This window comes from Capra hircus (genome assembly GCF_001704415.2).
Source record: "Capra hircus breed San Clemente chromosome X unlocalized genomic scaffold, ASM170441v1, whole genome shotgun sequence".
NCBI classification, from domain to species: domain Eukaryota; kingdom Metazoa; phylum Chordata; class Mammalia; order Artiodactyla; family Bovidae; genus Capra; species Capra hircus.
In genome coordinates, this window is record NW_017189517.1 from 11033148 (window position 1) to 11105236 (window position 72089).

Below are 72089 nucleotides of genomic sequence, written 5' to 3' on the forward strand. Positions count from 1 at the left end.
TCGTAACTGAGAAAGAGACTAAGGCTCGGAGTTCAATGACTTGCCCAGTTTCACAAATCTCCTCCCACCACGTACCTGTCAGTGGCCCTAATGAAGTGAAGTCACTCAGTCGTGTCCGACTCTTTGTGACCCCGTGGACTGTAGCCCATTCAGGCTCCTCCGTCCATGGGATTCTCCAGGCAAGAATACTGGAGTGGGTTGCTATTTCCTTCTCCAGGGGATCTTCCCAACCCAGGGATCGAACCTGGGTCTCCAGCATTCCAGGCACCAACTATGTGCTAGGCGCTGTGGTGGGTGCTGGAGCTACACAGATGAGCACAGTAGAAATGGAACAACTGTTATTGGTGTGCTTGACCTATTGGAGTGTAGGGGAAGATTTTCAACCCCAGATTCATATCGAGAATTGCGGCAAAAAAAAAAAAAAAAAAGAGAATTGTGGTGGCAAAGAATAAAGATCAGTGAAGGCAATAGTTCTCATTTACTGATCATGAACCGTCCTCAGTGTTGTGCCACACACACACACACACACACACACACACACACACTACATATATATATATACACACACACACACACATATATATAGTGTGTGCTCATAGAACACCATCTACGTACATATCATTATTTCTCAACGATCCAAATTAATATCCTCATTTTACTGAGACGCAAGAGTGGCTCAGTGAGTCTGATTCACACAAAGTCAAAGAACACTTAAGGTTTCCCTTTGGATTTATACCCTGTTCGGGTTGACTACGGTTCTAGGTCTCAACTCTTCAGTTCAGTTCAGTTCAGTTCAGTCGCTCAGTCGTGTCCAACTCTTTGCGACCCCATGAATCGAAGCACGCCAGGCCTCCCTGTCCATCACCAACTCTCAGAGTTCACTCAGACTCACGTCCATCGAGTCAGTGATGCCATCCAGCCATCTCATCCTCTGTTGTCCCCTTCTCCTCCTGCCCCCAATCCCTCCCAGCATCAGTCTTTTCCAATGAGTCAACTCTTCGCATGAGGTGGCCAAAGTACTGGAGTTTCAGCTTTAGCATCAGTCCTTCCAAAGAAATCCCAGGGCTAATCTCCTTCAGAATGGACTGGTTGGATCTCCTTGGTGTCCAAGGGATTCTCAAGAGTCTTCTCCAACACCACAGTTCAAAAGCATCAATTCTTTGGCTCTCCGCTTTCTTCACAGTCCAACTCTCACATCCATACATGACTACTGGAAAAACCATAGCCTTGACTAGATAGACCTTAGTCGGCAAAGTAATGTCACTGCTTTTGAATATGCTATCTAGGTTGGTCATAACTTTTCTTCCAAGGAGTAAGCATCTTTTAATTTCATGGCTGCAGTCACCATCTGAAGTGATTATGGAGCCCCTCCAAAAATAAAGTCTGACACTGTTTCCACTGTTTCCCCATCTATTTCCCATGAAGTGATGGGACCGGATGCCATGATCTTCGTTTTCTGAATGTTGAGCTTTAAGCCAACTTTTTCATTCTCTTCTTTCACTTTCATCAAGAGGCTTTTTAGTTCCTCTTCACTTTCTGCCATAAGGGTGGTGTCATCTGCATATCTGAGGTTATTGATATTTCTCCCAGCAATCTTGATTCCAGCTTGTGTTTCTTCCAGTCCAGCATTTCTCATGATGTACTCTGCATATAAGTTAAATAAGCAGGGTGACAATATACAGCCTTGACATACTCCTTTTCCTATTTGGAACCAGTCTGTTGTTCCATGTCCAGATGTACTCTGCATATAAGTTAAATAAGCAGGGTGACAATATACAGCCTTGACGTACTTCTTTTCCTATTTGGAACCAGTCTGTTGTTCCATGTCCAGTTCTAACTTGCTTCCTGACCTGCATACAGATTTCTCAAGGGGCAGGTCAGGTGGTCTGGTATTCCCATCTTTCTCAGAATTTTCCAGTTTATTGTGATCCACACAGTCAAAGGCTTTGGCATAGTCAGTATGGCAGAAATAGATGTTTTTCTGGAACTCTCTTGCTTTTTCCATGATCCAGCGGATGTTGGGAATTTGATCTCTGGTTCCTCTGCCTTTTCTAAAACCAGCTTGAACATCCGGAAGTTCAGGGTTCACGTATTGCTGAAGCCTGGCTTGAAGAATTTTGAGCATTACTAGCATGTGAGACGAGTGCAATTGTGTGGTAGTTTGAGCATTCTTTGGCATTGCCTTTTTTGGGGATTGGAATGAAAACTGACCTTTTCCAGTCCTGTGGCCACTGCTGAGTTTTCCAAATTTGTTGGCATATTGAGTGCAGCACTTTCACAGCATCATCTTTCAGGATTTGAAAGAGCTCAACTGGAATTCCATCACCTCCACTAGCTTTGCTCGTAGTGATGCTTTCTAAGGCCCACTTGACTTCACATTCCAGGATGTCTGGCTCTAGGTGAGTGATCACACTATCGTGATTATCCGGGTCATGAAGATCTTTTTTGTACAGTTCTTCTGTGTATTCTTGCCACCTCTTCTTAATATCTTCTGCTTTGAGTTAAGGTCTCAACTCTTACACCCAGATTTTTGTTAGAATTGGGCCACGAGTCAGGAAAATGGAAGCCGCAATGCAGTCCAAGGTCTTGGGAAGGGGGCGCTGGTGACAGAAACCTGAAAAATCGGCGCCTGATTTAGGGCCACTGGGAGGAAAGGAGGGCGGCGGCAGGTATGGGAATTTGGGGGCCGCCTGGACAGAGACTGAGGGAAAGCAAAAGAGAGGTTGCGGACGACTCTCCGCTTCCTCGGGAAGAAAATTCCCACGGCCACCACCGGAGCGTGGAGACCCGCAGGCGCCCCCGGCGGCCGCGCGCGGCGCGCGCGGGCGGCCCGGGGCGGGGCGGGGCGGGGCGGGGCGGGGCCTGTTGCTCCGGAGCTTTGAGCGACGGTGGAGAGCGCTCCTGCAGACCTCTTGGCTTTCCCGCGCGGCACCGCCCACCGCGTGCCTCCGCCTCCTGGGCAGCTTCCTCCTCCCCAGACTGCCTTCAGCCCGCGCACCAGCTGGCTCCGTTATGGCGGCCCGCAGCCCCAGCGTGGTGGTGAGCAGCTTGGCCCGCGAGGCCCGTGGCGGCGGCCGCCGGCCCCCCGAGTCGCGGGGCCGCAGTGCGGGCTTGGGTTCGGCTGGCCCGGGGTCGCGGGGAGGGGGGCGGCCGCATCTTCCTGGGTTCGGCCGCTTGTCACGCCGGGGCGTTGGGGTGACGGAACGGCGAGGTCGGGGTGGCCGCCTCCGGAGAGCCCCGGGAAAGAGGGTTGCGTGTGGGAGGAGAGGGTGGAAATGGCGTTTTGGTTGACATGTGCCGCTGGCGAGCGTGCTATGGGGAGGGGCCGTGGGCCAGTTCGGGAATGATCAGGCGCGGTGAGGGTGGGGGCTTTCTTAGGAGAGGCTCTTCTCTGTAGGTTTGGCGTGTGGGAGTGAGGTCCTCAGGGCAGCTCCGGAGAGGGCCCCGGGGCATGGAAACGACCACATGGGAGGCATGCGGGGACTGGTATTTTCACTTAGTTCTGCAAACACTATGATGAATATTTGTGGGAATGCGCATTGCTTCATTGCATCCTCGCGGCAGCCTTGGCAGCGGTAACCATGCCTACACGCGTAGAAAATAGTTAACTGATATTAGGTAATTTTCTCACAGCCCAGAGGTAAGCCAGGCCTCGTAATCAGATATGCTTGAATCCCAATCCGTTGCTCTTTGATGTCTCAGGGGACAAAAAAATGCGACTCTGGTCCTTAGCATCAAGGACATTGGTACCATAATCCGTCTCTGGTATCCTGTCTCCAACCTCATTGGTTCTTGTTTCTCCAAGAAGCCAAGCTGCTCCCTCCCCTTGCTCTCCCCTTCTGATCTTGCTAAAAGAGCCAACCCTCTCTCAATAGTTAAATGCCTTAGCCTGCATTATTACTATTATTATTATTTTAACAGTTACCTTATTACCTGTTGATTGTCTCTCCCACAAGGGCAGGAATCACAGTGCCTTGCACGTAAGAAATTCTCAATGATTTTCTGTTAGAGGAGTAAATTAAATAAACCATTGAGCCCTAAAAAAGAAAGGATTCTATTTCATATTAGGCCTTGTGACTTAAAGAGCAGTGCTCTTAATGGAGTCTGCCCTGGGATCCTATTTATCATTGTCATTACCTGCCTATCCCTATTTAGTCCTCAAAACAACCCTGTAACAGAAGTATGGTTATCATTTTACAGTATGGTTTACATTTTACATATGGAATCCTTGAATCCTTTTAGGCTCTAAATCTGAACTTATTGAAAGGAGCTCAGACTCAAACCTAGGTCTCTATCAAGTGCCCATGTGCTTAAACATGATGCTAATAGTAGGTACTCAGCTATTTTTATTCAGTTGCTGAAGAGGATGATTGGTTTTAAGTTTTGGGGTTCAATGCTTGCCCCAGCATACAGTGAATTATTTTTGCTATAACTGGCTGTTAGTTTTGTTTGAACATCAAGATATTCGTTGTGTTTTTGGTTTGCAAATTCCTGTTCCCTTTTTTATTTCCTTCCCAGAAATTGTCTCCATGTTAGCAATAACAAACACTTAAATAGTGCTTGCTATGTGCTGGTTACTAAGCCCTTTATACATATTAATTGGTTTGATGTTTATTTAAAAAATTTACCTGGCTCAGAGAGGTTAAGTAACTTTCCCAAGATGACCCATCGATACTAGAATTTGAATCTAAGCTATCTGGCCCCAGAGTCTGCTCTTAACCTCTCCACTTTTAAGTTCAAAGTGACAGTAGTAGGTGTTTATTTAGTACATACTATGTCTTAGGCATTGAGGTAAATATTTTACAGCATTATCTAATATAAATGCCCTAAGAATACATAATAGATATTCCGAGGGAGGTTGAGGGAGGTAGATAAATACTAGTATGACCTTGGAGGCATAGATGGATAAAATAACTTACCCAATATCAATCAGATAAAATTGACCCCCAGATCTGCCTGATAAGACCCATGCTACTTCTGACTATGTCTCTAAACTACCAGGGTAAACTTGGACACACTTGAACAAAGAACAAGCTTCTGAATTTTTGCAGGTTATTATGAAGCATCAGAAATATATTATGTGGATAAAATATCTTCTACATTTCAGGATGGCCCACTTGAGTAAAATCCCATGGACGGAGGAGCCTGGTAGGCTGCAGTCCATGGGGTCCCTGAGAGTCGGACACGACTGAGCGACTTCACTGTCACTTTTCACTTTCATGCATTGGAGAAGGAAATGGCAACCCACTCCCGTGTTCTTGCCTGGAGAATCCCAGGGACGGGGGAGCCTGGTGGGCTGCCGTCTGTGGGGTCACACAGAGTTGGACACGACTGAAGTGACTTAACAGCAGCAGTGCTAGAAATGTAATCCCTATTAACTGGGCTTAAATCTTACCCTGCTAGATTTTCACAGAATTGATAAAATAGTGCTTTTGGGGGGTCCACAACACTATCATTTTATCAACAGGGTTGAGGCTGACAGTGTCGACCAAAATTATCCTTGGTGACCGCTGAGAAATGGAGTAGTTGAATTTGGCAGTTTCATTCTACAAATTGATTAATCAATGCGACATGCATCCTATAGAGTCATCTTAACTTTTTCCGTCCATTTTTTATATCTAGGTGTCACAGAAAGTCCGTAGGCAAGAGGTGGGAAAAAGACAAAAGGACCAACCAGATCAACAGGGAAGAAGGGTCTTGGAGTTCTTTTCGCTTTCTGTAGTGCACTGGCCAGCAGTTAGACCGTGTCATTTTTACCCCCACTGTGAAGAGATGCTAAAGATGCAGATGTGCTGGTGTCCTCTTCCTCTGTAACTGTATCTTATATGCATCAGTAAGATTTATATGCTGTCAAATTGTCAGATACCATCGTTAATATCGAGACTGTCATTTTTCTACCAGTGGCTGCCAAATGTCTGATATTTAGAAAAATTTGCTGCAAATAAGAATTCAGACAAACATTTTAAATTGCTGTGAACTACTATCTTCAGCACTGTGCTTCTGATAATGATAGGCATATATTTTGACCAGAGTTAACATGCCTATTATTCTACTATGCACACTGGAAAGGAAAGATGATAATGTTGGCTAAATGCATGTCCTTGTCCATTTGGATAGTAGTTATGGGCCCGCTTACATAGAAGCAGGTAATAATTTATCCCTGAGTTGAATAGAATGCTGATTTTAATTCTTGTAAGCCTTAGATTCTTGTAACGCTTTTAATTCTTTACCTATTAGAAGGGAGGGCAAGCAAGTGATATATGTAATTTATTTGTAAGGCTGATATAAAATTGGAAAATGAGCTTAAACTATTTTCACATTTAGGAATAAATGCATCAATAGTTCATAAGTTTGGTCTTAAGATACCCTGAGTTATCACAAATTATCCCAAGGGTATGACATATCTGCTTTGGTGTTTTTTGAGAGTTTTAAAGTGTCTGAATATCAAAGGTAAATATATGCCACCTGGTCATTTCTGCTCATTCTGGAAGCTTGGAATTATTGTTGGTGTGTGCGTGCTAAGTTGCTTCAGTCGTGTCCAGCTCTTTGTGACCCTGTGGACTGTAGCCCGCCAGGCTCCTCTGTCCATGGGATTCTCCAGGCAAAAGTACTGCAATGGGTAGCCATTTCCTCTTTCAGGGGATCTTCCTGACTTAGAGACTGAACTCTTATCTCTTAGGTCTCCTGCCTTGGCAGGCAGATTCTTTTTCACTATCGCCACCTGGAAAGCCTGTATTGTTGGTTACTAAGAATAAAATAAAATGTATTTTATCTATTACTGTACACCTTTAAATTCACATTTTAAAACTCACTTCCTCACTTCCATTTAGTCTTGTTTAGACCCATAAACGTTGTCATTTTAGGATCACAAAAAGACCTAAGACATCCAGCTCACAGATGATGAATTGATGTTGCATGGGTTATCTTAGTTCTAGTTAATTTCCTTGCTTACTGTAATTTTAGATAATATATCTTTGTAATTAGACATCTTATGTACAAACAAGAATATTTTTCATGTATGAAAACCATTATTATAGATGTGACACATATAATTATTAAGAATTTGTGGCTCCAGTTTTACTGGAAAATAAAATAATTTTGATAATTTATGATAGTAAAAGATTGACTTTGGTCCTAAACAAAAGATATATAGTAATGTTACATTTTTCAGTAATCTTTCATATTAATAAAAGTGCCTTGTAGATTTTACCATTAACAAGTTTATTATAGATAAGTTAGAATTTGAAAGCTACCTTCTAAAGCTCTAAGGAGATGCAGTCAGATTTCCAAGCTGAGTAAATGGTAAGTGTCTCAGAGCTATTAATAACCTGTCTTTTGGCCATTTCTACCTGAACTGTGAATCATAGTAGGAAAGGTGTATCTGCAGAGAAACTACATTTTCATTTGTTTACCACTTCCAGCCCCTCCAGAGTTCTCCCCTAAATATTTTGGGGTTGGGCCCTTCCCAAAGCCATCCAGAAGCTTCTTTGTGAGCTTGAGCCATTTTAAGTTCACATGTTGAAGCTTTAGCCCCCCCGCCCCCAAGCAGTGGTATTTGGAGATGGGGCCTTGGGAAGGTAATTAGGATTAGATAAGGTCGTGAGGGTGGGGCCTTGGTCTTTGAAGAAAGACACCAGAGTTTCCAGCCCTGCACCACCCCCAACACGCACATAGTCAGGGGAAGATAGCTGCCTACAAGCCAGAAGAGGCCTCATAATGGAGCCTACTTTGCTGATACCTTGATCTTGGACTTCACAGCCTCCAGAACAGTGAGAAATAAGTTAATGTTACTGTTGTTTAAGCCACCCAGTCTATGATTTTTTGTTAGAGCAGACTAATACAGTTCTTTTAGGAAGTGTTGGTAGTAACCACTGTCAGACACACAACACCAAGCTACAAATAATAACACGTAATTTATACTGATATACAAAGTTGGGCATTTCTGTCACCTAGTTGATTTAGAAGGCTGTGCTAATTCAGTGCCAGAGACATGCCAGTCTAATTTACTCAATTTGCAATTTAGGCAACAGAATATAATACTTTATCATATACTTTAAGCTTAATATTTCTTTAGGAAGTAGTCATTGGTGCTAGGTGACCTTGAGTTCCATTTATCTTTAGTGTGTATAAGCACTTTTGACAATCACACATTTGTGGGCTTGTGGAATTAGATATGGTACAGATTATAAGCTTTAATGGGCTGTATAGTTAGTCGTGTATATATATATGTCTTTTCCATTAGATTATAAACTCTTCGAAGTCTCTCAATTTATAATCATCTTTGTATCCTTACAAAATCTGTGGCATAGTGCTTTAATCAAGGTGGATGCTGAATGCATTTTTATTTAATTAAATATATTATGATCCCTTCCTATGAAAGTACCCACTGGATTGTTACCTAATCCATATTAGATGGGGTTAATTCATATCAGATATGAATCAATTAACATTGAGATTCCCAGGTGGCTCAGTGGTAAAAAAAAAAAATCCACCTGCCAATGCAGGAAATGCAGGAAACGCTAGTTCTATCCCTGGGTTGGGAAGATCTCCTGGAGGAGGAAATGGCAACCCCATATATTTACAGTGAATTATAACAAAGTTGTGAATTTGTGTCTAAAGTACCTCAAGTGATGCAGATTTTATGAATTTTGTTTTTGCCTTTTGGAAAGAGTTATATTGATGTATTTTTTTTTAATGTTTCAAGTAGCAAACCAACCCTTTTACACTGAATGTGATATATAAATAGAATAGTACTGATTGAAAATAAAACCTTTGAATTGGAAAAAATTTGTTGAAAAATTTCATTTTTTGGCCATGCCATGCAGCTGGAGGGATCTTAGTTCCTTGACCAGGGATCGAATCCGGGCACTCAGCAGTGAAAGCATGGAGTCCTAACCACTGGACTGCCAGGGAATTCCCTGAGGTGGAAATGAATTCGGCATGTTGACAGAGAGAATTCCTATTTGGGGGTATATCCCTGCTGATCTGTCTGTGTTAGACTGCATGTCTGGGATGAACTCTGGGCAGAATTCTCATTAGCTTTGATGGAGACAAACAAAACTCTTGGAAGTTCTTAGGATGCATGCAAAACCCATAGCCAGATACTGAGCCATTTTCACAGAAGCAGTAGTCTTCTGTGAAAGTGTTGCGTGTTTCAGAGTACTGGGTAGGTCCTGGTTTATGCTTGTGACCCAGCAGTGAGTAACTGGGAGGAAGGGAAGCCATTTTGGTGCTCTGGATCTTGATTTTAAAGCACTCTGAAATGGTAATTTTCATTCTTGTCAGATCTAGTCTGACAAGCCTGACATGAATGTTTATCCTCTCATAGGATCTAGCAAGGTCTACCTCTCCTTTTCCCAAAACTTTCATTAGATTTCAGTTTATAAAATTTAGAAAAGCAATACCTTGCTTGTTATGAAGCATTATAAAAATAATACTTAAAATACTCCTGTAGGTGTCACAGATGTCCCATTCCCATTCTGTTAGTAGTAATGTCTTCTGAAATAAGCCTGATGTGAATGCTGAGTAGACACATTAGTACTTCCCCCTAGAGGATCTGACATAATCTTTCTCCCATACCCAAAATAGGATTTTCCCCCCTGTGTATGAAAGTAATACATGTTTGTTTTTAAAACAAACCAATATTGACTTCAGACTGCGTGCCCAGGGAGTGCTTGTGCTCTGCCTGCTGCTGGACCTTGCCCGTGGACATGTCCCAATCCACCTGCCCAAATGACCAGCAGCCTCCTGGCCACAGCGCCAGACGGAAGGGGCATGCAGCTATTACCAGTCTGACAGCACTTGGAACTCCACCAAAGTCTGGAAAACTCAGAGCTCTGGGGACTGAAGGAAAGACATGAACTTCAGATTTCTTAAAATATAATTAGCAATTCTGTGGATAATAGATGCATCTTAAATATATATTTTTTAAATTTATTGAAAACCAAGCTACTTGTCCTTAAGCACCTAACACAGTGCTGACTGGAGCAGGAGATGCTCAATAGATAATAACTGACTTAGCAAGATTGAATTATGGTTTGACCAATATTTCTTGCCAACTGCCAAAGTTCATGTCATCAGCTTCTGGAATGTGATTTGGAAGATATTCCATCTTGAATAAAATGTGAAACAAAATATTATAATTCTGGCTGGTGTCTTTGGAATAAACTGTATTAGCACCACTCTAACCAATTGAGCTAACTGGCCAGGTACTGAAGAAGTTTTAAATATAATGCCAAAGAGAAATTATAAAGAAACTATAATTTTTTTAAAAAGTGAAATTGACCAAAAAAAAACCCAATCAAGATTAATGTGCAGAAAGTGGCAGGTCCCTAGTTCTTACAGTTGACCATTGTTTGGTATATTCTTGCATACCAACCTTTCTTTTTTTTCTTGTCTTCCTTTTATTTCTATTATAATTTTTTATTTATAGATTTGGTTTTAATATATCTTAGAAAATTTCCCTATGCTTTTCATATTATATATGAAAAGACATACTACCACAACTCATTAATGAGGACTTGAATTTGTAAAAAGCAATATATACTCATCGAAGACAGTTTGAAATATATAGCTAAATAAAATCACTATAACTCCACTCCCCAAGATAAAGGTTTTTGTGATTTTATTATAGTTTTTCTGAGTGTATGCATGCTGAATCAATTCAGTTGTGTCTGACTCTGTGTGACCCTATGGACTATAGCCCGCCAGGCTTCTATGTCCTTGGGATTCTCCAGGCAAGAATACTGGAATGGATTGCCATTTCCTCCTCTAGAGGATCTTCCTGACCCAGGGATCGAACCGGTGTCTCTTACATCTCCTGCATTGACAGACAGGTTCTTTACCACTAGCACCACCTGGGAAGTCCTCTGTATGTATAGGTTCATATATAAAATTTAGAAAGCTGTAGTCATAGTATATTTTACCACCACAGGAACCACGTCCTCAGTGTTATTAATATTTTATTTTCCAGGACCTGGACATACCAAGATGACCAATATGTGGTCCTACTCAAACAATCTTAGAGTGTCTAGTATGAAGGCTCCTCATGAGTTGATTATAACAATCTCAGACTTATACAAGCATGGGTTTTTAAGGAATCACTTAGCTTCTTTGGTGGGTTTTTTTTTTCCCTACTGTGACATGAGACTATTTTGATTTGAGTTAGGAAACATCAGTTTTTTTTGTTCACTGTGATATTTTAACTTGTTGGACTATAGTGTATTAAACATTTTTTTACTAAATTTTCAAACATGCAAAAGTGGAGAGCATATTAAAAGTATAATTGATCTCCATATACTTATCACCTATGTTTATAATATTATCAAGATTTTGCCATATTTGTCTTAGCTATTTAGTTTTTCTTCTCTGCTGAACTAAAGAAATTTTCATGTCACTCGACTTCTGTAATCTTAACTGTTCATCTCTGAAACATGTGGTTGATTTCTTCTATAACTACAATTCATTATACCTATGAAGTTACAGAAAGTTCTTGGCCACAGTCCATAGGGTCACAGAGTTGGAAAAAACTGAAGCGACTTAACACACACAAGATATCTCATAATATCTAAATTTCTGTGATAGGCTAAGGTTTTTAAACATCTAAATCCAATCAAGTGTTTGTATCCTGAAATGCTCTCATTAACACAGCTGTATTTCTTTTTCAGATTAGCGATGATGAACCAGGTTATGACCTAGATTTATTTTGTATACCCAATCATTATGCTGAGGATTTGGAGAAGGTGTTCATTCCTCATGGACTAATTATGGACAGGTTAGTATGATCTCAAGTTGGAATTTTGTCTTTTCTCATATTAATTTCTAGTGTCAGCAGCTGTTTTAAGTAGTTGATATTTGAACATAAACTAGGCCAGCTTTTCACATAATTGATGCTTTCTATTTTAGAAGCCCTCTTGACAAAAAAGGGAGGGGAGGAGAACTTACGAATAACCCAGTATAAGTCATGGTATACCGGGAATCTGTATGGAGAAGAATAAAGTAAATATTGAAGGGAAACTGGAAGAATGAACTTTAGTCACAAAGTCTTTGATTTCTCAACCCTGAACAGGGTAGTGGAGTGGGGCTCAATCACGGGAAGGCAAGGTCATATTTTGATTATTATGCACACTAGCTTGAAACTTCTGTTAAATGAATTTCAGTGAAAAACTTCACTTTATTTAAATGCTTGTCTTGTGTCTCTGGCTGTTCTTTTTTATTCTAATATTATAATATTAGTATAACTATTTTCTAAAATATTCTGACTCTAGACGCTTAAACATGAAGAGTAAAGGTCTCTCAGTCTCCTGTACACATTTCTTCCCTACTCACTGCCTATGTATGTATACCACATATTTTAACACATGAGTATTGCTGTTGTATAGATCTACAAATTATTGGACATTTTTTCAGATTAGTACATCTGGTGCTGTCTCAACCTTTAAAATATATTTAAAGGTTGCATGGCATTCCACTTTCTGGCTGTACCATAATTGATATAACTGGTTCCTTATTGATGGATGCATGATGTCTCCATTATTTTGCTTTTACAGATCATACTGGAAGGGAACATCCTTTTACAGATATTTGGGCAATTAACTTTATCCATGGGGAAATTTTGGGCCAAGGGGAAGGTGTTTATTGAATGTTTTGATACTGTCAAAGTATCCTCCAGAAAGTTATATTAGTTTATACTCCCAATGGTATATGAGAGTGCTGTTTTCCTCACCATCTCTTCTAATATTGTATTGTCAGAATTTGCCAGTTTGATAGGTGAAAATTGTATCTTATTTTAATTTGCTTTAAAATTTTTTTCATGATAGATGTTATAGTGCACATGGATTTTGAAGGTTTTTAAAATTTTTACCTTTGCTTTATGAGCACAGATAGACTTCATGGGGGCAGAGAAAGTGTTTTGTGGAAGCTTAATCCTTTTTTCTACATTTGTAATGCGTTGATTTTATTTATTTATTCATATTTTTTGAACTTATTTTTTTTTCTTTTTCTTTTTTTTTAAATTGCTTTACAATATTGTGTTGATTTCTGCCATACGTCAACATGAATCAGCCATAGGTTTACTGACTTGAACCTCCTTTTTTTTTTTCTTTTAAATGTTTGTCCATTCCCTTCGGCTTGCAGGATCTAAGTTCCCTTACCAGGGATCAAATCCAGACCCTCATCAGTGAAAACATGGAGTCCTAACCACTGGACTGCCGGGGAATTCCCATAAAGTTTAAATTTTGTTTTAAATAATATAATTTAATTTCTATTAAATAATTGATTTTAATTTCTGTAGGACCGAACGACTGGCTCGAGATGTGATGAAGGAGATGGGTGGCCATCACATTGTGGCCCTCTGTGTGCTCAAGGGGGGCTATAAGTTCTTTGCCGACCTGTTGGATTACATCAAAGCACTGAACAGAAATAGTGACAGATCCATTCCTATGACTGTAGATTTTATCAGACTGAAGAGCTACTGTGTAAGTATATTTCATACATGTTTAACATAAACATGGCATTTTTATGATATGCATCCTATATGTATCAGCTTTAACTGATCGTGCATAAATTCCTTTTGTTTACAAATCTTATACAAGAATCAAAATTGATCTATATTAATAAATAAAAACAAAACTACATGGATTCTAAAATTCAGATTAACATGAATTTATTGTGAAGCATTATATTTTGCTGAAATAAAAAACAAAACCAAAAGAACCCATGGCTGCTGTAGGTTTTCCTATGTTTTGAAGTTCTTCAAACTATACTTAAATGTTCATTTTACATGGTACCAAGCTTTTCTAATATATTCCCTAGTACTTTATATCCAAGTGAATATTGTCTTTTTCAAACTAGTTGCCTTATACAGTCGCCAGTATTTATTTTAGTTTTTTTCAAACTTTTAACTTTATATTTTGTATTAGGATATAGCCCATTAACAATGTTGTGGTAGTTTCAGCTGAACAGTGAAGGGACTCAGCCATACATATACATGTATCCATTCTCTCCCAAAGCCTATATTTATTTTAAAGTTTTTTTGATTTAGTTTCGGTTTTCTGGATTTTTAAAACCCCCTTGAGGAATTGCTCTTGGGACTTAGGGGATCTTCTATTTACTGGTGGCAGATATCCTCTCTGGCACTAGATTGACTTGCAAGGGAGTCCTAGGCATTTGGAATTAGTTGTAAGTAATAAGGAGGGTTAGCAGTTGTCCCTTAAAAAGCGTGTTGGAGTGCGAGCATTAGCACATTGAAGAAACCACCTTTGAGTCACAGTCACTCTATCTGTGTCACACAGGTCTCAAATGCTTCAGAATATCGACAGAGTAAGCATTATTGATGCTTGTGGGGTGAACCAAAATCCATGTCATCTTTTCACGTGAATTTCATCATCCATATGTTTGATTTTTATTACTTCATACTGTTGTCTTTTTTCTGGTTGCATGTTGGCATTGCAAGTTCTGAGAGTTACTATTTTCCTTAAATAATAGATTTTTTTCCCTAGCTTCTTCAAGGATTAGAATGAATGTCTGATCTTTTTCTGTTTCATAAATCAGTATTGTAGGGCATCTTTGTAGAAACTTGCGTTATGTTTACACTTCCATTTGGAAATAAGGACCACTTATGTACATTTAACTTTCAGCCTCCTTTCTTTTCGTTAATCATCTATTTGACCCAAGTCTTTGACCTTTCCCCCATTTTTATCAGTCCTGCTGGTGATTGGACAACTATTTAAGTATCATCATAGACAGTTTCTCTATCCTGTTAAAAATCTTTGTGCTTATATATCATGACATTACTTTGTAATTATAAATTCCTTTTAACTTGTCAAAATCTTGCTTGAATTAAAGACTTGCTTAAATGCAAAATTTGGATTTTTACTTAACGGAAGTTGTTTTGCTGATTTACACTGCGACTTAATTCTAGTCAATATAACTGACTTTAATATGCTATTGCTTAGAGGCTCACAGTCCAGGGCATGATTTCTGTTTTTGATCTTCTTAAGAGTCCTCCTGCCCACACGCATACACATAAAAATCAGTTTTGTTGCTTTATGACTTCTACTTCATTACTCTGGAGACTTGTGCAGAATGTTCTTTCTTTGAAAAGAAAGCTCATTAAAAAATGAAGGGAGTTTAATATTTTCTTTTTAAGTATATTTATAGTCATAGAGCAATTTGAAGCAGAAGGAACATTGACATTTTAATTCTGTTTTTTTGGCTACGCCACACAGCATGCAAGATTTTAGTTCCTTGATCAGAGACTGAACTTGTGCCCCCGCAGTGGAAGTGTGGAGTCCCGACCACTGGACCACCAAGGAATTGCTAGTTTTTCCTGTTAGTTTTAGATCTTAGAGGATTGTTAAGCTGAACTCCTCAACTGATAAAAAGTGTTGAGATCTTGAACATAATTAAAGCAAATATTTAGGTAAATTTTCCCATAGAGAAAAAAATTATCTGTTCTATTTTATGTGATGTTTTGTGTAGATTTACTACTAAACAATAGAAATTAGGAAAAGCATATATACTTTGTTGATTTGAAGTAACATTTCTACCCTCTTTAATAATTCATCAACTTGTTGTGGAAGATATTTACATGTGCATATTATAAAACAATTTGATATAATCATAAAATAGGCATTTAAAATTGTTTGTAGCGTCAGTAACAATAACATTAGTGTGATCTTCACCATATAAGCCTCTGTACTTATCCTAAAGAAATGTTCCATGAACTATTAAATTTTCCTGGATATATGAACAGCCATAACAGTGTTAACACACCCTATCTAGTTTTTCTTCGGAATGAAAAGTAAATTTTTCTGATTAAAAAAAACCTGTAAAAAGAACATACAACCATAAAAAATTATAAAGGAATTAAATTCCAGTACCTCTTTTAATTTTAATATTTTGAAGAATTTTTTGTGTATACACACACACATTATAGTTTACATACTTTTAGACTAGCTATTCAGATTTTTATTTGCTTACTGCCTAGTTGAGAAATTGCCTAGGGATTCCAAATACCATGTTTAAATCTAAGATAGTCTCGATTTTAAGATTTACCACTACTTTTTGTACTGCTAAGAAAGAAGACACTGTCAGTTATAGCTGTAAGTTGCTGGCAACTGTCATATGTCAATTTCAGGAGGTATTAAGATGTGTATATATATATCCTTCAAAAATAAAATGTTATATATTCAGTGACCTTTTCCATCACTAAAGATCTATGATATTTTTTAAAAAGGCAGTAAGTGTGCAAATGTATTTTCTCTATTGTGAGTTCAATTTTGTAGTAATTTTTTTTACTAAAATAGTTTAATTTTAAGAAATGAGACAGCCACTATGGAGAACAGTATGGAGATTTCTGTAAAAACGAGTACTAAAACTACCATATGACCCAGCAATCCCACTACTGAGCGTATACCTTGTTGTTGTTTAGTTGCTAAGTCATGTCCGGCTCTTTTGCAACCTCATGATCTGTAGCCCACCAGGCTCCTATGTCCATGAGATTTTCCAGGCATGAATACTGGAGTGGGTTGCTGTTTCCTTTTCCAGGAGCATATACTCTGAGAAAACCACAATTTTAAAAGACACATGTACCCCAGTGTTCATTACAGCACCGTCTACAGTAGCTAGGACGTGGAAGCAACCTAGATATCCAGCGACAAGATGAATGGATAAAGAAGTTGTGGTACATGTATACAATGTGGTACATGTATACAATTAGTCAGCCATAAAGTCAGTTCTAGTGAAGTGGATAAATCTAGACCTTGTTATACAGCATGAAGTAGGTCAGAAAGAGAAAAACAAGTATCATGTATTAACATACATACAGAATATAGAAAAATGGTGTGTGATGCTGGGAGCTCAAATCAGGTGTCTGTGACAACGTAGAGGAGTGGATGGGGTGGGAGGTGGGAGGGAGGTTTAAGAGGGAGGGGACACATATATACCTGTGGCTGATTCATGTTGATGTACAGCAGAAACACACACAACATTGTAAAGCAATTACCTTCTGCTAAGCTGCTAAGTCGCTTCAGTCGTGTCCGACTCTGTGCGACCCCATGGACTGCAGCACACCAGGCTCCTCCATCCATGGGATTTCCCAGGCAAGAGTGCTGGAGTGGGGTGCCATTGCCTTCTCTGAATTACCTTCTAATTAAAAATAAATTTTTTTTTAAAAAAGAGGAAAGCCTCAGGAGGGAAAGTTGTCAGATGAGTAAATTTTTTGTGGGCCGTAATCAAAGGAAAAATTAGCCTGATTTATGATGTGTTCAGACTAAATGGCTTACCTTAAAATGAAATTGTTCTTAGGATTTTAAATCTTGTAGAAAACTTTTTTGAGTTAGGAATTATCTCAATGTACATTTGGGAGGGCTTCGCTGATGGCTCAGTGGTAAAGAATCCACCTGCCGACACAGGAGATACGGGTTTGATGCCTGGATCAGGAAGATCCCCTGGAGAAGGAATCGGCAACCTACCCCAGTGTTCTTGCCTGAGAAATCCCATGGACAGGGGAGCCTGGCAGGCTACAGTCCATGGGGTCGCAAAAGAGTTGGACACAACTAAACAACAGCAACAACACATTTGAGAACAATGAGGGGCAGAGGGATTAAGTGACTTACCCAAGATCATGCAGGCCTTTGATTTGAACCCAGACCTTTAATTCTATGCAGAAGAGTCTTACTTGGGACAACTTTTTAACTGACTTGGATCCTCTGATATCGGCTTCCTATTATATCTTCATCAGTTTTGCATGCAAAGACAATTCATTTTGCCAATTATGGGATTTTCCCTCAATTATAATCAAGATTCATAAAACTGTAAATTTCAGTCTTAATCTTGGAGGTCACTTGGTTAGTAGCTTGATTAGGACAACTGTTTAATACATGAAAGGTGCAAATTATTTATAGCGATTTGTTATTTGTAAGAAGCTGGCTTTTTGAGTGAGTTTGTTAAAGAAAAATGCAGAAAATATTGGAGTAGTTTCTTAAAGTATCTCTTCTAAGAAGAGGTCAGTAGCTTTCAATCTGTATATTTATTTAGTCAATTGCTTTAAGGTATGCTTTTTTCTTCAGAACAGTTAAAGTTTAAATGTAGAGTACCACTTTGATGTGGTCTAAAGCTTATCTTCTGTAAACCTATTTATATATATATATAAAGCAAGTGAAGTGATTTATGCACTTCTCCTGCTTATTGAACTTAGACCATTGGACACTGATGGGGGAAAGAATTTGTTCAGTTTAAATTGGCAGGATGGGGATGTGTACTGTCCACAGTGTAAAGAAACTCTAACAGAAAGGTCAAAAGTGTACTTTCTCATCCTCGCCTGTGGATTTTTACTTTGATGTAGTCCTTGTTGCGCAGCTTAGGTTTTATACAAGTACCCTGACTCATAGAACATGAAGGAAGTAGTCACGTTTGGCCCCATGAAACCACACATTTTATTTTTTAAAAAATGGAGGGATTTCCCTGGTGGTCCAGTGGCTAAGACTCTGCACTCCCAATGCAGGGGGCCTGGGTTCGATCCCTGGTCAGGGAACTAGAGCCTACATGCTGCAACTAAGAGTTCCCATGCCACAGCTAAGACCTGGTACAGCCACATAAATAAATATTTTTAAAAAAGAAAGTAAGTTTGATAAAATGGAAACACAGACACTAAGGGTATGTATTTGTAAACCCAAAGAGCTTCTCTGGGAATTTTATGTGAAACAGTGACATTCTGAGTTAAGGACAGATTGGGCTCTCCCATGCCAGTGCCATCATCTCATGAAGGTTGAAGTACTTGAGAGTCACTCAGTAGTGAAATGCAGCAGGTAGACAGTGGGACCCTTGACCTAGACGGGAATGGAGGGAGTGAGGGAAAGTCCTCTGGCGGGGTAATGGATTCATGGTTGCCATTTGTATGTGATTTGGGAACATGTACCTGTATTCTAGCATAGTGGACTGTAACATTTTTCTTAAATGAATGTTCTGTTTTAGCCTGCATTTTAAAAGTTGTTTGTGTTTTCATCAAAGAAGCCTTAGAAGCTAAAACCCTTGGGGCAAACACGAAAATGGAGATTTAGATCTACCAGATCAGCAGTGTCTTGCATACTTGGAGTTCTCTTGTCTGTTTCCCTATTACCGTCGCCTTTGAATCACAGGGTTTTTTCCATGATTTCATACTTTCCATACTTTTCAGTTCTCAGATCTTTCCTCTGTACAAAAGGGTCAATTGAAGTTGGAGTGTAATACCAAATTTTAACAGAAGATGCCGCTGTTTACCTTGATTTGTTGTGCTCATTGCAAGCTTCAGGTTTTATACACTTTTTGTTTTCTATTCTGTTTGAAACTCTAGGTTTTAAGTTAGAATAAGAGATGGCAATGAGAAGTGATATGCAAGGGTGTTTTGATGTTGGAAGTCATACTTTTGTATCTTATATTCGTTTGCATCACTGTGTTCTGTTGGCCCATTTGTGTTTTTCAAAAATAACACTGCCATCAAATATGGATATGTATATAGAAGCATTCAGGCACACCTTGTTTTATTGTGCTTCATTTTATAGTGCATTTTTTTAAATAAGTTGAAGGTTTTGGGCAGTTCTGTGTCAAGCAAGTCTATTGATGCCATTTTTCCAGCAACGCTTTTGCACTCTTTGCATCTGTGAATTACATTTTGGTAATTCACACAATAGTTCAAGCTTTCATTATTATTATATTTGTTATGGTGATTTGTGATTAGTGATCTTTGATGTTACCATTACAAAAAGATTAAGACTCACTGAAGGCTCCGATGATGGTTAGAATTTTTATTTATATATATTTGGGGGGAGGTTGTACCTTAGTTTCATGTTTTATTTTTAAAGAAACTGCTGATTTCCAGAGTGCCTGTACACTCACATGAAGTATAAATGGTCCAGTTTGTCTGCATCCTCCACAGTGTTTGCTGTCATTACTTTATTTTCTTTTAAATGAATTTTTATTGGAATATAGTTGATTTACAATGTTGTGTTAGTTTCAGGTGTACAGCAGTGAATCAGTTATACATACACATATGCATGCGTGCATGCTAAGTCGCTTCAGTTGCGTCTGACCCTTTGCAACGCTGTGGCCTGTAGCCCGCCAAGCTCCCTTGTCCATGGGATTCTCCAAGCGAGAATCCTGGAGTGGGTTGCCACGCCCTCCAGGGCAAATTCCCAAACCCACATCTTGTCTACCAGGCGGGTTCTTTACTACTAGCACCACCTGAGAAGCCCCGCATAGGCATATGTCCATTTTTTTAAGTCTTTTCACATAGAGGCCATTATAGAGTATTGAGTGGAGTTCCCTGCACTACACACAGTAGGTCCTTATTATCTATTTTATATATAGTAGTGTGCATCTGTCAATCCTAATCTCCCCATGTATCCCTCTCCCCCCTTACCCCTGGTAATCCTAAGTTTGTTTTCTACGTCTTTGATTCTATTTCTGTTTTGTAAATAGGTTCATTTGTACCATTTTTTTAAGATTCCACATATAAATGATAACATTTTCTAGCAATAAAGTATTTTTAAATTAAGTAATGTATACTGTTTTTCAGACATAATGCTGTTTCACACTTCATAGACTACAGTACAGTGTAAATGTAACTTTTATGTCCATTGAGAAACCAAAAAATTTGTGTGACTTACTTTATTGCGACATTCATGTTATCATGATGGTCTGGAACCAAACCCCAAATATCTCTGAAGTATTCCTACATGTAAAAGTAGAAAGTCTTCTTATCCCTTGTCACTGCTCAGAGGTAATTGCAGTTATAAGCTTTTTAGAAATGCTGAACAGAAATGGCTTCATAGGCAGCACATTGCTCTACAACTTGGTGTTTTAGTTACTGTTGTTCATGACAGTATGTACAGATTGTCAGATTCTTTTTAATAGCTGCACAGTATTACACTGTGTGGATGAACTTAAATAATTCCCTGTCAATAGACATGTTGGTTGTCTCCAGTTTTTGTTGAGAATGTGAAAATATTCTGCATTTTCTTCTGGTCTGCTTATGGCTTTATTTTTTATGTTTAGATTGTAATCCATCTGGAATTTATTTTTGTGTATGCTATGAGGTAGGGATCATACATTATTTTTTTCCCAAATGGATTACTAGTTGATGAAACACCATTTATTGAATAATTCATCTTTTTCTTACTGACTTGAAATAGCCAACTTTCTCATGTACTAAATCCTCATGTATTTCTGGGTCTGTTTCTGGGTTCCATTCTGTTCCTTGATCTCTTTGTCTGTTACTGTGCTGTACAGCACCATTCTAGTTGGCAGGACTTTGGTATGGTTTGCTCTCTGGTAGGGCAAGTCTAAGCTCTTTCATTCACTGTTCTTTCTCTAGTTTTCTGTCTTGAATCCAGCAGAGCTGAATTGCGATCATTATCACCAGCTAGAGTGGGTGTGGAGTGTTCCTTTTTGAAACTCCTTTAATGGTTTCTACTAGATTCTGTGATAGCATAAGACTAGGCGCCTAAGAGGTATGCTTTAAAGGACTACTGATCAGACCTGATTTCCCAGACTGCTGAAGATGGCCTGGGCCTCAGCTACACTTTTGAGGGACATATCTTTGGAGTTGAGTGTGATATAGACCAGATTCTACAGTTTGATTGACTCATGGGAATGGTCCAGGGCCAGAACCAGACACCTGTCATGCTAATAAATTCTTTCGTAGTTCAGAAATTACTGAGACGGAAGATGGGTGGCTGCTGTAATATTGCCCACTCAAAAATGCGTGTGCCCCATTTTTAGGACTCTTCAAAGCATCAAATCAGTAGTGGCCAATTAGAACTTATTAATTTTTTGTCATTCATTTCTAGAAACATAATTCTTAGAGTATCATAACGCTGTGACATGAGATTGCTAACTTCTTAAATCTCCTAGTTCCCATTTGATAACTTGAAATGTGTGTGTATTATATGGAAGGATATACATGTATATTTATACTTTTTTTTTTTTTAATTAGAACGACCAGTCAACAGGCGACATAAAAGTAATTGGTGGAGATGATCTCTCAACTTTAACTGGAAAGGTATGTATCTTGTTGTTGTTCTTTTTCTGGTTCTCTTAGGTGTACGGTTAGGTTGTTTATTTGATGCTTTTCTCATTTCTTGAGGCAAGCTCATAGATAAACTTCCTCTTAGGGAAAGGTATGTATCTTGAGGGAGAAAGAAAGAACACTCCATACCAAGAGTCATACTGTGCTTTCAATCCATCACCAAGAGGCAGTTTAGATAGTTATTTATGTACTCAAACACAAGTTATTTAGCCCTTGGAAACAATCTAAGTTAGGCATCTAAGCTAGGTCATATAGCAAAGAGGCCACAGAATCCAACATTAAACTTCAAATCTCTTGTTGCCAAGTACTGTTGGTATGCTTCTGTGGGGATCTAATTTGGGATCCTTCAAAAGAATATATGAAGGGAAAGCCTCCTTTTAAAAACTAGATCACACATAGTTTCTTAAAAGATAAACAGTATAATGTAGTGACTGAAAGTGTGGGTTCTGGAAGTGAGAACTTCGATTCAATGCTTGACTCAGTGCTTCCTAACTTCGTGACCTTGGGCAGGTTCTTTAACTTCTCTGTCTCCCATATGTATGGTGGGATGATACTGGCAACCACCTCAGAGAATTAAAAGGGTCAAGTGATACTAATCGTGTAGAACTCTTTGAGCAGTTTCTGGTAGTTCGAACACTTCAAATATACTATTATTTTAAGGAATCACAAAAAGAGTTTGAAATACATCAAAAATCTTCCACTATAGACGTTTAGCTGAGATAATAGAGCTATTAAAATGTTTGAGTATTATTCTTCTGATACACTGAAATGATTTTTGAGTAACCTGTGATAAATGATGGACTGCTATGATTTGTTTTTCAGCTGCCAGTTATTTTATTTTTTTTGCTGATAGACACAGTACCAGATATAAAGGCATAAACTTACAAAAGTTTCACAAGAATCCTGTGAGGTAGATATTGTCATTCTCATTTTATAGATCAAGAAACTAAAGACTCAGAAAGGTTGAAGGACTTGTCCAAAGTCACTCTGCCGGCAGAGGGAAAGAAAGTTACAGTGTTAGTCACTCAGTCATGTCTGACTCTTTGCGACCCCATGGTCTGTCCATGGGATTCTCCAAGCAAGAATACTGGAGTGGATTGACATTCCCTTCTCCAGGGGATCTTCCCAACCAAGGGATTGAACCCAGGCCTCCTGCATTGCAGGCAGAATCTTTACCATCTGGGCTACCAGGGAAGCTGGCGAATGATAGAACTTGAATTTAAATTTAGGTCTATCTAGCTCCAAAGTTCTTTTCTTCCTCTGGTTTTTAGATTTTAATGCTTATAGCTTACTTACATGACTGAGTATCTGTAAGGCAATTTTAACATACAACACTTGTGTCAAATTCTATGGCCTCATATCAGAGTCATGCCAAACTAAGGTTGTCTTCCTCAACATCTTTGAAAACTTCAAAGGAGAAATTGTAAGCTGTTGACTCTTCTCCCTTTCTGCCAGGCATGTCCTCCTTCCCTTTCAGCATGCTTTGTCCATATTTAGAAGTCATCTGAAGCCCTTACTCCTAGAATCAGTTTTTAGTGCTGGAAGGGACCTAGCCTTCAAAGCTTTCTGATTCCATTTGACCTTGCCTTTCCTACCTAGTGGCTTTCCCACTGCATAGCTCTGTGATCTTACAAGTTCTTTGCTTCTGAAATAACTTAGAGTAAGCTCATTTATTGTGGAAAAAAATCAAGATGCAGAAGTTGGGTGAAGTTGTTTCTTAGGGGTAAGATTATGGATTATTTAGACTTTCTATTTCAGTTTGTCTCTATGAGTAGTTTCCTTTTTTTTTTCTAGTTAGTAGCTGAGAATATGGGCTTTGAACCCTGAAAACCTCTCTTCAAGTCTATCTACTTGACTATTTTTATAACTTTAAGCAAATCATTTGACCTCTGAACCTCTTTTTTTCATTTATTAAGTAAAGAGGTAGCTATTTGATATAAAATAAACTCTCAATAATAGTTGTAATTCTCATTCTTTTATTTTTAAACAGTAATGATACCATACTGTGGATACTATAATTTTGTGTGGCAAATATTTAATCTTTGATTTGTATAAACTGTCTCATAGTACTAAGTCTTTGATTATGATTTAGACAAGCTTTTGCAGCTACTTAGTATTCGAGCCAAGACTAGACTCCAGTTTCTCTGTCTCATAATTCAGTGCTACTTTCAAACTATAACTCCATCCCATGGTTCTGATTGCCACATCAGTGAGCCACAGTTACTGATGGGAAAATATTATCCTTCAGATGTGCTAGCTGGGCTAGAGAAAATGCTGAGCAAACCACATGGTGGGTGGTGAAACAATTATTGGTTCATTACTTGATTGCAGTTGGCCCTTGAACAACATGGGTTTGAACTGTGTGAGTCCACTCATATGCGCATTTTTTTATATCTGTGCTACACTACTACACAATCTGTAGTTGGTCGAATCTGTGAATATGGAGGAACTGTGGATACAGCCGGCTGTAAAGGCATATATGGTTTTCAAGTGTGTGGAAGCTTGGTGTCCCTAGCCTCCTTGTCGTTCAAGGGTCAAATGTGTATTCAATTTTCCTAAAGATTTAGGTTACAGTATCTTTTGAGAATAGAGAAATTAGTTGTAATATGAGGAAGAGAGTATTGTATGTGAACTATTGTAGTAATATGTATATTATAAAATACATGCAGTTATAAAATTACAGATTACATAAGGTGAGGTTTAAAAAATTTCGAATGTTTCTTTCAAACCTCCCTTGATAACCACCGACTTAGAAAAGTATAGAGAACATCATACCTGATGCTATAGGTATGTGACAGAGAAATGAGGACTGCAAATAAATACTATAACATGAGTCTTCTTATGACTGATTATAATCAGTATGTGAAATGCTACCTCATTCCCAAGAATAGATAGGACTCTTCTCTACCTTAGACAGTTAAGGCAGTATTTCCTCTAAGGGTTCTTTTAGCTATAAAATTCTAAGAGGTAGAAATTGGGATAAGGGTTTATGGTAGCAGGAAGCATTGGTATCTTTTTTTTAGTTTAGTCCAAGAATATGAGCACATGCAGATCAATTTCAGCCTACCAAGAAAATGGGGGTTTTAATAGCATTCCATATGGTAAGTTAAATGCATGATTTTGGAGTTCTTGTACAAATTATAGTTTTTAAATGTTAGAGTTGGAATACATATTAGTATATTTCTACATGGGAAACTGAGGCCCAGAGAAAATTTTCAACTTGCCTGAGATTATTCTGTTTAAGTAATAGAAAGTCTTTTTAAAAATTGAACATATGGGTCACATTTTATTTTAAAAATTCCATTGCAGTGAAAATTTTATATTAAAGAGTTTCAAATCCCAACAGATGGCCTATTTGTTTAAATCAGGGTTTGATATAGTAAAGTAGGTTAAAACAAGAATTTGGAGAAATCCTTAGAGTTTGTTATGATGTGACTTTAAACTATAATTGGAAACACTGATTCATTGTACTGATTTTCATTTCTCTTTTTCTTCCAGAATGTCTTGATTGTCGAAGTAAGTTTTACATATTTTTAATATGGTGTTTATGATTTTCTAACTTTGTATACGCAGTCCTAAAGGTAACCCAGGGAAAGAAATTCCTTTTCATCAGTTTTCGTGATGGGCTTGTGTTATAAGGGAATGAGATTGTTTGTAAGAAGTATTTAGTAATTTATTTTTAAGTTAAATTGAATAGTGGAAACATTATGGTATATATCTTACCCCTCTCTTTTTGGCTTGGAATTTAAAACTTTCTTTTAAAGTTACATATATCATTCCCATCCATGTTTTTATGCTTCTCTTGCGTATATATAATCATATACAAAGCATATCTTTTGATAATTTACACGTGAAAGTCACTCAGTTGTGTCCGACTCTTTGTGACCCCATGGACTGTATAGTCTATGAAATTCTCCAGGCCAAAATACTGGATTGGGTAACCTTTACCTTCTCCGGGGGATCTTTCTGACCCAGGAATCAAACCGGGGTCTCCTGCACTGCAGGTGAATTCTTTACCAACCAAGCTATCAGGGAAGCCCGTAGTCTCTATATGTTCTCTCTTGCAACTTGTTATTCTCACTCAGAATTGGTTTTGAGGTTATTCATGTTAAGACATATAGAGTTACTTGACCTTAAAATTCATCATAACATTGCAGTGTATGAATCAACCTATTTGTTGCCCTACAAATAGGGAGTTTGCTTCCAATTTTCCCTACTACAACAGGATTGCTAAGAGCATCCTTGTGATGTCCCGTGTGCATGTGTTTGAGTACCCTCTGGATGTAATGACTTGGTTGTAGAATTTGTACATTTTCAATTTGACTGTTATTGCCAAGTTACTCAGCAAAGTACTATACAGAATAAATTCTCACTCTTTTCTATAAAATGATACAAGGCTTAAGGGCAGCATGTGCTTAGTTGCTCAGTTGTGTCCTACTCTTTGCAGCCCCATGGGCAGAGGAGCCTGGGGAGCTACAGTCCATGGGGATTCTCCCAGCAAGAATACTGGAGTGGGTTGCCATTTCTCTTTCTAGGGGATCTTCCCGACCCAGGGGTTGAATCCAGGCCTCCCGCATTACAGGTGGATTCTTTACCATCTGAGCCGCCAGTAACCCCTAATTCATTTTTTTTTAAATTGTTATCAGGGTTCTTAGATTTTAGCTTATGGATTAAAAAAATAAACAAGTAAGACTCTTTCCAAATGGTTTGTGTACATGAGTATCCCTGGGAACTGGTTGCTTTTTTAAAATGCAGATTCACTAATTCCACTTCAGATTGATTCATTTTGTCTAGGGTAATGCCACTTAAGAAATTACTACAAACTAAGCAGCTTAAAACAACGCACATTTATTATCTCAGGGTTCAGGGATCAGGGGCCTGAGTTCAGGGTAGCTGAGTCCTCGGCCCCAGGTCTCATCAGGCTGAATCAAAGCTGGGACTCTGATCTCACCTGTGGTTCATGGTACTCTGGTACTGTCTTCCAAATTCATTCCCATTGTTGGCACAACTGAGTTCCTGTGGTTGCGAGGCTGGGAGCCCCATTTTCTTGCTCGGCTGTCCTCATGTCCTAGCACACGGCCCTCTCACATGGCAGCTGACTTCTTCAAAACCAGCCGAATCTCTCTCCAGGCTGCTCCAGCCATTTTGTGTAACACAACCTAATGACTACTCCATCATTTCACAAGTCCTGCTCACCCTCAGGGAGCAGGGGATTATTCTCGACGTGTCCACTAGAGAGCGAGAGTCAGAGTCTGTCTACCACAGCCCAGAGATCTGTATTTTTCACAAATCCCCAGCCCTGATGTTTCTGATGACTTACAGCTTCATTTTGTGAGCACTGCTTTAGACCATCTGCAGAGAATATTTTCACTAAAGAACATTAGGGTTATGGTTGAAGAAATATTTTCCCAATTAGAGATGGGTTTCTTTTGAATAATGTCCTACTTTTGACTAAATAGCTAAAATTAACTTTCATGTAAAGTCATTCTATATGGTAAAATCTTAAGATTTTGGATACTTTTTTTTAGTCTTTATTTACTTGGCTGCACCTGGTCTTGGTGGCATGCGGGATCTTAAGTTGCGGCATGTAGGAGCTAGTTCCCTCACCAGGGATAGAACCTGGGCCCCTGCATTGGGAATGTGGAGTCTTAGCCACTGGACCACCAGGGAAGTCCCTTGGATACTTTTAAGATAATATAAAACAGTGTTTCTCAGTGTGGTCTTTTAACCACCCGTGTCTAAGAGTTGGAAGCAAAGCATCCTCATCTTGAATTTATGAAAAAATATCTAACCTCCTATAATGAAGGGCAGCACCACAACTCTCTAATAAAATATGCATGTACATACTTGCATATATATTTAAACTAGCTGTCATTGACCTCTTGGTGCCTATAAAATCCAGCCCTGAGGACTGGCGTTCCTACTGCTTGCTGAGAGCCAACTGATTTTCAGATTCCAGAATATCTCAGTATGAATTGTGGTGAGAATAACTGCACTGAAAAAAGTGGCATTATTCCAGTTATACATGGGATTTTCGTTTTTTGTGTGTGTTTGTATAATGACTGAATTTAAAGCTGTGATGGTTTCATTTGCCATTTAAATATCTTTGCTTTGTTTTTAAAGGATATAATCGACACTGGGAAGACAATGCAGACTTTGCTTTCCTTGGTCAAGAAGCATAAGCCAAAGATGGTCAAGGTTGCGAGGTGCGTATATAACATTTTGACATAAGCTACTTCGTTTGAAAAAAGAGTACTTGCTGCTTTGTAAGAGTAAATTTTCTCAACTCTGGTTTTATCTTCACAAAGTAATATAATCTCAAATAGGACTCAGTAAACGTCCTTGTAAATCATTCATCATGTTTTAAAGCTTTTCAGTGCAGTTGCCTTATCGTCTTATGTTATTAATGTTTGGTTTTTCAACAATATAGTAATGATACCAACTTTTCCAGGGTAGCGTGGCAGAGGGTTTGGGGCCACTTTGCAAAATTGAGACCAAGGATCCTAAAGACAAATAAGGAGGTGGTGGGAAAGGGTAGGCCTTGAAGCTCCTTCGCTCCTGCAATTGAGTGCTGGAGTGGTCCTGTGTATTGCATCTTGTTTTGTAACTACATTGAAAATGGACAATGCCTACTTCCTTTCTTCTCAATCAGCCTCACCTCCTGGTCCTACCTACCTATGCCGTCTGGTTTTTGCTTTATTCTACCTGTGTTTATTTTATCCCTAATTATAGTTTCACCGCCCGCGCCCCCCCCCCCCCGCCAACAACTCTGAGGTCAGTTGTTAGTCCCACTTCATGGATGGGAATAGCAAGGCATAGGGAATTATCCAAAAAGCACAGAGCTGGATCACTGTAAAGGTGAGGTTTGAACCCAGAAACCTGGCTGAGTTTATGCTGTACTATTTTAAGTGTTTTGTCGACTGACATTCCTGTGTGGATTTTTTTTTCCTTATTTATTTATTTGTTTAAAATTTGACCAATCTGCAATTTTTGTGTAGGGGTCAGATAGTGATCTGCCTTTTTTTCCCCTAAATGATTACCTGGTTTTTATAAACCTCTCTTAAAGGAACAAAGTATTTGTTGAACATCTTTGAATCAGAGTAAGCCTTCCACTGAGTCATATGTCTGCAGTTTGTCTTTCAGAGCTTTTCTGATAGCTGGTGCAAGTTTATCATCAGGATTTGGGACAGGCATGATAAAAGTGTAGAAATGATGCATTCTAGTGCTCTAAGCAATTTCCTGTAAACCAGTCAGTGCACTTGCTTATTTCTCTACGTGCTTTTAGGGTTTTAAATGTCAACCTACCGTGGTATGTACTTTTCTAGATATTCTTTTGTGCCTCTTTCCTGGAATATGCTGAGAAACTGAGAAAGACTGCCTCATGAGAGAGGTATTTCCTGTGGCTGGAGGTGTGAAGTATTCAAAGAATACCTAGGTCATTTAGTGATGGACTTGACCCAAGTCATTTATTTTTCAACCTTTTTTTCTTAATCTCTTCCTCGCCATTACATTTTAATATTACAGATATATTGTGCATTTGTTTGTGTAGTGTATGTGTATCTGTGCTTTATGCATAAGGAGAGGAAACATAAAGCTTATTCTTTTTATTCAGAGCAGGGTTAAGAATGACTAGAAAGCTTTTTAACTTCAAAGTTAAATTGCAAATAAAAAAACTATTAACTGAGAGGCATGTCAAATGCTGCAGCCACTTTGGGAAACAGTTTGGCAGTTTCTTAAGGAACTAAACCTGTATATGCCATACAGCTCCCAACAGCTGTACACTGGGCTTTTCTCCCAGAGAAATGCAAGCTTGCATCTGCACAAAAACCCATGTATGGATGTTCATGGCAGCTGCATTTGTAATAGCTCCAAACTGGAAAGAACGAAAATGTCCTTTGGTAGGTGACTGGTTAAACTGTGGTCCACCCTACCATGGAATCCTACTCAGCCCTAAAAAGGAACAAGCTACTGATCCACACAGTGACTTGGAGGAGGATCAAGGGACTGGTCAATAAAAGCCAATCTTAAAAAGGGCACATACTGTATAATTCCATTTATACAGCCTCTTAAAGTGACAAAATGATAGAAATGGAGAACAGATTAGTGTTTGTCAAGGGTTAGGAGGTGATGTCTGGAGGTGACTATAAATAAAGAGGTAGCAAGAGAAAGCCATGTGTGATGGAAAGTTCTGTATCCTGATTGTGGTGGTGGTTACATGAATCCACACATGTGATACAATTGCCTAGAACTACACATATATAAATATGAGCATGTAAAGCTGGTGAAATCTGGATAAGGTCAGTCCACCAATGTCCATGTCCTGGTTGTGGTAATCTGCTGCATTATGTGAAATGTTCATTGGAGGAAACTGGGGAAAGGACACAGGGATCCTCCCTGTGCATTTTTTTTGGTAACTTCCAATTATTTAATTCAAATCTATAGGAACATAAGGTGCTGAGTTCCCCTGAGCTCTTAGTACAGCTTGCACTGAGTTTAATGATACCTTTTCTGGGTTGTTCCTGAATGAGTTCAGGTAGATGGAAGAGGTTTTGCTGTGATCAGTTTGTTATTTTCTTTCTAAATGAAAACCGAGTCCAAGTGTCTCCTCTCATTACTGGAAGGAGAATCACGAAGGACTTACTAGACTGTGATCTCTTGGAGTCTAGGCTAGTGCTCCTCAACTTAGGCTGCACATTGTAATCACCTGAGAAGTTTTTTTTTTAATAGTTATTAATTTTATTTATTTGGCTGCCCCAGGTCCTAGCTATGGCACTCGGGATCCTTGATCCCCAGCTGCGGCATGTGGAATCATGAGTTGTGGCACTGTGAACTCCCAGCTCTGATACATAGGATCCAGTTCCCTGACCAGAGATCAAACCCAGACCCCCCTGTATTTGGAGCAGGAAGTCCCTCACCTGAGAATTTAAAAGTGCCTTCCCCTGAGCTTCAGATGTAATTGGTGAGGGGTATGGCTTGGGCATCTCAGTTCTGTTACATATTTTTTAAGGTTCCCAGATAATTCTGATGTGTAGGTTTTTTCCAGCCCTTTTAATATACTTATCTCTGAAGGTGTGAAATCTTGAGTTTTATTGGGACTGCCCTTATCATATGTAAAGATGTTCAAAGCACCATTACAGGTTTTTTTTTTTTAATAGCTGAAGAAATTCTGCAGGCAGCATTTGGGTTATGAAATTAGCTTTTGTAGAGTTGCCGCATCCTACCGGCAGTTTCTGCTCTCCAAAGTAAATACCAACTCCTTTAGGGTGGTGGTTTATTTATTTTTTTTTTTGGCTAAAGTGCCCCTTTGTAAGCCACTTATTTGTGGCTTAGGGATTGTTTTCTGGGGATTTGGGACTAAGAGCCTTTATCTTATCATCTTTGCTCATTGGCATTCCCCACCCATTCATCCTCCTAGTGAGCTGCCCTTTGATGGACACGTGGGTAGTCAGGGGGCAGCTCTCAGAACAGTCCCTTCTGTCCCAGGTAGAGATCAGTCGAGGGCCCCATCTGTAGTGTGAACTCGTTGCTGCCCCTACCCAGGGTGCCCTGTGATGTTGCTCTCCATTTCACAGTCTTTCTTTGAGTCTGTGAAAACTGACCATAGCAGGCTAAACGGCAGATGAAACCATGTTGCAGAACACACATGTCCTCTTCTGTAATGCCCTCTGGTGTCTCCATGTGTCACATGTCGCATTTTATAATTAACAGCTTGCTGGTGAAAAGGACCCCTCGAAGTGTTGGATATAGACCAGACTGTAAGTGAATTACTTTTCGTTAATCATTGAACCATCTTTAACCCAAACAAGTTTTATATGAAATGGTTTAGAGTTACTTTAGAGAATGTTTACACGTATTAGATTTGAAAGTGATGTTTTCTGTATCTGAATGATGAATTATGGTTCTTTTTAGTTGTTGGATTTGAAATTCCAGACAAGTTTGTTGTGGGATATGCCCTTGACTATAATGAATACTTCAGGGACTTGAATGTAAGTAATGCTTCTTTTCTTCACTCTCAGTTTTCAGAACCCATATAAAAATTTACAAAAGGGAAGACTTGTTTTCTCTTTCCACCACCTCATAATTCGAACAGACTGATGGTTCCCATTAGTCACATAAAGCTGTAGTCAAGTACAGGTGTCCTTAGAGCTGGAACTTGGCCAGGCGAGGGTGACACTTCTTGCTGGCTCAACAGTTGAACAGCTTTAATACACAATAACCGTCCCATTATTATTTCAGATGATAGATGTGATCATAAGAAAGAAAGGAACTAGTTTCTGTCTCTTAAGTCACTCTGCTTCAAATACCCACCTCCTCCTCTGGAGGCAGGAATCTGGAGAATGCATTTGTGAGCATGGATGAGGAAGATAGGGAAGGCACACAGACCTCTTTTGGTTTCACTAAAACCCCTGCAGCATAATACTGTTCATAGAAGACATGCCAAATATTATTCTTGCCTTTCACTTCAGATCATACTTTTCTAATGTAAATGTCTCAATTTTTATTTTATAGCACGTGTGTGTCATTAGCGAAACTGGAAAAGCAAAATACAAAGCCTAAGATGAGAGTTCGCGTTGAGTTTGGAAATACCTGGCATCCCATTGAAATCACCAGTGACATGATCCAATGTTCTCATTCTGTGGCCAGCTGCTTAGTAGAGCTTATTGCATGTATCTCCTAAGAATTCGATCTGTTTTGTATTTTAGAAATGTCAGTTGCTGCATTCCTGAACTCTTCATTTGCACTACGAGCCTAAAGACTATCAGTTCCCTTTGGGTAGATTGTTGTTTGACTTGTGAATGAAATATCTCTTAAACCACACCACTATTGACTGAAAATATGGAAATTGTATCTGTAAGAAACATTTAAAGAGAAGAATATATTAGTTTTTTAATTGGTATTTTAATTTTTATATATTCAGGAAAGAACAGAAGTGATTGAATATTGTTAACTATACCACTGTGTGTTTAGAAAAGTAACAGGCAGTCAGTTTCGTATCTGTGAGGTATTGTTATGTCAGAGAAACTATGTCCTGGAACTTTTTTAGTAGGTTTCAGTAGTATTGACTATATTTTCTTGCTTGTTCAGATTATTTCTGGTGAACGTTTGTCAACAGTTCCTTTTCAATACAGGTCAGTAAGTTCCAGAAACCTACCACTTTTTGAATTCTTTAGTGTAAAAATCCTTCAAATAAAGGCTGTCTCTTTAAAGGAAATTATGCATACCTGTCATTTCTCTACAAATTAACCTAGTTTAGTTTTCTGTTGGCTACCTTTTCCTTGTCTGTTAAATTTTAGTAGATAGTTTAATTGTAATCTTTACCAAACACAGCAAATAATGATTTTCTATTAAAACGGGTTGGTGGAGCTAGACCTTCTTCAGAGGCCTTAGATTTTAGACACATAGTATATAGTTTATTATATTTTCCTATGCTAAAATAACACCACTCAGGGAATTCTCTGGCGGTCTAGTGGTTAGGACTTTCCACTTCCACTCCCAAGTTCGATCCCTGGTCATGGAAGAAAGATCCCACAAACTGAGAGGGGCAACCAAAAATAAAATAACATGGCTCTCTCTTTTGTAATTCTGTTAAATTGTTTCAGTCACAACTTCACCTACACTTCCACAGCTTTTCAAACATAGACTGCTACCTTCTTTGGGTAGAGAATACTCTATTGACTAAAGAACAACAACAAAACCTTTTGTTTTCTGGGAGCAGGAAGGTAAGTTTTAAGCCAAAACTCTTCACTGCTTCTCTGCTCCAGGTAAGGTATGAACTAGCAACCTTGTAGGCCATCCAACTATATTTGTGCCTTAAAAAGTTTGCTGTAATTCCTCATGGGGAACTTTGAATGATAATGAATAATAATGTGTTACAGTCCTAGAACTTCCTAGTTTGCAAAATATTTTCACTTTTTGTTATCTCATTTGCTCTTTGTGACCTGTGAGTCTGAGGTAAGTGTTACCCTGTGAGTGTAGCATCCAGGATCAGGAAGAGGATGCCTCCCAAGTCCTCTCCTCACCACGTCCCCCCACCAGGTGTCCCAGGCCACCCTACTCACCACTGCATCCTGCCTCCCACTGCACACCTGCCTCACCCTCTTCTTTCTGTTGCAGGAAGGGGGACCCCTTCCAGGGCCCAAAACTGGGCTCTTGTCTAACACTCGGAAATGAATTGTCCGAGGAGACACATGTGCTGACAAAGCAAGAGATTCTATTGGGAAAGGGCAGCTGGGTAGAGAGCAGTAGGGTAAGGGAACCCAGGAGAACTGCTCTGCCATGTGGCCTGCAATGTCGGGTTTTATGGTGATGGGATTAGTTTCCGGGTGGCCTTTGCCAATCATTCTAATTCAGAGTCTTTCCTGGTGGCGCATGCATCGCTCAGCCAAGATGGATGCTAGCGAGAGGGATTCTGGGAAGTGGACGGACATATAGTGTCTCCTTTCGACCTTTCCCAAACTCGTCCAGTTGGTGGTGGCTCATTAGTTCCGTGTTCCTTATCAGGATCTCCTGTCATAAAACAGCTCATGTAAATGGCTACTATGGTGCCTGGCCAGGGTGGGCGGTTTCAACCAGTGTGCTTCCCCTAACACAGTTATAAGAAAGGGGAGGGGAGATACTGACAGGAATAGCAGTAATTTTTAGGATAACAGCCTGTCAAGGTAGAGGAAGAATATTTAAAAGGAAAAAGCTGCAGGCTCCGGGACCATGCAGTCATTGAGGATTGGAGCAGATGGTCATAAATGTCACACCTCAGTAATCCCCCAGGGCTGCTCTTTCACTTCAGCCTCTTACAATAAGGAATGTTCATAAGGAAGGGAAAATGAAATTTCATTTACTTGATTTTAGGAGCTAGGGCAACACAGACTGTTTTAGCAATGTTGCCATCCAGGGAAATGTTGGTGCTTAAAGAAGAAGACCTCAGCAACCTGGAAAATTCATTATGTCAAAGCCTTCATATGTTCCCATATTGTGAATGCTTATAATATTCTATGAATCATACCTATAAATATAGGTAGGCCCCCATTTTAATTCCATGTATAGAAGATTTGTAGATAACCTGGGCTAGTGTCTTAATTCTTTAGCTAGGCTTAAGTTAATCAAGTAATGTCCTTCCCTGCATTTGAGATCCTAGAAATACATTGAGCATCTACAATATGCTAGGTCCTGGGAAAAATGGGCAAGGTTCCTAGTTTCACAAAGATTTCATTCTAGTTGGGGAGAGGGACAGCAAACCAAATAATTTCCAATAGTGGCAGGTTGTGAAGGACCTAAAACAGCAATGTGCTAGGGACCGGTGGGTGAGGGAGGGGTGGACGCCATATGTTAGATAAGGCAGTTAGGGAAGGTCATTGTTGAGCTGCAACTGAATGGAAGAGAAACCAGCCTCAGGAAGAGATGAGCTGATGGTGACAACCATCTGAGGGGTCGGAGGGAGAGAAGGAAAGCCAGTGTCTCTGAGCCAGGAGAGGACGGTCAAGGCCAGACGATGGACCACCCAGTAGGCTGTGACCAGGAAGGTAGATTTTCTGCATTCCACAGGGCGAAGGCACTTCAAGGTTTTTAAGTAGAGAGAGATAAGATTGTATTTGCATTTTTTAAAGACACAAGAACCTGTAAGAGCAGTTCTCAAGGTAGGTGCAGAGGCTTCAGGAATGAAACTGGCAGAGCCATTAGTAGCTACTATTTAATGGGTTTAGTATATGTTAGATGCTGTGCTAAATTATTTATATTCATTATTTTTATCCATTCTAAGCACATTTCACAGAAGAGACTATCTCTGAGCTTCAGTTGCCAAAATCGTGGAGGGAAGGCTGCCACGGACAAATTTGCCATGATTCCTTCCGTGGATTATGGCAGTAACCTCCGACTCGATTTGATTTGAATTCCAGCTTCCATTCTTGTCCCCTTTTCCCCTGACCAACAGACACAGTCTCTCAACACAGCACCCTAAGTGATCCTAATTTAAATCTTATCTAGAGTGAGTCTTGATAGGGCTGTGTATGCGTATGTGAGTGAGTGAAGTCGCTCAGTCATGTCCAACTCTGCGACCCCATGGACTGTAGCCTACCAGGCTCCTCTGTCCATGGGATTTTCCAGGCAATAGTACTGGAGTGGATTGCCATTTCCTTCTCCAGGGGCTCTTCCCAACCCAGGGATTGAACCCAGGTCTCCCGCATTGTAGACAGACGCTTTACCATCTGAGCCACCAGGGAAGTCTCAAATCCTGTGGCTCCTGGTTTCAGAGTTCAAGCCCAACTCCTACAAGGGTAGATTATCTCTTCCCTACCTTGCTGCTCCTAGCACCAGACTCCTAGTACTCTGAGCATATTTCACCAGAGTGCTAGGCCCCTGCTTTCAGTCATGTCCAACTCTTTGTGACCCATCAGGCTCCTCTGTCCATGGGATTCTCCAGGCAAGAATACTGGAATGGGTTGCCATAGTTTGGGACATCCTTTTTTCATTCTTATGTGTTTTTTTCCTCTTTTTTGGATGATAGTCTTTTGAAAACTACGAATCAGATTATAATTGACCCTTGAATAACGATGTTCACCTGTGTGGACCACTTATATACCAATGTGTTACAAAAAATACCTCCAGGGCTACACACTCTGCTGTGCATTGAATCTGTGCACATGGAACTGACACCTCCTATGCGGATTTCTGACTACTTGAAGGGTCAGTGGCCCTAATCTCTGTGTTGTTCCAGCGTCAACTGTATATCGCTTGCCTTCTTAACACTTGAAAACTCAAGCTATCCTCAGACCTGCAAAAGTAAGTAAGTAAGTGTTAATTGCTCAGTCATGCCCGACTTTGCGACCCCATGGACTGCAGCCCACCAGGCTCCTCTGTCCATGAGATTTTCCAGGCAAGGATACTGGAGTGGGTTGCCATTTCCTTCTCCAGGGGATCTTCCCAACCCAGGTAAATCAGCCCCTGCCCACTCCTCTAACTTCATTTAACCTCCGCCTCCTGTCTCACTTCACTTCACACTGCTGTTCCTTCTGCCTCTTACTCTGTTTCCCCAGATGAGCTCACCTATCACCTTGGTGGACCTGTCCCTGGTCTGCCTAATAGCGTCAAAGTCTCTCTCCATTACCTCTGTTTTAATCTCCTCATGGTCCTTAGCTCTGTCAAGTGGTCAGGCAGTCCCTAAATGGTAACTACTGCCATAGCTCCTAGGTGGGACTTGCCACTCTGCCATCGATTGGGATGGGGAGGAAACAAAGCCCAAGGTGGATGCAGAGAGTTTATTACTTCGAAGGGTAGGGAGATCCCAGCATGATGTCTGCTTCCTGCATCCCCAGTCCCTGCAGGATGGCACCAAACCAGGGAGGACAGATGACAAGTGGTGGGTTGCCCTGTCGTGGTGGGGTCGGCTCCATACTCCAACTAAATGATTGTATCACCCTCAGTTGTACCCTCAGTGATGCAAGGTTGGAAGTCCCATGCCTCTCAGGAACCAAGGAGAGGGACCAGAAACTGCCTTCTGAGGCAGCCCCTCAAGATTGGGAGGTGGGTGACCAGCAGCCTCAGGACAGCTCCTCACAAAGCTGTTTACCATGTTCCTGGGAGGGTCACAGGGCGTTGATCTGAGACTTGGGTCTGACTGCTGCAGTTGACCTTGTCCACATGGCCTATGGCAGAGCTGTTCCCTTATAAGCACCTGCCGAATGGAGCTTTTCCTTTATTTCCCTATTTATTGGCTGTCTCCAGTGGTACACCATCAGCTCTGTGAGGGCATCCCAGACCCCTACAACAGTGCCTGCCAAATTGTAGTGCCCAATAAATATTTGTTGAATAAATGATAGAAAGTTAAAAGGTAAATATAATATTTTAAAATTGTATCTGAATTACCTAGAATAAGAAGCAAAACATGTTCAGGTTGAACAAAAAAACCCAAAAAACCCAAACAAAAACCCACACAAAACCCCCAAACCCTATTTATTATTAATATTTTATTATTACCATATGCAATAGGACCATACTAAGCATTTTGAATCTTTATGATAAACCCTATGATGGTGGGTTGGTTTTTTTAATTACCCCAGTTTTGCATATAAGGAAATGCAAGCCCAGAGAGGCTGCATCATTTGCCCAGGATCACACAGCTAGAAGTGGCAGATGAGGAATTTGAACCCAGGCAATCTTAGTCCAGAACCTGGCTCTTTGTTCACTGCCACTTAACCTTTGGCACTCAGCTCTTAAGTGGAAATGAATACACTGATAGCATAGAGGAAAATATTAAGCTCATTGAAGGTAATAATTCCAAATGACTTGTACATTAAAGTGCTTTTTTGAGATCATGGCTGATCTTTAAGAATGCAAACTGACTTTCTCTGGCACTGGGAAGCATTTTCAAAGATGATTACAGAGTTCTTCTAATGTGATCTTCAAATTTTTCTGCTGGCTTATTTTATGATCCCGTGGGCAGCTTCAGACAAAATAACTCTGGCATGAAGGCTTGTGTGTGCTCTTTGCCATTTTTAAATGTGTATTTTATAGATACTTCAAACCACTTGAAAGAGTAATGATTTTTAATGGGTTTTCATTATTATTTGTAACTTCAAGCATTACCAATAAAAACTGCCAAATTAAGTTTCAAGTTTCCTCTTTATACAGCCTGAGTGTACATCATAATGAGCCTCCTCATTATGATTCATGACTGAAGTGACTTTCAAACTTGGTAGCTTTTCAGTAGAACTTCTCAACATTTTTTCTCCTATTCCTTGCATTATGACAGTATTTGAGAGTTTTGAACTTAAATCACAGGTTCATTTCTGTTGCACATTTTTTCCCCTGGAACATTTGCTGTGCATCTTCCCATTAGTCCCACCCTTTTTCAAGCACTTTCCTATTTCCTGACACCATGGGATATTACAGGTTTACCTTGTGTTTACCCTGCCCTGGTATGGAATCAACCATTACTTCAAGAAGCCCTGGTTCCTTTACTGGACAATGGTATTAGAAATCAAGATCCGAGGGCTAGATGTGCTTATGACTGTTGGGGTGTTCTTGCTTCTAGGTCCTCCCAGTGGACAGAGCTAGGAAATACAAGCATGCATACTAACCCATGTACACACACATCTATGTTTACTTCTGTATCTGGGCTAGAATGAATCCTGTAGTTTGAGTGAGAGTGGGGACGTCAGTATGTTTATTTCCGTATGTCTATTGTCTCCACTCTCATCCACAAGATCCACTCTAACCTTCCCCTTTTCTTTATTCTTAAACTTTTTTTTTTCTTTGACAGAGAGAATGTGGCTCAACTCACTAGTTTGTTCGACCCTAGTATCATAAAGTAGTTACAAATGCCTATAACAGATTTATTAACTAGAGTCCAGTATTTGTGGACAGATCGTTGTCATAAGACTTACAGTATTCGGTAAAAATGCTCTTTTCCACAATTACTTTAATAACCTATAATGGAATTTGATTCATTTGTTAGTGTTTATACTTCATGTATAAACTTCATGTATAAACTCAGCTTCCCTGGTGGCTCAGACAGTAAAGCATCTGCCTGCAACGCGGAAGACCCGGGTTTGATCCCTGGGTTGGGAAGATCTCCTGGAGAAGGAAATGGCAACCCACTCCAGTACTCTTGCCTGGAAAATCCCATGGATGGAGGAGCCTGGGGTTGCAGGTTACAGTCCATGGGGTTGCAAAGAGTCACTTTCACTTTCATACTTCATGTAGGCCCTCCAGCTCCCAGTCATAAATACTTATTATGGCAAAAGATAAGAGTCAGAGCTATACAAAAAGGTCTACTTAGATGTTCCCTCCACAGTCCACACTATCCTGTCCCCATTACCCCTACTTTCCACTGCTTTCCCTTCCCATCCCTTGAGGATCACCCTCCTTGTTGTTAATGGCAGGCACATTTTTACCGAGCACCAACTATGTGTGGACACCGGGCATGCACTGCTTCATTCCTATTCACAATGCCCTCTTGAGTATACACTATTATTCCCCCTTCCCATTTTATTAGATTTGAGGGAGCTGAGCTCCCAGAGAGTGGAAGGAATTTGTCCAAGGTGATATATCTGGAACATAACCAGTACTGAAACCGGGATCTGTCTGACACCAGGGATGGTGTTCAAACCACCCTTTTCTTAAAGTTATCTGGTCTTTCCTCAGTCTGAGTCTTCCTGAAACTCAGCACTTCCAGAATCACCTTTCTGAAGACATTTTGTTAACAGTTGCAACATTTGCTCTAGTTGGTCAGGTGTGGTTAAACAAGTTTCACAAGGGGCTACCTGGCCTTTTGTTGGAACTTGGGGGAAGATACAGCCTTCAGTTGAATCTGACTTCCCCACTTTCAAAATGTGTTTACATATGTTACTTGTAAATTGGAGACATAACAATTTCTTTAAAAAGTCACTGAGCCTTCATAGGAAACAACTGACTGGAGTCACATAAGTTAAAGACACAACCGCCTTTGGTACTGTTGCTGTTCAACTCAGCACAAGTGCCCTACACAAGAACCTTCGAGTTGTGAACTTTCAAAGATGCGAACATCTGTGTCTGGCATACATTGTCACATGCGTGCACCCTCTACAAGTGATTGTACTTTAGTGTACTTTACTGTATAGTACTGTATAGAGTATAGTAGTACAGTATCTTTATTTCAAGCCCAGGATGTCTGGAAGCAAGTGGAAAAGCAGCAGTGATGTAGCTGGTACTGCTAAGACGTACCAGCTGTTGTACTGTACTACTGTACTTTTCAAGGTACTATACTGTAAAAGTATTTTATTTTTGTGTGTTTTTTATGTATTATTTGTGTGAAAAGTATTGTAAGTACTATTACAGTACAGTTTTTATTTTTATTACTATTACAGTACTATTACAGTACAGTACCATATAGTCAGTTGTGTTAGTTGGGTACCTAAGCTGACTTTGTTGGACTTATGAAGGCACACTCGAAATGGAAATTTTTTGTATGTGAGGGACTTATTATGGCGCCTTTCTCTGTCTCAGGCTCTGTGCTAGGTTCTTCAGGGATAGGGATGAAAGAAAATTATCCCTGCACTTGACGGGGTTAAAGTCCAGTAGGGGAGAGGGATCAAGTCTATAAGCATTTGTAAAGCAAGGCAACTCTTCCTTCAGTGCTAGAAAAGGGGCACACCTAATGCAACAGGAATTCAAAGAGGAAACTCAGAAGAGGGAGGCGGAGGTGGGGGAGCATTTGGGGAGAAGCTTCAAGGGGAAACGATAATTGAAATGGAACCTGGGGGAGTGGGAAAGGTTTGACAGGGAGATGGAGAGGAAACAAAGCTGGGGAAAATGTTTTATCCGTAAGATCTGCTTGGGCAAAGTCATAGGGAAAAAATCGCAGGGGAGTGTGGGAAATGGTGAGTAGCCTATTCTGGTTGCAAAAGGGAAGGTAGAGGGAAGTGACAAGACAAGAAGCCAGACAGGGGACTGGACTCATCAGAATGGCCTTTGCATCAGTTAGGATGTTCTAGGCTCCCAGTCACATTGCCCAGATCAAACTGGCTTACACAATAAGATGTATTGACTATGTAACTGGGAAATCCAGAGGCATGACCAGTTGATCCACTGCTCCACTATGATGCCAAGGACTCACGGGGTTTCCATCGCTCTACTCTGTGGTCCATAATGCCAACTTCATCCTAAGTCTGTGCCTTCTTGCGGTCAGGAATTGTTGTTCAGTTGCCCAGTCATGTCCGACTCTTTGCAACCCCATGGACTGTAGCACGCCAGGCTTCCCTGTCCTTCACAATCTCCCAGAGTTTGCTAAAACTCATGTCCATTAAGTTGGTGATGCTATCTAACCATCTTATCCTCTGTTGCCCCTGTCTCCTCTTGCCCACAATCTTTCCCAGCATCAGGGTCTTTTCCAATGAGGCAACTCTTCACATCAGGTGGCCAAAGTATTGGAGCTTCAGCTTCAGCATCAGTTCTTCCAATGAATATTCAGAAGAGAGACTGACAATAGTCATGTGAGTGCAAGCTTCCTCGAGAAAGGCTTTCTGAGTCAATTCTCAACCGCAATGACAAATCTCTCAAGTCCCACTAGTCAGAATGGGCTCAAATGTCCCATTTCTTAATCAATCACTGGAAATGGGGGATGGGTTTGCCTTTTCCCCAGTCAAGCCCACTTTTAAAGCTAACATTATAGTTAATTTCCCTTGGAACATGTTGAACAAGGTCAAGATTCAATGAAGAAGGAATAAGGGAGAAATTTGTGCTGAGGAAGCAAAAAGTGCCAAGAAACTGTATTATGCTTGTTAAGTGAAAAACTGGAGAACTTGGAAAACTTTCTGGGTTTCATAAAGCAAAAATATTCCTGTGTTTCCAATCTAAGATGCTATCAATTGTTTTTATATGGATAACAACCTGGTTTCATTAACAAATAGGTTGCAAGGAAAAAAGACATAAGAGAGAAACCAACAGATAAACAGATTCAAGAAATATCAATTAGGAACTTCCCTGAAGGTTCAGTGGTTAGGACCCTGGGCTTCCACTGCAGGGGGCACAGGTTCGATTCCTGGTCAGGGAACTAAGATCCCACGTGTCATGCATGTGGCATGGCCAAAAAAGAAGAAGAAATATCAATCAATAGTGACATATGGTCCTCATTTAGATTCCAATTCCAATAAACTTTAAAATACATGCACATTTAAAAAAGGGAGAGTTTGTGCAGAAAAAAATACACATTTATGACACTTAGGAGACAACTGGAAATTTGCACACACTTGAACATACATTGATATCAAGGAATTGTTGTGGCTTTTAGAAGGCTCAGATGGTAAAGCATCTGCTTGCAATGTGGGGGACCCAGGTCCGATCCCTGGGTTGGGCAAATCCCCTGGAGAAGGAAATGGCAACCCCCTCTAGTACCCTTGCCTGGAAAATCCCATGGACAGAGGAGCCTGGTAGGCTACAGTCCATGGGGTTGCAAAGAGTGAGACACAACTCAGTAACTTCACTTTAGAATATGAAATAATATACTGTGGTTATTTTTTAAAAATAACCTGTCTTTTAGAAATACAATAATATTCAATTATCTATAGACAAAAAAGCCTTTATTTCAAAATAATATGGGAGTAGGGGGAAATAATAGGTGGGGGCATGAAAGCAAAATTGGCCATGAGCTGATGATCATTGAAGCAGCGTGATGGATCTGTTGTACATTTTTCTACTTTGGAAATTTTCCATTATAAAACTTTTTTTTTTTAATGAAAGGAAGAGAAACAAGATATCCGGATAAGCCTAATTGAGAAGGTGACATTTGCTATGGAATGCTCAGCATGTACAGGACCCCTGTCACCATCTGGCAATAAAAATACTAAAAACATAGTCTAGGGGCTGTCGTGATAGATTAAATATGGCCAAGAATTCTTCTCTAATCCTCCCATCAAGAGGTGGAGAAAATTCCCCTCCTCCTGAATCTGGGCTGGTCTTAGAGACTTGCTTGAGCAATAGACTACAGCAGGGTGACATTCCAGACTTCTAGACTAAGTCATAAGAAGTCTTATAGCTTTATTTGGCTTTCTTGGGACACTGAGAGCCCTGAGCTACCCTAGGATAAGTCTGACTACCCAGAGTCTGTTATTCAGGAGGTTTGGCTCCAGTAAACAGTCCCAGCTGAACCCAGCCTTCTACCCATCCATCTCCACCAAGCCTCCAGACTTGTGTGGAGCCCATGTAGGCCTTCCAGCCCAGCCCATCCACTCTTTGTAATAGAAGAATCTCCTACCAGAACCGTGCTTGAATTCCTGACACACAGAATCATGAGATATAATTAAATGCTTGATGCTTTAAATCACTGTTTTGAGACAGGTTTTCAGGCAGCAAGAAGCGGCCAGAATAGAGCTAGATACATATGTGACAAGCAAGAGAAGAATAAACACAAAAGTCAGAACAGTGTTTCTTGGTGGCAGGGGACGGGGTGCAGGTAGGCAGTGGCAGGGGGATGCCATGACATGGTGTTGGACACAGGTGGATTCAAAGGTATCCACAGGGCCTAGTTCCAAGACTGGGTGTTGTGGTAGGTTCTTAAGTGTGCAATTAAATTTTATACACACAGAATATTTTAGGTACTGAGTATTACATGATAAGAGACTTTTATAAAAGCTCTCAAGCAAGAATGGGAAAATACAAAACATTTTCTAAACGTGAGTGGTGGGTACATGGGCATCTGCATTACGATTCTCTATACATTTGAAATATACAATAATAAAATATTTTGAAATTAAACGGATTTCTATGAGGACAAAAAGCACGTAATATATACACATGTAAGTGTAAAGATGCATGAAAAGATGAGTTCCCCAAGTTTTTGTGTGTTTTTACATTAATTAATTTCTGGAGGTTCTGGATCTGCGTTGCTGCTGCGGGCTTTCTCTAGTTGCAGCAAGCAGGAGCTAATCTTTGTCACAAGGCACAGGCTCTAGGGTGCATGGTCTTCAGCAGTTGTGGTCTGTGGGCTCAATAGTGGCTCCTGGGCTCTAGAGCACAGGCTCAGTAGTTGTGGCCCATGGGCTTAGTTGCCCTACGGCCTGCGGGATCTTCCTAGACAAGGGATCAAACCCGCGTCCCCTGCATTGGCAGGCAGATTCTAATCTACTGGTCCACCAGAGAAGTCCAGTTCCCTAGTTTTAATGATTACTGTCTCAGGGAAGTTCTTGCACATTTTTTATTGTGGTATATATACACAGCATAAAACATGCCATGTTAACTATTTGCAAGTGTAGAATTCAGTAGCATGAAACACATTCACATTGTTGTGCAACCACATCACCATCATCCATCTCCAGAACTTTTTCATCTTCCAAAACTGAAGCTCTGTACTCATTAAACAATAATTCCCCAGTCTCTCCTTCCCCTAGCCCTTGGCAGCCAGCATTCTACTTTCTGTCTCTATGAATTTAATTCCTCTAGATCCCCCATGTAAGTGGAATCATACAGTGTTTGTCCTTTTGTGACTGGCTTATGTCTGTTATCATAATGTCTGCAAGGTTTATCCATGTAGCATGTGTCAGAATTTCCTTTTGAAGGCTGAATAATATTCCATCGCATGTATATATAGCCTTTTTGTGTATCCATCCATCCTCTGATGGTCATTTGGTGTCATGGACTGAATTGTGTCTCCTCAAAATTCATAATCCCTAATGTGACTGCATTTGAGATAGGACTTTGAAGAGGTAATGGAGTTAATGACGTCATGGGTATAAGACCCTAGTCCAAGAAACTGAGTGCAAAAGGCCTATGTGAAGACACAGCAAGAAGGTGGCCATCTATAAGCCAACGAGAGAGGTACAAGAGAAACCAACCCTACTGACAGCTTGATCTTAGACTTCCAGCCTCCAAAACTGAGAAAAGAAATTTCTGCTATTTAAGTCACCCAGTCTGTAGCATTTTGTTATGGCAGCCCTTAGCAAATTAACACACTTGGGTTTACTTCTACCTTTTGGCTATTGTGAATAAGATTGCTATGCACATGGGTATACAAATATCCATTTGTGTCTGCTTTCAATTCTTTTGGGTATATATTCAGAAATGGAATTGATGTTTACTATATAATTTTGTTAACTTTTTTTTGGAAGAACTGCCATCCTGCTTTACACAATGACTCTACCATTTTATATTCCCACCAAAAATGGACAAGGGTTGCAAACTTTCCACATCCTTACCAACACTTGTTATTGTTTGTTTTCTTGATAACAGCCATTCTCACAGATCTGAAGTATCAATAGCATTGCATTGTGGTTTTGATTTGCATTTTCCTTATGATTAGTGATGTCGAGCATCTTTTCCTCTGTTTATTAGCTATTTGTATATCTTCTTTATCGAGCCCATCTTTGCATGAAATGTTCCCTTGGTATCTCTAATTTTCTTGAAGAGATCTCTAATCTTTCCCATTCTGTTGTTTTCCTCTATTTCTTTGCATTGATCACTGAGGAAGGCTTTCTTATCTCTCCTTGCTATTCTTTGGAACTCTGCATTCAGATGCTTATATCTTTCCTTGTCTCCTTTGCTTTTCACTTCTCTTCTTTTCACAGCTATTTGTAAGGCCTCCCCAGACAGCCATTTTGCTTTTTTGCATTTCTTTTCCATGGGGATGGTCTTGATCCCTGTCTCCTGTACAATGTCACGAACCTCATTCCATAGTTCATCAGGCACTCTATCTATCAGATCTAGGCCCTTAAATCTGTTTCTCAATTCCACTGTATAGTTGTTAGGGATTTGATTTAGGTCATACTTGAATGGTCTAGTGGTTTTCCCTACTTTCTTCAATTTAAGTCTGAATTTGGCAATAAGGAGCTCATGATCTGAGCCACAGTCAGCTCCCGGTCTTGTTTTTTGCTGACTATATAGAGCTTCTCCATCTTTGGCTGCAAAGAATATAATCAATCTGATTTCGGTGTCGACCATCTGGTGATGTCCATGTGTAGAGTCTTCTCTTGTGTTGTTGGAAGAGGATGTTTGCTATGACCAGTGCATTCTCTTGGCAAAACTCTATTAGCCTTTGCCCTGCTTCATTCTGTACTCCAAGGCCAAATTTGCCTGTTACTCCAGGTGTTTCTTGACTTCCTACTTTTGCATTCCACTCCCCTATAATGAAAAGGACATCTTTTTTGGGTGTTAGTTCTAAAAGGTCTTGTAGGTCTTCATAGAACTGTTCAACTTCAGCTTCTTCAGCATTACTGGTTGGGGCATAGACTTGGATTACTGTGATATTGAATGGTTTGCCTTGGAAACAAACAGAGATCATTCTGTTGTTTTTGAGATTGCATCCAAGTACTGCATTTCAGACTCTTTGTTGACCATGATGGCTACTCCATTTCTTCTAAGTAGTAGAGGAAATTCCATCTGGTCAAGGCTATGGTTTTTCCAGTGGTCATGTATGGATGTGAGAGTTGGACTGTGAAGAAAGCTGAGCACTGAAGAATTGATGCTTTTGAACTGTGGTGTTGGAGAAGACTCTTGAGAGTCCCTTGGACTGCAAGATGCAACCAATCCATTCTAAAGGAGATTAGCCCTGGGTGTTCTTTGGAAGGAATGATGCTAAAGCTGAAACTCCAGTACTTTGGCCACCTCATGCGAAGAGTTGATTCATTGGAAAAGACTCTGATGCTGGGAGGGATTGGGGGCAGGAGGAGAAGGGGATGACAGAGGATGAGATGGCTGGATGGCATCACCGACTCGACGGACGGGAGTCTGAGTGAACTCCAGGAGCTGGTGATGGACCGGGAGGCCTGGCGTGCTGCGATTCATGGGGTTGCAAAGAGTTGGACACGACTGAGCGACTGAACTGAACTGAACTGATATCTTCTTTGGAGAAATGTCTATTCAAGTCCTTTGCCCATTTTTAATCAGGTTGTTTATTTGATTTTTGAACTTTTATGTATATATCTGAATGTTTATGGGGCTTCCCAGGTAGCTCAGTGGTAAAGAATCTGCCTGCCAATGCAGGAGATGCAGGTCCAATCCCTGGGTCGGGAAGATCCCGTGGAGGAGAAAATGGCAACCCACTCCAGTATTCTTGCTTGGAGAATCCCATGGACAGAGGAGTCTGGTGGGCTACAGTACATGTGGTCTGAAAGAGTCAGACATGACTGACCAGCTGAGCATGCATGATAAAATTATATAATCAGAAAAAAAATGAAACTATTTGCATTGTAGCCAAAACAGAGAAAGAAGAAAATAATTTTTTAATAAAGCTAATAGTCTGTGATTTTCCCTCTTTTCAATTATTTTTTCAATATTTCTGATTACATCAAGAAGAAAACCTGTTTGTGCTCCTATAGATTTTAATGCTGTCTGATTTTTAAAAATGGGGAAATTAGAGAAAAGTCTATCCAAACACAATCATAGTGCATAGTATTTTTTATCCTAATTTTAATCATACTTTATATGTGACCATGACATTTTTGGGGGCTTAGCTTTGTGCCTTCCCTGGTGACTCAGACTGTAAAGAATCTGCCTGCAATGCAGGAGACTCAGATTTTATCTTTGGGTCTGGAAGGTCCCCTGGAGAGCAGAATGGCTGCCCACTCTAGTAGTCTTGTTTAGAGAATTCCATGGACAGAGGAGCCAGGTGGGCTACAATCCATGGGGTCACAAAGAGTTGGACGCAACTAACACTAACATTTGTGTGTCATACACATTTCCAGGCTATTGCATGAGAAAACCAACAGGTATCTACTGTCAGAATTGAATTTATGTGCTCACCTCCACTTCCTCCCTACCCCTGGCATCTGAGCAAGGTTCAGTTCCCACTGAGTATCCATTTCCAAAAACATGGGGTAGGTTGATAGTCAATAAATAACAATTCTTATTATAACTGTTACACAGACTTTTATTACCAACTTCTTAATAGCTGTATATTATAATTATTTTTAAATATCTATTTTTGGCTGTACTGGGTCCTTGTTGCTGCACAGGGGTTTTCTCTAGTTGCGGCGTGAGAGCTTCTCATCACAGCGGCTTCTCCTGTGTGGAGCATGGGATCTAGGCACATGGGCTTTAGTAGGTGTGGCAGGTGAGCTCAATTGCTCCGAAACATGTGGGATCTTCCTGGACCAGGGATCGAACCAGTGTCCCTTGTATTGCAAGGTGGATTCTTAACCACTGGACCGCCCGGGAAGCCCTTAACAGCTGTATATTATTTCTAAGACAGTAACTATTGCAAAATCAAAATAGATTTTTTTTTTTCTTACCTGTGGTTTCTAGAGGGCCCTGACTTAGAGCAGGTCCTTTCACAGTTCAACTGAGATAGGTTAAAACTTCCAACGTAGGGTCTTTGTTTGATCCATACCCTCAATGGTGGGATTTATAAAATTAACCAGAGTGATTAATTTGTTAATCAAAATAGCATTATCATTTTTTCTGGATATACAAGAAGGTATGAAGAGCCTTGGAGATGGCAAGTAAGTGAGTAAACATAAAAGACTGTGTTTTCTTCCTGTCATTTACTTAAAAGATAAATGATGATAAAAATAAACAATAGAAACTGTCAGCTGGGGTTTATAAGACTTGTAGAAGTAAACGATATGACAATGATTGCTCAGAGAACAGGAGGGCAAGTGTATGGAATTACTGTGTTGTTAAGGTTCTTAGATTTGTGAAGTATCACACATAAGATGAGAAGGGAAAGCTGAAGTCTGATGTTTTGTCTCTGTATCAATAATGACTCTCAATAGACTGTCTAAGTTAAGGATGCATGTTGTTAACCCTAGAGAAACTGTTAAAAATTAACAAAAAGAAGTAAAGCTAAGAAGACAATAGAGAAAATTACATCATCATAAAGAAATATTAATCCAAGGAAGTCAGGAAATTCCCAAATATTAGAAAACTAACACACTTCTAAATAACCCATAGATCAAAGAAGCTATGTGAGATATTAGACTTACAAACAAATAAAATCCTGTGGTAACACCACTCTTTCTTGATTTTAAAATTTTAAATATTTCCTATTGACTGCCTCTGTCCCATCTCTTGTGCTCTCTCTCTCCCTCCCTGTTCCTCACCTCTCCCTCTTTCCTTGACTTTCTTCAAATATTTGGCTAAATATTTTCATAATACCCAATAACTTTTTTGGGGGGGCTGTGCCATGTGGCTTGTGGGATTTTAGTTCCCCAACCAGGGATTGAACCTGTGCCCTAGGCAGTGAAAGTGCCAAGGCCTAACCACTGGACTGCAGAGGAATTCTCAATTTCCAGTAACTTTGTATGACAACTTTCAACTCAATTGTTCATATGGGAAATACATTAGAGAATCTATCAACTCCACTCTATTTTTCTTTCCTGCTCCACTTTTTTCCTCCTGAAAACAACCCTCTTGAGGCCTTCCAGTTCCTGCTCCAACCTGAACTGGTCGCTCTCAAGGTCTGGTGTACAGATTTCATCCTGGCATCCTCCTTCCCTATTGCTGTGGGAATTTCCTTTGTATTTCACCTGTGTTACATTCTCTATTTGATGGATCCCATATCTTTGTCTTAATTGGTTTACTCTCACGTTCTTTTTAATTTTTTTTAAATCTTCTATGATTTGTTTTATGGTTTTCAGCTTCCTGCTACAATTGTAAAGCTTGGCATTTCCCCTCTGAACAAAACACACATCACTGTTTTACAATCATGGTTGAAAATTGTGGTGCTGGGAGTTCTGCTTTAATTAGTATTGGCTATCATTTCTATTGGTTCTTGCTCATCATAGTGTCTAAAAACTTTAGGAGTTTGATTATGTGTTGGACATAACATTTTAATGAAGCCTAGGATACTGTTCTATACCTCCAAAGGTTTTTATTTGTTTTTCCCAGGTGCCTGGGACTGCTAGCTATCTGAAATACACTGAATACAATTTCAGGGCCTGAGGTTTTGGGGGCTACTCAGAAGAATGGAAGGCAGGTTGCATTGCGTGTGAAAGCTGATTTATTTCCAAGCCATCCTTACTCCTAGGCTATAGCTTTTCCAGATACCAGCCCAAGATAGGTGATGATTTACCAGAATCTTTGTCGTGGCCTGACCCTGGACTCTGACTTTTGTTCCCTACCCATTGGAGGCCACTTGAAATGTTCAGTCTCTTGGCTTCTTCTTTCTGATTGGAAAAATCTCCTTGAACCAAAGTGACCCCAAGAGCTGGTCTCATCTCTCCTGGATCTTGGCTCACTACTGTCTATCTTGTTAAGTGTTTCATGCTTTTAAGGATATTTTAAAATTATGTTATCCACCTTCTTTGATGTCTTCAGCAGGAGTGTTGGTCCAAATGACCTAGCCTGCCATGTGCAGAAGTTGAAGTCTCTCGTTCTCATTTTGGTGGCATATAGCCTCCAGGAGCTTCCTGAGAAAGGAAGCAACTTTTTTGAGACCCTGCATGTGTGCAAATGTTTACATTCTCTCCTCATGCTTAATTGTTGCTCTTGCTGCATACAGAATTCTAGGTGGGATCTTAATTTTCCTTCAGAATATTGTTTCCTGTCGTCTAGCTGCCTGTTTTCCTCTTGAAAAATCCAAAGTCATCCTGGTTTCTGATCTTTTGCGTGTAATCTATTTTTTTTTTTCCTCCTGGAAGCTCCTAGAATCTTTTCTTTATCTTTCCGTTTGAAATTTTCATGATGAGGTGCTTTGATGTGGGGCTTTTTTCATTCACTATGCGGGGCACACATTGTATTCTGCCAAATAGGAGATTCATGTCCTTCAGTTCTGGGCATTTTTATGTATTATTTCTTTGATGATATCCTCTTCCCCTTTATTTTTTTCTGGCTCTCTTTCTAGAAACATCTATGATTTGTCTCTTGGAACAATCCTCTAATGCTCTTTTCCTTTTCTTTTCTATTTTCCTACTCTGCCTTTTTTGTTCTACTCTCTGAGAGATGCCCTAAACTTTTCATTCCTTGTTTTTTAAATGCCCCTCCTTTTCTTCTTGAAGAATGCATAAATTATGTTCCTGGAGATACGGTGGATTTTTCAAAGTTGTGTTCTGCTGTGTGCATTGTTTCCGTTATTAGCGTTTCTTTTTTCCATGTGTTGGTTTTAGTCTGAAGGCTTTTTGCTACTGTTTCAGCCAGTGCCAGGACTCGGGAGAGGCAAACGGGACACCCTGGGCGCCTCCCTTGGCTCACTCTCATCCCAGCTCTGGGCCCTGATCCACATTTATGGAGGAGACACTAGCGCGCTGACTGGAAGCTTTGTGACCTGTGTCAGGCCTGTCCACTGGCTCCAGTCTAGAACAGCTGGACCAGCACATAGGCTTTTCATTCTGGTGTCTTCAAATGGAGACTATTTTAATTTGCATTCCCTCAAAAGCAGAGGCTCAGAAAAAAAATTGAGAGCAGGTAGTTTATTTGGGAGTTGATCTCAGGAAGTTGGAATGACGGAGCTAAGAGAGTGACACAGGGCAAGAGGAAAAGCCAATATAACCAAGTGTTATTGAGGTCACCCTTGTGGGAAACATGAGTTTTATTCCACCCGGGGCCTCCCTAGAAGCTTTCCGAGACCTTCCAGAATTGACCACTGAAGAACAGGAAGCTTCAGCCTTTAAACACCAGCTCCCATCTCCCTGTTGGGTGAGGGTAAAGCCTTACTAACCCTTAATAAAGTCTTATTAACCCTGGGGTGTTAATTGACCACGCTTACAAGCTACTTTCATAAGTAGCTCCTATAGCCTCCTAGTCCACTGGGGCTGCTATCACAAAATGCCACAAACTGAGGGCTTATCAAAAACAGACATTCTTTGCTCACAATTCTAGGGGCTGGGAAGTGCAGCATCATGGTGTGTGCCTCCTGATTCATAGACTAGCCTTTTTCCACTGTGTCCTCAGCTGGCAGAAGGGGGAAGGGATCTTTCTCCAGCCTCTTCCATGAGGTTCAGTTCAGTTGCTCAGTCATGTCCAACTCTTTGCAACCCCAAGGACTGCAGCATGCCAGGCTTCCCTGCACATCACCAACTCCCAGAGCTTGCTCAAACTCATGTCCATCAAGGCGGTGATGCCATCCAACCATCTCATCCTCTGCTGTACCCTTCTCCTTCTGTCCTCAATCTTTTCCAGCATCAGGGTCTTTCCCAGTGAGTCAGTTCTTTTGCATCAGGTGGCCAAAGTATTGAAGCTTAAGCTTCAGCAACAGTCCTGATGAATATTCAAGACTGAATTCCTTTAGGATGGACTGGTTTGATCTCTTTGCAGGCCAAGGAACTTTCAAGAGTCTTCTCCAACACCACCGTTAGAAAGCATCAATTCTTCAGCTCTCAGCTTTCTTTATGAGGTTACTACTTCCATTCCTGAGGACAGTTCCACCCTCAGGACCTAATTGCCTCCCACCCTGACCTAATCAGCCCCATCCCCCAATACCATCACCTTGAGGGTTAGGTTTCAACATATAAATTTTCAGGAGTGGAGACATAAACATTCACACCATAACACACACAGCATTAGAGAAGGCCTTGGAACTGAAAGCAAAGAGAGACCTAATACTCTCTAAAGGTCAAACACTGCCAATATGAGGTGAGTCTGATCTCTTACAAAACAGTGCACTTATGCAGCTGAAATCAGAGGTGCCCCAAAGGGAAGGGACAGGCGGCACCAGAGGTGTCTACTACATAGAATAAAATCCCACCTGCTGTCTGGGGGGCATAAGCCCAGTTGCCAGCATTCTGGAAGCTCAGTGGGAAAGACAGGTTGGGGTGATGGTAATGTAGTTCTCATTCATTTGGACTTTCAGTTAATCCTTTCCATTTTGGTTTGGTGAATAGCTCCCGTTCTCAGTTGTGTCAAGTGTTACCAAGGTCAGATCTTCTAGAATTCACCCTACCCTCCATATTGATGCCTTCCTTAACCCACTTGGGCCAAGATGCCCCACACGTGTCAGGTTACCCCTCCACATGGATGTGTGCTCACAGGTCAGCAGCGCTGCGCTGAGGTTTGTGTCCTGGGGGAGGTCGCAAACAGAGCTTCCAGCTCCGGTGTCTTGCATCCCCATCCAAGTACCGTCCAAGTACCAAAGAGCGTCGGGGGTGGAGGCTTAAACACCTCTGGGCAGTCGTCAGTCAGCCTTCGGTCCTGGTGGTTGACCCTGGGGGAGCTGGGAGGCCTGACCTTTCTCCCCCAGATTCCATCGCCAGGTATACTGGGGTAATACAAGCAGGTCCACCCCCGAGTCTTCTGGGAGGGAATCCGTCAGAGTCCTGGGGCAGAGCGCATCCCCACCATTATTGGAGGAGGTGGGGACCCCCTGGGAGCCTGCAGGATGTCCCAGCAGGGCCAATGCCTTGTTAATTCTGACCTGTCCAGAGTCTGATCTCTTACTGGAGGTCGAGAGACACTCTCCCAGGATGTATTGTGCCAGAGGGGCTCCCCGGCTCCTGGGACCCTGGGAATAAAACTGGGAAGACTCTTAACTGTGGATGACTCTGCTGTTGGGCCCTTGAAGAATGTGGCTAGCTGCCAGAATTAATGTCTGTATGAGTTTGATTACTCATAAAAGCATATAACTCATATAAGTAGACTTATACAATATTTGCCCCTTTGTGTCTGGCTTATTTCACTTAGCATAATAGCTTCAAGATTCATCCATGTTGTAGCCTGTGTTAGAATTTCCTTTCTTTTAAAGGCTGAATGGTGGTTTATTCCCTAAGTCATATCTGACTCTTTGCGACTCCATGGACTGTAGCCCAGCAGGCTCCTCTGTCCATGAGATTTTCTAGGCAAGAATACGTGAGTGGGTTGCCATTTCCTTCTCCAGGGTATCTTTCCGACCAAGGGATTGAACCTGCATCTCCTGCATTGCAGGCAGATTCTTTACCAACTGAGCTACTGGAGAAGCCCAAATAATATTCCATTAAAGGCTGAATAATAGTCTATTATATGGATATATCACATTTTTTAATCTATGTATCTGTAGATGAATATTTGTATTATGTACACATTTTGGCTATTGTGAATAATGCTGCTATGAACACAGACTGGTGTACACATATCTATTTGAATCTGCTTTCTTTTGTATATATATGCAGAGGTGGGATTGCTGGATAACATGGTAATTCTATGTTTAATTTTGAGGAATTGCCAGGTGATTGTCCACAGCAGCTGTACCATTCTATAAGAAATGCACAAGTGTTCCAATTTCTCCATATCCTTGCCAACACTTATTATTTTTTTCCATAGTAGCCATCCTAATGGGTGTGACATATATTTATTTTTTAAGTATAATTTGATTTCACTATGGTAAATACATGAAATTAAAAGACATTTGATCCTTGGAAGGAAAGCTATGACAAACCTAGAAAACATATTAAAAAGCAGAGACTTCACTTTGTGACAAAGGTCTGTATAGTCAAAGCTATTGTTTTTACAGTAATCATGTATGGATGTGAGAGTTGGACTGCAAAGAAGGGTGAGCACTGAAGAACTGATGCCTTCAAATTGTGGTACTGGAGAAGACTCTTGAGAGTCCCTTGGACAACAAGGAGATCAAACTAGTCAATCCTAAAGGAAATCAACTCTGAATATTCATTGGAAGGACTGATGCTGAAACTGAAGCTCCAATACTTTGGCTACCTAATCCGAAGAGCCGACTCATTGGAAAAGACCCTGATGCTGGGAAAGATTGAAGGCAAAAGGAGAGGGGATGACAGAGGATGAGATGGTTAGATAACATCACTGACTCAATGGACATGAGTTTGAGTAAACTCTGGGAGATAGTGAAGGGCAGGGAAGCCTGGCGTGCAGAGCAGTCCAGCGGGTCACAAAGAATTGGACATGACTTAGCGACTGAACAGCAACAACAGCAACAGCAACATGGTAAACACAAAGCCATTTCTGCTCTCCATAAAAAAGGAGCTAAAAACAATCATAGTACTAAATTAAAAAAAATTTTTTTTTAATTCCCCTTTACTGTCTAACCAGCTGTGCTCTCAGGTTACTGAACCAGGAATGCAGCAGTGCAGGGTTCCCTCTTCCTCTCACCCCTGAGTCCTTCCCCATCCGCACTTTTGGTCCTAGAGCTGAACAGTGCGCCAGACTTATGCTACAAGAATTGATAAACCAATAAATATTTCCAAGAGGGAGTACCCTGCTTATGGGTTGCTGAAGAACAAAGTGAAGTGAAGTGAAGTGAAGTCGCTCAGTCGTGTCCGACTCTTTGCGACCCCATGGACTGTAGCCTATCAGGCTCCTCCGTCCATGGGATTTTCCAGGCAAGAGTGCTGGAGTGGGGTGCCATTGCCTTCTCCAGGGGATCTTCCTGACCCAGGAATCGAACCCCGGTCTCCCACATTGCGGGCAGACGCTTTACCGTCTGAGCCACAAACCACCCCAAAACTTAGTCTCTTAAGACAATGAAAGTCATTGATTTTGCTCAGGAATCTGCAGTTTGGCAGAGATGACTTGTGATATCCAGGGACTCGGCTGGGGTGACCTAAACTGCTGGGAGCTGGAACAATTAGGGGCAGCCTGGGAATCTCTTTCTCTCCTTATTGGAGTCTCAGGGCCTCTCCATGGCATCTCTTCACATGGTTTCTCCAGAGCAACTGGACTCATACGTGGAAGCACGAGGCTCCAAGAGGCCCAGGTGGAAGCTGCAAGGCCACTTCTGCCACCAGGGGCAACAAGGCACTGAGGCCAGCCCAGATTTGAGGGGAGAGGACATAGACCTCATATCCCAGTGGGAGCCATGTGTCAAAGAATTTGTGGCCCTCTTTCATCCATCCAAGGGAGAAATGTTTGTCTCACAGGGCCTCTACACAGAAGCCAGTGAGTATGGAGCAGTGGCAAAATGATGCTGTAACCCTGGGGAGACAGAGGTAGAGAGGGAGATGGGAGGGTGATGGGGTGAGGCTGTTTTTTCTTTTTTGGTTGCCCCTGGGAGGCAGATTCTCACAAGCTAAGAGCTGAAAAGAATCATCAAGCAGCAGTTTGCCCCATCTGCTGGATTTCTGGTGTGTTCATGATTGCCTTTGAACTCTTTCTGCTTCTGGACTGAGTTCCAGTGCCTTTTCAGTCTTTGTGGGGTGTAACAGCACTATTTTATATACCCATGGCATGAATTAAATGGAGGCAATACCAGGATGTTGTGACAGGCTGGACTGTGGCTTTAATGCTTCATGTGCTCGAGCAAGTGTGGGAACCAGATGCAGCCTAGCAGGCAAGTCTCTCCGGAGCTCTATAAGGAGCATATTCAGTTCCAAGTAACCAGAGCACAGAATTGCAATATAACGCTGCTTTGATTTTATAAGTATTTTGTTTTATATCAGGAACCCTTTCATCTTGGCTGTGACAACAGCTCCTTTGGTGCCCTCCAGACAAGTAGGTAACAATGTATTTCATCACAAGATACTTTTGAAAGTGGGAGGATGTTGCTGATGATTATGGCAATAACATAGGCTGAAACCAGGACTGTCCCAGGAAAAGGACTTCAGCATTAGCCCTCAGTCATCTCCACAATCAGTCTCATCAATTAACTGGGGTGGAGCACTCTCTCTGCAGTGTCAGGCACAGGGCTAGGCTCTGTCGGGGCAAGTAGCATAGGGGAGCCTGGCTCTGGTCTTCAGACAGCTTCCTACTGAACTGTAGGAGGATCACCTGAAAAAAATAAAAGCCACCTCTGCTATGAGCAAGTGCCCGGATACGAGAGTGGCAGGAGCCCAAAGGAGGTTCTACCTGGGTGGGGCAGTCAAGGGAGTCTTCTAGAGAATGAAGCGCTTGGGATGGGTCTTAGGTGGGTGGGTTGGGGCAGGGAGAGGGCAGCCTAGATGGCAGCTCCTGTGGGCCTTCCCTTCAGCTATTATGTTCTGGTCAGTGGCATCTGCACGTGCAGACAGCTGTCATTGTACTGCACATGGGCAAAGGGCAGGCAAATGGAGCAGCCCAGGGAAGGCAGAACCACACAACCAGAAGGAGTTGGGGTGGTGGGAGGGCCAGAAGAGCTGGGCCTGGAACACTTCCTGGAAGCATTTTATTTTCCTTTGAAGTTGACTTTCATCACAGGAACCATGATATTCTCTTCATAAGAGTATCTCAAAAATGGAGCAAATTGGAGCCCCAGCCATTCTAGTCTTTTCATAGTCACTGCTTCCAGCCAGGCCTGCTGTGAAAGATCACATGAGTCCCCTGCTCAAGAAATTTCAGACTCCTTTGTTTATAGTATAGACTCTCTCTCTCTCTGGTCCTTATGCTTAGCATGTACATTCTTCCACAATCTGTTGCAAGTGACAGAAGCACAACTCAATCTAGAATGTAAATTCCATGAGAGCATTGTTTACTGCTCTGTGTCCAGGCCCTAGGATGGTGCCTGGCACCTAGAAGGTGCTCAGTATTTTTCTAACAAATCAAATGAAACCAGCTTAAACAAAAAAGGAACAGACCATACGTGCTCCCAACCTGGGATCGGACTAAAGTTAGGTCATTTGCCTCCCTCCCCTTCCCCCACTGCTCCTCCCCTTCCTGCTGTGTTTCTAGGTGCATGCTGTTCTCATTCTCTCCTGCTGAAGATGGACTTCCTCCCAGTGATGGACACGGAAGACCAAGGTGGGTGAGAGCATGGCCACATACACCCCCAAGCTTATAAACTGCAAGAAAGACTTCCCATATCAGGATTAACCCACCCTTACTCCCGTCAATCAGAGAAGTATTCTCATTGATTAGGCTGGGGTCACATGAGATTTTTAGAGTGTAATTGACGTGTATGTAAAGGGACATGGGGTACTATGGGACTGGCCTGACCTGGGTCCTGTGCCTGACATGGGGCTCTAGCAGTTTCCTGGGGTGAGCAGCAGTCATCTTAAAGGGAAGAGCAGGGCAGCTGTTATCAGGAGTCAAGGATCCTGGAACTGGCAGGAAAAACAAGCAGAAAGCCAAATGTCTAGAGACAAATGCATAAATCCTCCCTCGGAATAACACTGGGATGGAAGATGTGGGGCAGCCCACAGGGGCCTGCAACAAACTTGAAATGATTTTGAGATCTCAGTTTTATCTTCCTGAATCTGTGCTTAACGGCAAAACAGTGCTTTAAATGACCCACTGTTGAATCAAATCTTTCTCTTGGAAGTTGTGTCATCTGTATGCCATGGCTTTTTGCATCCCTTGGGACAATGTCTTATCCCCTCTAGGGTCCCATAGCCCACATTGAGAATCTAGACTTGACCTTAGCAATTTCCCCCAGACCTGCCTCCTGACTGCCCTAGTGCCACAGCACGGCCACCCTGCCTGTGCCTGTGTTGGGTCACTGTCCCCCACCTAGAATGTCCTCATGTGCCTCTCTGCCTCTTCTAGCTCCATCTACCTTTGCAGATGTTCATCAAGCCCCACATCCTATCTAGCATCTTCCTGAGTTGCTCTCTCTGTCCTTTAGACGCAATGAATTACAGTGGAAAGAGCCGTGAAGATCAAGGTTCAAGTTCTAACGTCACCACCAATTCTTTGCAAGTTGCGACCTCTCTGCAAGTTATTTCCTCTCTCTCAGCAACTCGGTTTCCTCTTCTGTAAAATGAGGGATTGCACTGACCCTGCTAGCAAAGGGCAGCTCCCAGCTCCTGTGCCGGCCCCCTGCCCCCCACCACCCTGCCTCTCTTGGCACATTCCCAACTAGGAGTACTCTCTTTAGTGGCCACATTCTAGGACATTTTATTGGTTCAGAAAATCAGGAGTTGGGGTTTTTTTTCTCTGGTAACGAAGAGTTTATGGTCAGTGCTTATGTTAAGAGTTCTTTCTCTCTCTCTTTCTCCCTCCTTCTCCCCACCACCGCCCCCTCCCCCCCAGCTGTACAGGAAAGCTTCCACTGAGGAAGGGGGCCCTCCCACACCCTTCCCCCATTCCATGCTCTGGCTCTAGGCGAAAAGGAAGATGCTGGATAATTCAGCTGAGCAAAGCAGATTCTCCGTAAGGTCTGCCCTGTCTCAGAAGGTCAAAGCCGCAGCTCTGTACTCAGTGGCAGACAGAGGACAGGACTGGTGTGTTCAAGGGCACTCTGGCTTAGTATCACATTCACTCGCTTCTCTTCTGTCCTCTCCTCCCTGCAAAAGTAAGTAGCACAGAGCTAGCTATCCTGAAAATGTGCTCAGATTGCTAGAACGCGGCAGAGAAAAGTGCGTATGAAAGATTAAAGAGGAGCACAACCATTTACGCAAAAGGACACAGTTGGTTATATGACAATTGTCCTTAAGCAGAAAAAGGGCATGGCACCAGGAAATTGGAAGGCTGTTCTCAAAGTCTGATTTCGAAAATAATGTCTAATAATATGGACTTGCTACAGGGTTTGAATGATTCTTTGGGGGGAAACAATTTCCCCAGAGTGCTACTTAAAGGATGAGGGTGGGAACCTAGTCCTCTTCTAATAAAGCGTCTCTGTTCAAATCAGTGCAACTGAGGAGCGTTCGACCTTTGGTGGCTGTCTTGTCAGGCTGTGAGCCTGATGTGTTTCCAAATGCCTCTGTCTGTCTGTCTCTCTCTCTTTTTTTAAAATTCTAGCTGCAGGCCTCATGCTGGACCTTGGGTAGGTTATTTTGGCTCCCCCTTTTTTTAAAAAAAATTTTTATTTTTTACAATGTTATGTTAGTTTCTACTATACAACAATGTGAATCAGCTATAAGTGTGTGTGTGTATATATATATCCCCTCCCTCTAGAGCCTCACTCACACCACCCCCTATCCCACCCCTCTAGGTCTTTGTCTCTCTTAAAAGAACAGGGAAAGCTTAAATTTTGGGTGGCACATGTGTTTTTCACCACCAGGGTTGCTATGAAGTGCAGCAGAATTGTGGGGGGATGCAGGGGGTTTATCTGTATCTGAAAAAAGTTAGTTAAGTGGAATTAGAATTTCTGTAAGGTGTTTTCCTGACTCAGGCGTGTCCCAAGCTGGCCAGTATGTCTTGAGGCCCTGGGCAACAACCCAAGTCCCGCCAGCCTCAACTGTTCATGGGGAAAAGCAGCCTGTTTCAACTTTCTATACTTCTTAAAGTGTTACTCTGATTAGACAGGAGATAACAGTCTGGTTAGCAATATTACTATTATTACTCTGTCATGGTTATATTTTAAAATTATACTTTCTCTTTCCTTTGCCAAGAGTAAATGATAACATACATTTGCACCACAGAGCCAACCAAAGCTGTGTAGGTTTTGCTCAGACAGGTTTGAAAATGTATTCTAGGCCCATTGCTGCCCAAATAGGAAGTCTTCCCCCATCCCCGGGTCAAAGGACCATGCTTTTTTTTTTTTTGTAAATAAGTACAAACTCTTTAAAAACATAAAATAAGTTTTATTATCACTATAAAAGTAATGAATCTTGTTGTTTATACAAGTATTACTTGGAAAATACATAAAAGTATAAAGAGAAAGACAGATATCATCTATAATACTAAAACCCAGAAATAACTATTATTAAATTTGGGTATATTTCTTCCTAGCCTTTTTTCTAAATACTGATACAAAACTATGGATGCAAAATGTTCCCGATATACTTATATTAAATATTCAGGAACATGTTGCAAAAATAATTTTGCATCTTACTTTTATCACTTTATGATATCATAACCCACAGATAACCATGATATAATTTTTGGTTTCTTCCTGCCAGTCTTTTATCTGTATATTGATACAAAACCATGCATGCAAAATGCTCCCAATATATTTATACTGCATATTAGGAACACATCGCAAAAATAGTTTAGCATCTTTCTTTGATTGACTTTTGGTATCCATCCTCCTAGCCTTCTTACCATATAATAATATGAATATTGATACAAAACTATGAATGCAAAATGTTCCCAATACATTTAGATTACATATTAGGAACACATCGCAAAAATAGTTTAGCATCTTTCTTTGAACACTTTTTATACCACAATTCATAGATAACCACTTTTAAAGTTTTGATACATTTCCTCCCAGCCTTTTATCTGTATATTGAAACAAAACTACATACAGAATGCCCCCTGTATGCTCAGATTGCATAGATGGGAAAGGTGCAAAAATTTGCTCATTTCTTTTATTACTAAACACTTCAGCAGGAGCATATTCTCTTGCCATATATTAGAGGCACCATCTTTTGTTTACCCAATCCTTTTTCATTGGTCATCAAGATGTTTCTAATTTCTATTTTTAAAAATACTGAAATGAGGGACTTCCCTGGCAGTCGAGTGGTTAAGACTCCACGCTTCCAATGCAGGGGGTGCAGGTTCCATCCCTTGTCAGGGAACTAAGATCTCACATGCAGCATGGCGTGGACAAAAAAAAAAAAAAAAAAGTACTGAAATGAGCATCTTTTATGTATTCTTCTTCTGTGAGTTTTTGTTCATGGAGTTTTTATGCCTTTTCTTAACAACTTATATCAACAACATATTAAGGATGACCCTGTGTCTATAGTGCCTATAAAGAGAAATGAAGTCGCTCAGTCGTGTCTGACTCTTTGCGACCCCATGGACTGCAGCCCACTAGGCTCCTCTGTTCATGGGATTCTCCAGACAAGAGTACTGGAGTGGGTTGCAGTTTCCTTCTCCAATAGTGCTTATGGTTCGTGTTTTTTTAGTTGTTTGCTTGAGCATAAATTCTTTAACATTCTAGCATGAATATAAAATCTTATGCCTTAAATGAATGTCAATTCATTACAAGGAACTTAAAACAATAACTAAAGACACAAAGTCTGACTCCCGCCACCTCCCATTAAAGTACAGCTTGTCCCATTCCTTCCACCTCAGCAACCTCTTTCTTCCTCGCTCAAAATCCACTTTTTGATCTTTTTATCAACGAGTCTTATAATACTTACCAGTTGTATTGCTGTGAAGATGAGCGGCTCCCAGACCTTTCAGTTATCAATCTGTCACAAGTGCACAGTGGTATCTCGTGACATGATGATCCCCGAGATGTCTGAGGTCTGTGCATCCTTGACTCAAAACTGCTGTATCATCTGTGACCCCTAAAGACTTTTTAGAGAATTATGTTTGACAATGTAACAAAAAACACGGCATAACAAAAAACACATGGAAAAGCAGAGAAAGAACTTCCGCCAGAATCCCACCATCTTAAGCAACAAGTATGTTTGTTTTGATGTTCTTTCCAGTTTCTGCTCCTACATAGACCCCCTTGTCAATTGTGGTGTCCACATGATTCTATGTCCGTGATTTCTAAAACTTGGTATCATAAGCGTTTCCCAGGTTTCAACTCAGTCTTTACAATTACTTGTCATGGCTCAAAGAGGTTCCACTGAGTGAGTGACTACATTAAGTTAAATCTTATGGTTGGACGTTCCACCTCTTTGCTTAAGATTAATTTGGTTGAATCTTTAGAAAGTATCCAATACAGGTCAGAGACTTTAAATGATTTTGAATCACACTTTTTTTTTGGTTTGTGTGTACTTATGTGTATACACCTGGGTTATTTATTGTCACTATTTAGCCATCCAGGGACCAATCATGGGCCTCAAGCAGGAACTATCCAGGGCAGAGGGAAAAGCTCATCAGACAACTAATCAGTTTCACCTCTAATTTTTCTAAACAAACAAATCCAACTCCATTTCCTGCTCTAGTCACTACTGTGTAGTTGGTTCTGATTAACAGGTAATGAAACAAGAAGTTCAACATGAGCTCAGCAGGAAGAGGCCCCAGACTAGCCTCAGACTCCCATAAAAGCCTCAACCCCCATAAGCCCCAGGCTTCTTATCAGCAATTGCTTTTCTTGATGCTTTATCCCATCTATCTCTTGGGGTTGTTGTAAGTAGAAAATATGAAAACATTTGAAAAAGCATGTAAAGGCACAATTTTTTTTTAAAGGAAAAATGTTAGGATTATTGTTTCTTATTATTATAGTTTTTGTGGCCAGGACTTTAAAATGTCTAGCCTTGGGCCAACAGTCTGGTTTGGAGGGCAGATCAGGGTGGGTTAGGGGACAGGTAAGGGAGCTGCTTTGAGAAAGGCATGCTTCAAAGCCTTCGGAGCTCATGGATACTACTCTGTTCTCAGCTCCTTGACTAACAGCAGTGGCCAAGCCAGGGCCACTGACTCCCACTGGCATAAGTGGAGCGCTCCAAAGCTGAGCAGCTGCCTGGAAATGGAAGTCTTGTCAGGGCTCCTCCCCAATGGTTTAATTTACTATCCCTACAGGGGTCTATGTCTTTTTAAACTTGCCAAAGAGATCACTTTTGGAGCAGGGGAGGGAAGTAAAGGCTGCAGGTAGGTGAGATATTATGAAAGAGCTAGCAGATTTTTGTTCATTTACTGAGCAGTAACTAATGGGAAGGATAACTGGGGTGTAGAATAGCAGGGAGTTACATATTTGCTATAATTGGTGCATAGATTGATTTTCTTTTAGGAGTAATGTAATCATTCTAAACACAAATGCATATCAAGTTTTAGGGTTATGAGAATAAGTTACACTGTAGGCCGATGGGAAAATAGGTCTCTAAAAATTTACTCCAACTTGGATATAGCCCCCAACTCTAGTCTTTAATTCCTATTTATAAACTTTCATTGATTTTCAAAAAAATGCTTTTGGGGCCTATTTTTATTTTCATCTTGTGCAGTTTCTCAGGAAAGCTGCCTATAAGTTAGCTCACACCTGTGTAGGATGATTTTTTCTCCAAGTGTTGCCCCGAGCCTGTTCCAGGATTGGGTGAACAAACCCAGTCCCCTGCTGCCTCATCTGCCTTGATGATTTGATTGGTATGGTGTTTTTTAAAACAATCAGCAAAATAATTTGCACTGCAGAGTCCTTAGTAGGTCTTTTTAATTGGACAGTTATTCATATTAATAAAAATCAAAAGCAGCATACAATCATTTAATGTCCCAGCACTGGAGTATATTCAACTGTTTTCCTGTTTGGGGTTCCACTTTAGCCACTGTCTGTATGCATGCATAAATTTTTACATAGCTGCAACCACTGCCTTTTTTGTGTGTGTGTGGCTGTTGTTATTGGCGTCTAGTTTTCCAAGTAACATTGACACACATCTGTTCAAATCAATTGATGTTCCCATCATGACTGACTCATTTGGCGGGGAAAACAAGTTTACATGCCAATTGGAACAAACAAGCATGGGTATCAGGGAGCAGCAGGGAGAAAGAAATGGTGGGAGAGGGTTATTTGGACTTACAGATCATAAAACATTTTCCAATAACATTTTTAAAGGATGCATAATATTACACTGAGTAATTGATTATATTTTATCCCATGTTGTGGGACATTTGGGTGGTTTTCAATACCTAGTGAGTTTAGAATGCATATAAATTACAGGATTTGAGAGATGACTGTATTTTCTTGAAACAGAAGTCTTCTGTGTCCAGATCCGGGCCAAGAGTGTTGATGCAGTGTTCCTTTGTTAGAAAAAAAGTCATTACTGCTATCTGGAAATGCTGGATGCCTTCAAAAAATATCCTTGTGATTAAAATATTTTAAATTATGTTCAATTCTAGCTTATAAATGTAACCTATATATCTTGTCCCACAACTTACAGAAATGTGGAATTTTAAATTTAGAGCCTGACTAAACTTTTCCTAGTTTATGGGCCACATCTGTCTAATAAACTTAATACAATGCTGTGTGCACGCAGCTTCCTAACAAATAACATGTGCTGGGAAAAGATGAGAAAACAATGGAAAGGTGTCTACTTGAAGGTGGAAACATTGGATCAATTGATCTGCTGACTATAAGTGGATTCCTTTCACACTCCCACACATTATGATGCACATTCAGCAACGTTGAAAAACAATTTGCATGAATACCTTAGAGAGTTAAAGAGAATTTATAGTCTGGAGCGAATTGCAATCTTCTTAATTGACACAGAAATGTTGGGCTAAAATATTGCTTTATTCACATTTTTGTCCTCGGAGGAAAATCTAGGCACACTGCAACTTCGACCGTGTGAATAATGGTGTAAGATGACTGCTTTAAGTCAGAAAAAGGGCACTACGCAGTCCGAAGGCTGTGTGGACGCCCTCAAGCTCGATGCCTCTTGGTGGCCTGGGGCCAAGGGCCACAGCGCATCTGGAAGGCAATGCCCCCAATCCGGATCGTGGCTCCCACCCTCTGCCACTTGCAGTCCCCAACCGGCCGGGTCTCTCACCTGGGTCTCGCTGGAGGGAGCCGGAGGGCGCGGGCATGTTCCTCCCGTGGGATGGGAGCTGGCTGCTGCCAGGCCTCCTTCTGGCTCAAGGGGACCCGTCCTGAGCAGGGAGAAAGGGAGAAGATGAGAGGCGCGGGGGCAGTCTCGAGGTGCCTTTCCTACCCTAAGCGCAAAGCCAGGCGGGTGCGGGAACCTGTTCGCCGTTCAGGCCTCGGGATTGCGGGCCTGCGGGGCCCTGGGCCGGCCTCCAGCCAACTTTCAGGGTTCGTGGTCCCGGATCGAGGCCGGGGCGGGGCAGCGGCGGCCGCGGGGAGCCGGGCTGGCCCCACGCAGCCGGGTGGCGGCGCCCCCAGAGCCCGCAGGTCCCTGGCGGCCGGAAGGGCCCCCCACCCGCCCGCGCCGGCCTTCGCGCAAAGGAGTCTGGGAGAGCGCGCGTGGGGGCGGCGAGAGTCTGAGCCCCGGCTCGGGCTGCCTGGAACCCCAGGCTCCCCAAACCCGACCTCCTCCTGCTCCTCCTCCAGGGGTCCCACTCCTGCCCCCCGGGAAGACAGTTCCAGGCAGCCCGTACAGACCAGAGGGGTTTTCACGTCTTTGGTTTCTTTTAGGATGACAGAAAGCGTGGGAAAGTTTCCACACCTCTCTCTGTCTTTGCCAAGAGTCCTTGACCTGCCCATGCGCTGGATCAAACTAAAAACCTAAAGTGATTTTCACAGGCAAAGTGCGACCGCAGCCAGAGCATGAGTCCTCTCTTTTCTAGGCCGGCTCTCAAGCTCCTAGCCTAGACTGGGGGGTGGGGGGGCGCACAGTGAGGGGTGGAGACAGCTTTCGAGGTCCATTGGTAACAGTTCCTGGAGTTCTGCAGGCACGGAGGGCCCCAGAGTCGAGAGCTCAGGGGCTGCCATTTTCTCAGGAGCTGTCCAGCCAGTGCCCTGCCAGCGGGGCAATCCCTTGTGGGCGGGTCCCTGGGCGACCGCGGTGGCCTTGGGGAAGCGCCTCCAGAGTGGAATTCTGGTACCAGATTTTGGGAGATAGGGCAAGAAGCAGCTTGAAACGCCAAGCCTCATTCCACAGCCACCCCCTCGGGTAACCTCACTCCCTGCAGGCCTCAGATCACTCAGGTCAGCGTCTTTCCATGAGGCAGCCTGGGATTCACCGGCGGGCCAGGCCCTGCGCCTCGCCAGATCTCCACAGAAGCTTCCCCCTCCTCCACAGAGACAGGGAGAAGAGCTGGGAAGGTGTCAAGAAGGGGCCAGAAACATTCTCTTTCCTGGACTCCAGTGTCCTTTCCACATGCAGGACGTGAGTCATTTACCAGGAGCCGCACAGCGGCCTGGCGACTGCTTGCAATGGGTCACCTTAAGGCGGTTCCCTTACTTCTTTTCCAACTGCTCCCCTCCTCCTCACCCCACACCATTTAGTTACTGAGACTTGAAGGTAGTCTTTCTTCCTTTTTTTGTCCTGTGAGTGGTAGTCTAGGTAATCAGGAGGGTCCCCCCCACACACACCTCGTTTAAATTTTACCCCGACAGGGAAAGGAGTGCTAAAATGCAGTTTCTTTCACATCTATTCAAAGGCGGGCAAAGGTTGGACCGAGGAAAAACGCGCCTCACCCGGGTCTCGCTGCTGGAGCAGACAAGGCGGGCACTGGACTAGGACTTACCTGGTGGGTGGGCCCGTGCGGGAGTCCCAGCCTTGCCCGGGCAGCAGAAACAATACTCCAGATCACCGATCGCCCACTGCAGTACTGTTCCCGCTGCTAGGGCACGGCTGAGTGCTGCACGGCAACCCCCTTCTCGGTGCGCGTGGCCTAGACCATCCCCAGCCCCCAGCCTCGCCCCACCCCTCAGCAGTAGCGCTCTCCTCAGATTCTGGCGGAGCCTCCTGGGAGGTGAAAGGGCGCCGAGGGAAGAGGAAGAGAGATGCAAGCCTCCGCTCACCTACCTGTTCCAGAGCTGGCCTGGGGAGCCGGTGCTCCGCGGAACGCACGCACGTCTAGCAGAACCCCACCTTCCTACTTCCTCGCAAGGGGGTATAGCAGCGCCTCACGTTTTGAACCGTTTAAAGCACTTCAAAACATGAATTGCTGCTGTATCCCCTTGGAGTCAACGAAGGAGGATCGCTCTGGGGTACCTGCAGGTGGAGAAAGACAAGGTGACTGGAAGGAAGACCCCCGTCCCGCCCAATGGCGAGGAATAAAGCGAAACGTCAGTCCAAATCGACATACTCTTTAGAAAATTGATTTCCAGGATCAGCAGGTGGAGTGAAGAATGTTACTCGATTTCTTCTTTTTTTCCCTCAGAGGATGAATCTTGGAAAAGTGTAGTGGTGAAAGGCAGAGGGCTGAGAGAGGAATTAGGGTGGGAAAGAATCTTACTTCTGAAGGAAAGAATAGTAAGAAAAGAAATTGAGGCAGTTTGGCAACATCTGGATCACTCTTGTCTGCTTCAAAGTCTTCCTGAAACTTCTTCCTGGTGTATGTTATCAATAAGCCTCACTCAATGTCCCCACTAAAAAAACAAAAACTTTTCATTTATTGTCTTAAAGAAGATCACCAAAATGTCTCTGGCGGCTTCAGCTGATTTTAATATATGTTAGTTGGGAAATACAGATCCATCCCTAGAAGCATCAGATGTCCTCTTGAACTCACCAGAGCTTCCTCATTACACCAAACACCCTGCCTTGAGTTCTCTTTAAAGGTATTAAAGAATGAGAGATAACTGTTCTGAGATGAAATATCTGGATGTTTACATATGAAACTAACTCAAACTTATTCATAAATACTTTGTACCTTTTAATATCAGCTATCAAAACACAAGTCAAAAAGTTTAAATACTTGATGTCAAATCAATCCTTCTTGTCTCAAGCAGTTCCTATAAATGCTTTCCTGTTCTGAAATGGCCGGCTCTGTGCATACTCCTTAATGATTAACTCATTACATACCGCTTTTTCCTTTTTAAAATGGACACACATTAGCAATAAGTTACACGCATCCTTTCCCACAGTGCTTAAACGGAATAGTCAGGCAGAAGAAAATAAATCTGTAACCCTCAATCACAAACCTGTAAGTTAAAACAACACAACTAGTACAAAATGCTAATGGTTTTGAAAGTTAAAATACGTTTCAATACAAGTAATAGACACGACAAGTATCCACGTCTGATAAGTGTTTTGGTTCATTTAAAATTTACATCATTTTTTCAAAACCAGTATATTGGATGCTGTGTCCTGTTTATTAGATGATAAAATGTTCAGAGTATTCAATGAGACTAATTACAAAATTCGTAACACCAGACTGAGATTCAGTGTTACCAAATGCACTATTTATGGTAAACTAATTTATTAATAACTCATTCCCTAAATTGGGACATACATTTCAGTGTGTGTAAATTCCATCTTGTTTTGTTTATGCTATTTACAAACAACTCTCACTTTTGGGATTAATGGAGATAAACGTCCTCGGTTGCCTTTAAAAAGAAAGAAAAAAAAACATGTTTAGCAAATGTACAGTTTTACTTTAAAACTCCACAACCGTCTCCCAAATATTTATGCCCCACACAAATATGAGAATCCTCACATTAGATATTAAAGTCATCCCTCATTTAACATTTCCCTAGTTGACTACTTAGAAAAACAAAAGTTCATTCGAAATAGCAATGGTGTCAAAGGCGAAGGTCCCTTCCACATTGCTCTGCAAACTCACTGGAATCGAATTCATTTGTACCTGTCATTTAACCCGTTTTTTCTCTCCCAGTGACAGTACAACGACTTACATTCCTAAAAAGCCACTTCGCTCCCCTAGTTTATGGATTTCCCCTTAGATTAAAGTTTACTTACGAAAAGAGATTACAAAGAGGCGTCTTGTCACTTCAGAAGAGAGTCAGTCGCTAATACAATAGACAAAGAATCGATACTTTCGAGTTGCCCATAGCCCCACCCCGCCTTCTGAACTGAACTGTGTTGGGCCAAATCATATAAGAGCCAAAGCATACGCCTCTTCCTCTGTTCATATTTTACAACGTTTTGTCTCAATTTTGCAGATGCCTTCTTCCCCCCACCACAAACACGATGGACCTTCCCTCGGCTCATTCATGCCGACTTTCCCAAAGTCATGTTTCCTACAGGGAAAACTAAACAACCTTGAAAGTTTTAGTTGGGAAAAGACAGTGCAAAACTAATCATACATTTATTTCCAAGACATATTTTACGGCTTACAAATAAGAGCCACGAAAAGTTCATGTACAGTCCGTCAAAACCAGTGGATCCCGACTCTAGCGAGGCTGACAAGCGGTCACAGCCCCTTACTCGATTTTCTCTCCACACCCACCCCCTCCATCTTAGCTTTTTCCAGCCCGTTTCCTAAGAATTCTCCCAGCCCACTCATGTGTCTGTTTCGCCCGCACCCCGGCCCCCCAACATGCTTTCCAATCCCAAAGCAACACATAACTTTTTCAGCGTGGTAACTCAAATTTTTTTCAGTCTGCCGTAACCAACGTGATTAAAGGGAGAAATGCCAGCCAACAAGTCCCTTTTAAAAAAATCTCATGTCACCTCTCGATCCACTCGAAAATGGCGCCGAAATCGAAGAATTTCTTAAATTTCATTGTCAGCTTTTTGCAAAGGTTTCTGGGATTTTCCTGCGAAGCTGCTTCGCCGAGTCTGAGAGCTAGCGAACGAGCAAGCAAGCAAAAGAGAGAGGGAGGAATGGAGGGGGTGCGGAGGGGTGAGACAGACAGACAGCGAGAGAGCGGGGCCCGGGAGGGGAGCGGGGTCGGGGCTTGAGGTTGGCGAGGGCGCGGGGGGCGAGGGACCGGGTCCCGAGCCATTGGGACCGGAGCCGGGCGCGGAGAGGCAGGAGCCCGGGGCCGGGGTTCGGGGTGGCGGCGCGGAGGGCGCGCTCCTGCGTTGGCTGCAGCCGAAGCTCGGAGAGCGGCGTGGCGGAGGCGGAGCGGAGTGGAGCGCGGGACCGGAGCCTCGCGCACGCTGGGAGGCAAGCTGGGCGGCCGGCGGAGAGCCTCCAGCAGCAGCTCTAGAAAAAGCCGGCTCCGGGGGCGTGGCCACGCGGTGCCCACGCCCACCCTTGGGCGCGCTGCTCCCTGCCCGGGGGCGGAAAGGGGGAGGGGAAGGGGGGAGGGATGGGGGGGCAGGGTGCGTGCGTGCGTGTGTGTGTGTGTGTATGTGTGTGTGTGTGTGTGTGTGTGCCGGCGCTCCACGCCACAACCTTGGCCCGCAGCCGGGATGGGGCCGAGAAGGGCACGGGGCATCCAGTAGAGCCGGTACAGAGTCGAAGAGCCGGGGTTCAGGGAGAAAAAAGAATGGGACAAGGCAAAGCCACGGGCACGGGATAGCGCAGCGCGCACCCAGATGTGTAGGACGGACGCCACCCCTTCGCCCACGGGTCCCCTCGCGGTGCCCCCTGAGCTGCCAGTAGGGAGCAAGGTGACTGAGCAACGCCCCTGGCGCTGTGCCGGCTGGGGGTGCCTGACTTGTTGGGGGAGGAAACGGGGGGGGGTGCTTCGGACCGCGTGAGCGTAGCGCTTTCCCCAAGCATTTGAGGCCAGCCTAGTGGGGACTCCCCTGCCCACGCCACCCCTCCAAGCCCTCAGGGAGAGCGGCCCCGGGGCGGCCCCGTACTTGCAGGCCGTCCGCTGGGGGCACAGAGCCCGGGAGGGATGGAACAACTGTCTGCACATGTCCCGGTCCAAGAAGGGGAAACATTTTTAAGATTGACCCGGGGCAACAGGAGGGAAATGAGCCCTTATTATAAATGCTAGCGCCTGGTTAGGGACGGAGAGTTGATTTTCTTAGGTGAGAATAGTATTGAAGCTAAGTAGGAGGATGCCCTTAGAAGATGAAGGCTGGAGTGGAGAGGTGAAATATCATCTTGTCTGCAGTTTTCAGATGATACAGCCTACACACGCACACATTGTGCCAGACAGAGGAAGCAAGTGTTATAGTGTGTTAAGTTGTCACATCCAGGTGGGAAATAAGTGGACGTTTGTTGTACTGTTCTTTCAACTTTCCTACTTGCAAAATGTCATAATAAAAACTTTGTGAGAACTCCCTCTCCTCGTTAAAAAAACAGCGCCTGAATGCTGTCTAGGAAAATGAGCGCGACTCCTTTCTCCCTCCCTGTCCCGGGTGGGACAAATCTGTCAGCACGCAGGGCTCAGACCAGCGAGTTCTGGAAGGGAAGGGCAATGGGTAGCGCTGGCCGGCAGCGGCCACAGCCCCGGACACGGAACGCAGGCCCGGAGGTACCCGGGGGCCTCGGGGCAGGTGGGCGGCCAGGCGCACAGCACGGCAGAGGAGCTGCCGAGCGCGCCGGTCTGGGCAGGGGGGCTCCGCGGGCGACTCAGCCACCCCGGGTGCGACTCCGACTCGCTCGGCTCAGCTCTGCCCAGCCGCCCGCGCGGCGGACGGGCTAGAAAACGGATGGGCCGCGGGGAGCTGGAGCCGCGCGCCTGACGCCGCCGCCGCGGCCCCGGTCCCCCACGTTCCCCGAGGGTGGCCAGGGCTGTAGC

At 42.0% G+C, this 72089-nt stretch overlaps 1 protein-coding gene and 4 non-coding genes across 6 annotated transcripts; 2 read left to right on the top strand and 3 right to left on the bottom strand.

Annotated features, from left to right (window-relative positions):
• The first annotated feature begins 2913 nt into the window (after window positions 1-2913).
• Window positions 2914-33278, top strand: HPRT1 (hypoxanthine phosphoribosyltransferase 1). 2 transcript variants are annotated; one of them, XM_018044253.1, is made up of 9 exons: window positions 2914-3039; window positions 11667-11773; window positions 13292-13475; window positions 21974-22039; window positions 25565-25582; window positions 28190-28272; window positions 31775-31821; window positions 31976-32052; window positions 32576-33278. In XM_018044253.1, exons 1-9 carry the CDS (start codon window positions 3013-3015, stop codon window positions 32621-32623), a joined length of 657 nt encoding a protein of 218 aa, XP_017899742.1. In that variant the 5' UTR covers window positions 2914-3012; the 3' UTR covers window positions 32624-33278. The 2 variants fall into 2 exon arrangements, with proteins under 2 accessions (XP_017899742.1, XP_017899743.1); XM_018044254.1 differs by lacking the exon at window positions 2914-3039 and adding an exon at window positions 10975-11115.
• On the top strand, window positions 18463-18535 carry TRNAG-CCC. The gene has a single exon. It is a non-coding gene; the product is annotated as a tRNA-Gly (tRNA).
• A 27972-nt stretch (window positions 33279-61250) lies between the features above and the next one.
• Window positions 61251-61343, bottom strand: MIR450 (microRNA 450). Its single transcript, NR_129757.1, has one exon. It is a non-coding gene; the product is annotated as a microRNA 450 (primary transcript).
• Window positions 61344-62294: 951 nt separating this feature from the next.
• On the bottom strand, window positions 62295-62403 carry MIR542 (microRNA 542). Its single transcript, NR_129779.1, has one exon. It is a non-coding gene; the product is annotated as a microRNA 542 (primary transcript).
• A 5165-nt stretch (window positions 62404-67568) lies between these two features.
• Window positions 67569-67677, bottom strand: MIR424 (microRNA 424). Its single transcript, NR_129749.1, has one exon. It is a non-coding gene; the product is annotated as a microRNA 424 (primary transcript).
• Between the last annotated feature and the right edge of the window lie 4412 nt (window positions 67678-72089).

Coding starts and splice junctions, on each gene's coding strand:
- HPRT1 (XM_018044254.1), top strand. CDS start 10,990: ATGACCAATATGTGGTCCTACTCAAACAATCTTAGAGTGTCTAGTATG. Junction 31,822..31,975: donor TGTTGGATATAGACCAGACT/GTAAGTGAATTA, acceptor GGTTCTTTTTAG/TTGTTGGATTTGAAATTCCA. Junction 32,053..32,575: donor AATACTTCAGGGACTTGAAT/GTAAGTAATGCT, acceptor TTTATTTTATAG/CACGTGTGTGTCATTAGCGA.